Source organism: Castanea sativa, chromosome 4, assembly GCF_040712315.1.
Source record: "Castanea sativa cultivar Marrone di Chiusa Pesio chromosome 4, ASM4071231v1".
Taxonomy (NCBI): Eukaryota; Viridiplantae; Streptophyta; class Magnoliopsida; order Fagales; family Fagaceae; genus Castanea; species Castanea sativa.
Window position 1 is genome coordinate 39,270,505 of NC_134016.1, and position 72,089 is coordinate 39,342,593.

General features: G+C 37.1%; 3 protein-coding genes and 1 pseudogene across 4 annotated transcripts; 3 read left to right on the forward strand and 1 right to left on the reverse strand.

Annotated features, from left to right (window-relative positions):
• Positions 1-5,863: 5,863 nt before the first annotated feature.
• Positions 5,864-8,526, forward strand: LOC142630500 (phospholipase A1-IIgamma-like; annotated as a pseudogene).
• A 9,408-nt stretch (positions 8,527-17,934) lies between these two features.
• On the forward strand, positions 17,935-20,394 carry LOC142632881 (protein NRT1/ PTR FAMILY 2.8). The gene is made up of 3 exons (XM_075807202.1): positions 17,935-18,052; positions 18,168-18,385; positions 18,928-20,394. The coding sequence occupies exons 1-3, from the start codon at positions 17,935-17,937 to the stop codon at positions 20,392-20,394; spliced, it is 1,803 nt and encodes a 600-aa protein (XP_075663317.1).
• Positions 20,395-21,974: 1,580 nt separating this feature from the next.
• On the reverse strand, positions 21,975-22,697 carry LOC142632882 (uncharacterized). Its single transcript, XM_075807203.1, has one exon. It carries the CDS (start codon positions 22,695-22,697, stop codon positions 21,975-21,977), a length of 723 nt encoding a protein of 240 aa, XP_075663318.1.
• Positions 22,698-54,689: 31,992 nt separating this feature from the next.
• Positions 54,690-57,417, forward strand: LOC142631516 (protein NRT1/ PTR FAMILY 2.11-like). Of its 2 annotated transcripts, none has more exons than XM_075805679.1 (4): positions 54,690-54,860; positions 54,953-55,170; positions 55,556-56,115; positions 56,427-57,417. In XM_075805679.1, the coding sequence occupies exons 1-4, from the start codon at positions 54,779-54,781 to the stop codon at positions 57,322-57,324; spliced, it is 1,758 nt and encodes a 585-aa protein (XP_075661794.1). In that variant the 5' UTR covers positions 54,690-54,778; the 3' UTR covers positions 57,325-57,417. The 2 variants fall into 2 exon arrangements, with proteins under 2 accessions (XP_075661794.1, XP_075661795.1); XM_075805680.1 differs by having other exon boundaries at positions 54,703-54,860; positions 54,953-55,072; positions 55,584-56,115.
• Positions 57,418-72,089: the final 14,672 nt, after the last annotated feature.

A 72,089-nucleotide genomic window follows, 5' to 3' on the forward strand; every position in this document is an offset into this window, starting at 1 on the left:
CGCTAAAAGACCTAGGTGACGAAAAACTGGACATTTAGTGACGAAAATTTTCGTCACTAAAAATACATTTTGTTGTAGTGTTGGTATGTATAATATATATATATATATATATATAGACACACACACACATATCACAAGGGACATATCAGGATAGGGACTTTATTTTGTATGATGTTCTGCCTGTGGACATTATAGAGCTTATGAGCTCAGTCCGTAGATGTTTATACCATAACAGGCTTTGTCTTCTTGTTCCTCCTTAATTTCTTTGATGCATTTCCCTTTTACCAAAAAAGAAAGTACGTACACCACCCCAAATTTGTCATTAATGTTTGGTTTATCTTATCAACTTGGCGAAGCCTTCCCGCCCTTTCTGGCCTTTTGGTCTGTCTTATCAATAAGTTAGATGTCAATGTGTCATCCAAATTCCAATTGGTATTGTACAAATACATCACTTTTCTTATTTCTAAAGGCAAAATCATTATTTAATTTAACCCTATGCTCCCCTCTTCTTTGTAATTAAGAATCATCACAAACTCAATGGGATGGTGATTGTCTTGAAACATTTGCATGTGCATTGCATTTGGTGGGTTGTTTTTCACATTGTGAAAGAACAATAATAACGAGTTGGACTTCCAAAGGAAGATGAGATGCTTTTGTTGTGGAGTAATGTTACAGTTATAAACTATTTTACAAAATGTTGACATGGACAATCTCTTATTGGTTTTTATCTAAGCTCACTATTAGTATTATTTTTTCATTTACCAATAATCACTCATCATATCAGCAGTTTGTAAAATAGTTTGTATTTCTAGCATTATTTTTTGTTATGACCATTCTTGAAATTCAACATTTGCAACTTTTTAGCATGGCTATAAGTGCATTTTCTCCTTAGTTGTCTATGCAGTGAAGTGCTGGTCTTCTATATGAGAAAGTCTAGAAACACTCAAATATACACTCAAATCCACAACTGGTGCTCTTTGTTCTCGTTTTCTTTCCTCTTTTCTCTCCATTTTAGAGAAATTAATTTCTGGTGGGCTCGGGGAGGATACACCTGTGTCCCACCATCACTTTTCCCCCCTCCTCCCGACCAAACACCTTCCAAAAAGTTTTCATCCTCCACAACCGGTGCCTTTTTTTCTTTTTCTTTTTTTTTCACCCTCCCTAAATTCACTCTACCAAACACACCTTAAATGTTATGTTGTGAGAAGTGAACTCAAAAACTTTTTTTTTCCAGCAAGTTCTTCTGGTGATCTTATATGTAAGGGTAAGAATTTAATCACAAGTTGACACCAAAACATATTTATATATAATATTCCCACGGAATGTATCAATAACCACGAAGTGTTTAGAATAAGTATAGCAAGGATAAAGTCTAAGGCAATAAAAACATAAAGAGTGAAATAGTAAACTGTGTAATATTATAAATATTTTAATTTTTAAATTATCGATAAACCTTTGTGTATTCCAACGTTATTACAAACTATTTGATACTTTCATCTTCTATTACTTTGAGAAAACTTCCGGAGCGACTAAGAGCATCTTCAGCAGCTTATCTAAATTTTTGTACTGTTTGGACAATGAAAAGTGACATTTTGCTTTTACCAACTTACTTTTTCAAATATACTTTCCAACAGATTCTCTATCTTTTTCTCCATCTCATTTAAATATTATTTTTTCATTCATTCTTTATTTTTTGTTTTATCATCATTTATTCTTTCTATATTCATTCCTAACAATTATATTTTTTAATGAAAAGTATTATATCCGCAATATTTTTCGTAATACTTTCACAAGAATCACATCAAAATCTTATGTGAAAAGTTGTTACTAGTTCTAATTTAAACCCACCGCTGAAATTATTTTTTTGCTCACCAATATTAGCTAATAACAATCTATTACTTAAAATTTATTGTGAAAATATTGTGGTAGCATTTCTTAATTGTCATTTCTTATTTTTTATATTATTTTTCGTTTCTTAATTTCATCCATACGTTTTTTTTTTCTCTTGGTTTTTTCTCCACCACACACGTATCCCACTCCTATCTCTATCTACCCTTCTTTTTCTAGTTCATTTCAGATCACTTTCTCCGGCTATCTCTCTCTCTCTTTCTTTCTCTAGCTCTTTTTTTTTTTTACTTTTTCTATTTCTACTTGATTCTAGAACACTCTCTAGCATGATCTTTTGACTTCTATTTTCTTTCCTCTTTGGTACACTTCACGCACAAACAGCCGACCATGATCTTTTGACTTCTCCTCTATGTTTGCATTTTTTTTTTTCATTTTCTTTCTTCTTCATCTCACTTCACTCACACACACAGCTGGCAGAGAGAGTTGGCCTTCGTCTATATCTTTTTTTTTCTTCCTTCTTTTCTTGTTCTGATTCACTTTGTTGTTACAATGGAGCTTAGATAGGCTTTCATGTTCTTGATCTGTTGTTTTTGTTTTGATTTTAAATTTGTTGTTCTAATTAAATTTGTTTTTTTCCCTGTTCTTGATCTATTGGTTCTGTTCGGATTTTAGATTGTGTTTGTGTTTTGATTGTATTTCCGTTTAATACATTTGAGAGAGAGACATATGAACAAAGAAGAGAGGAGGAAAGAGAAAGAATATTTTTTTTATTCAGCCGGGTATTTTTTTAAGATAAAATAATGATTTGGAGTTGCTACAGTGTTCTCTAGATTAAGAGAACTACTGTAGCAACTTCAAAAAAATTTTGGAAAAGTTTTGGGCTTAAAGAATTTGTTGGAGCTGACTTTTTGGGTTTAATCTCCAAAAAATGGCTTTGGCTAATCTTTTGGAGATGCTTTAATCTCAACATCCTTCTCCTCCCTCTAAACAAGCTGTTGAAGATAAACTTGAGCCCATTTGCCCATTTCTGACGAGAGTATTCTCCAGCCATTAATTTCAAGTTTGTTTAGAACAACCAGAGAAAGGAAAATAAGATAGCGTTCAAATAATTCTCCACGTTAGAGCATTCACATCAAAGATGTGAATGCTCTAACGCTATTTTATAGTTTGAAACACTAAAAGATGCTCTACGGCAAAAATGCCAAATCTTAAAAAATTTAACAACTTGCTACAGTGAGGTGTTACAAGTTGCTATGCTTTTTTATATATTATTTTCTCTTTCTTTCTCACACACTCTCTCTCTAGGTCACTTTTTCTTTTATTTTCTCTCTGCCTCTCTGTCTCTCTCCGTCTCTCTCTTCCTCTCTGCTTTCCGTCTCCCTCTTACTCACTGAGGTTAGTGACGGTCTTCCTCTTTCACACATGAGAAATTGATCAGTACACCACACAAAACCCAAATATTGACTTTGCAAGTTGCAAGCTCACACATAGTAGTATTTATTTGTCTCTGCAGCTAGCATTTCATTTATATTCACACCAACCTGTTCGGTTCAGATCTCAAATTTACTTCAAACACTACACCATGAAACCTTACTACCTTCTTCTTCACCTTATGCTTTACTGCAATTCCAATTCCTTCACAACCCCATTTCTTAAATCTATTTCTTTTCTTCTTTTTTGCGTTGCATTTTGTTCTTCTTCTTCCTCTCAAGTCAGGCGATCCTCTTAGGCGAAACCGTGGCTCACAAGGCTTCACTGGATGACGGTGCTCGCTTAGGGCTTCAATCATGGAACGACTCACAAATTCAAGCTATTGCTTCGATTGCTTCTGCGCTCGCCTCCACTTCTCAATCTCTCTTTGGTGAAATCTCTCTCAGGTGGGTGTGGATTGATTAATTCGGTGGTTGGTTGTGGGTTTGTTGTGGGGGGGGGGGGGGGGAGGGGAGAGGGGGTGGCTTTGGGGGTAACATTGACTGGGTGGTGGCAGGGGCGGTGCTAGAAGTTCAATCTAAGAGGGGCGAAGTAAAAACAATTTATTTGCATAAAAATGTAAACTAACATTCATTTAGTAATTACAAAATGCCAACAACAAAAAGGACACAAAATAACTATTTTTAAATACTTTGCAACACAATTATTTAGTAAAAGAGAAGTCATTCTATTAAATGTCAAAAATCATTACAAAATGTAATAGCAATTTGTCTAAAAATCATCAATTTTATTATGAATCCTATTTTTAACTACCAAAAAAAAAATGCCAACAACAAAAAGGACACAAAATAACTATTTTTAAATACTTTGCAACACAATTATTTATTAAAAGAGAAGTTATTATTTTAAATGCCAAAAATCATTACAACATGTAATAGTAATTTGTCTAAAAATCATCTTCAATTTTATTATAAATCCTATTTTTAACTACAAAAGCTAATTATGGTTGCTAAATAAAAGAAAACAAGATAATAATTATAAAAAAATCAACACATAATCACAATGTCACAAACAAGATACTAAATAATGTCGTAGTACTGTTGTGGCTCCACCTTTGTAGCATGTTATTAACTAGTTATAACAAGTCAAATTTTTCTTGAGTTACTAATCTATTCAATTTAATGGTCCAACATTAACTAGTATAAGAGAGTCTAACTTTCTAAAGAGAGAATAATGAGATATGCTACGTGTTTTGCTGTTGTGGCTCCACCTTTATAGCCTGCCCTTAAAGATGTTAATTAGATGAGGGCATCTATCCCTACAACTCATTTATACTTCTAAGGAAAATTTCATGAGGTCAGGGGGGGCTAGAGCCCCCCTTGGTCAATACTTAGCTTCGTCCCTAGGTGGTGGCTGGCGGTGGCCATGAGGGGTGGGTTAGTTGTTTTTGCTTGGAGAAGAATAGAGAGAAAGAGATTAAAAAGGAATTCTAAATAATAAATAAATAATATTTTAAAGAAGTGGTAAGAAAAATAAAACATTTGATGATAAGTGTATTATAAAATGGAGTGTTAAAATTGATAAAATAGTGTTTTGAGATGCTAAATGTTATATTTTTTGACATGTTTGATGTAAATGCTCTTACGGTTTAAGCTTCCAAGATTGAAATCTACTTAATTTGAATCATTCTTTATCCACCATGAATCAAAGGCCTTCAAGTATGTAGAACTTTTTCCAACATACAATGTGTGTTTGGCAAAAATTAAAAAGTCAGTTTATTTTTGCTATTGTTCATAAGTCTCACGGCACTTTTTGGTACTATTCAAGGGTCTTATTATACTATTTCAGCTAACTTTTACTTTTATTTATAGTACTTTTAATAAAAAAAAATTTCAATTTTAGCAAAATAAGTAGATCTCAAACATACCTAAGCGAAAAAATTCCTGTACTCTTGTCCGCTCCAAGGGATGCTTCGCCAGGTAGAGTCCGTGACTCGGCGGACTACCCACCTCAAATTGGTCAAGTTGCGTTTGGCATTTCTATTAATATATATATATATATATATATATATATATATATATATATATATTTAATGGAAGTAACTAACCATGTAGTCTTTATTAAAATAGTTAACGGTATAGGACAAAATTTAACTTTAAACTAGTTAGAAATTATCTCATTTAACTTCATAGCTAACATAACGGTATGGCTACGCTAGCTAACATAACAATAAAAATCCAAAGGTTATTTAACTTTAATGGTATTGCAACGCTAGCTAACAAAACAATAATTATCCAATGAATTATCATTGTTTATTGGGATGGGAAAAAGAAAGTTCTAGCTATACTCTTTTAACTTTTCGAATGGCTTGAGTTATTAGGCCAAGTTATTGAACAATAGAGCGAATATGGCCAATATTTAAATGTCAGATGAAACATTCGCATATGAATATGTCAGAGTTATTAAAATTACTATTAAGGCAGCTAAACAGACATTTCATTCTCAAAACCTAGTATTTAGATTTTGGTTACGTAACTGAGAGAAATTTAAAATTTGACTCTATATAAATTTGAAAGGTTTCTATATGATTGCTCAAGTGGTACATAATATAAAGCATGCAATTGGACTCATTCTTAGAAGGTGGAAAGTCAAGAAGAAAAAGATGAATAGCATAGCCAAAAAGTGGAAGTTTCTTAGCGCAGAGAATAACTGGAAGCATTTGTTGGAGCCTCTAGACATTGATCTTCGAAGGTACATAATTCATTATGGAGAAATGGCTCAAGCTACATATGATGCATTTGATACAGAGAAGATGTCTAAGTTTGCGGGAAGTAGCCGATATGCAAAGAAGGATTTCTTCTCTAAGGTGAATTTAGAGAAAGGAAATCCTTTCAAATATCGTGTCACCAAGTTCTTGTATGCAACGTCGAACATCGATGTTCCTGATGCGTTTATCATAAAGTCATTATCAAGGGAGGCATGGAGCAAGGAATCAAATTGGATTGGGTATGTTGCGGTAGCCACAGACGATGGGAAGGCCGTGTTAGGAAGGAGGGATATTGTGATTGCCTGGAGAGGAACAGTACAAACACTGGCGTGGATTAATGATCTAGAATTTAATTTGGTTTCAGCTTCCAAATTACTTGGAGATAAGGATGATCCTAAGGTGCACCAAGGTTGGTATTCCATATACACTTCTGATGATATTTGTTCTACATTCAACAAGACTAGTGCCAGAAACCAGGTAAATTTTGATACTTTTTTTTTGCCTATAGCCATATAGGTTCATAGTTTAATTAAGAGAGTTACTAATATAATATAGAGGTGACAATATGTAAGAACATAGTGATTTAAATAAATTTACATCAAAATCAAGGTAAAAAATTGTAAAATTGAATTTATTAAACTATGTGTTAGTTTTATTCCGTGCCAAATTTGTTTGTAATTCAGCATTTGGAAATCTTGTATTTAGGTGGGAATAAGGTAAGGGTTGTGTGTGAGAGAGTGAAGATTTGATCAAGAGTGTGTAACAAAAAGTGACTCATGACTGGAACTCGTGACTGACTTACGAGTGGTGACTCACCAAAATGAAGCACATGTGTGAAGCATGCAGGAAGTTGAAGAGTCGGGACATTTGGATCACTATAAGACAAAAAACACAATCTAGTTAGTTTGGTAACTGGCGACTAGAACTCGCGACTCATCCCAGTTGCGAAGTGAGTCGCTAGTGCACCCTGTTTTGCTAAAAACTGACTTTTTGCATTCCATCTCATACTCTATTATAAATACTCTCGTACCCACGAAATGTAGAGAGCTTCTAGAGAGAATTTTGAGAGAGAAATAAGATTGATTCATCCACAATATTATACATTTGATTCTCCAAATTCCTTTACTCTCACTCTCTCCATTGTCATACCCATGGGAGTATTATAAACCAAATCCTTACCTCACAAAATTCAGAATAGTGAGAAGGTTCTTGGTGTTTAGGAAGCCGTTCAAGAGAGAACCAATTCATATTGGTTGATGCAATGAGCTAATTGCGGGAGTAAACTAGAGAAGACACGGTTCGGCGTAACCTTATTGGAGCAAGAAGCTTGGAGGACTTAGGTGCATCGAGTAGATTAGGCTTGGAGGGTCTATTGTTATTCATGTATTTCAACTGATTTTCTAGTGGATCATTTACCGCTTGGAGGGCAGCGGAGAGGTTTTTCACTGAGTTCTTTGGTTTCCTTTTCGATAACATGTGACAGTGTTGTCTTATGTTTGCATCTCTCTTTCCAGCTTTTAATTTTTGCTGGTTGTGATTAATTAATGGCTTAGAGTAGTTTGATAATTTGGGTATTGCTTATATTTCATATTCTGCACATATATTGTTTGAATATAAGCTTGCTTTGAAAAATTTGTTTTTAGGGGGTCTAAACATTCACAAGTGTTTTATACACTAAGTGAGTTTTCAAAAATGATAACCAAAGTATTTCTTTTGATAATTCAATAGTAGTAACTATGAGGGAGAATCAGAGGAAGGGGATTTAAACCCTGATTCTCCACATAAAAGAGAATATGCAATGTCATTGACTTAAAACGACTTAGCAATTACGTAAATATTGTTTGCTATTTTTGTCATTCAGGTTCTAGGTGAGATCAAGAGACTAGTTGAAGAATTCAAGAACGAGGAAATCAGTATAACTGTAACTGGTCACAGTTTGGGTGCAGCACTTACAACTCTAAATGCAGTTGACATAGTTGCCAATAGAATTAACGAGCAAAAAGACTAGCCAAACAAAGCCTGTCCAGTAATAGAAATAGTATTTGCTAGCCCTCGTGTGGGGGATTCTAACTTCAAGAAAGTTTTCTCAGAACATAAAGATCTTCGAGCCTTACGTATTCGTAATACTCCAGATCTTGTTCCTGACTATCCTTTCATAGGTTACTCCGATGTTGGACACGAGTTGGCAATAGATAATCACAAATCGCATTACTTGAAGAGTCTTGGAAATTTGTCAACTTGGCATAACTTGGAAGGTTACCTACATGGAGTTGCTAGAACGCATGGGACTTTAGAAGGGTTTAGGTTGGAGGTTCATCGGGATATTGTACTTGTAAACAAGACAATGGATGGTTTGAAGGAAGAGTATCTTGTTCCGGCATCATGGCGATGTGTGCAAAACAAAGGTATGGTTCAACAAGCTGATGGTTCATGGAAAATGATGGATCATGAAATGGATGAACCTAATAATTGAATGTTTTTATACATATGGGATTGGAGATACTTTTAGAAAACATTGGAATACTTTTTTTGAGTTGTATGCTGTGTCAATTTGGTTGTGCTTTTAGATCTAGAAGGAAATTAAATAAGAAAAGAATGTTTAATAATGTCATATTAGTGTTAATAAAGGGGAAGTTTGGGCATTGTTAATTTGTGTATCACTCAATATACCAAGATTGCATAAAGGATCTCTCTCTCTGAAAATTTCAGTCCAAAAAGAAAGTAGCAACACTTTTTCTTTTTTATAGATAAAGGAAAGTACCCATAATTTGCATATAGTTGATAGGTCAAAAGTCATGATAATAATGATGTACGATAAAATGAAAAAGGTATCCTTATTTCTTTCTAGAGGAATATATTATCATGATTATCAAGTGGTCTTATGTAATGGCATTCTGTTTCCTATAAAGGTTAGGGTGCGTTTGTATAAGTTGTTACAAAATTGCATTTTGAGTTTAAAATAAACGTTTGAAAAAATAAAAAAATAAAAAAACCATAAACAGTTGCTGTTGAAAATAGAGCTATGCGTTTTAAAAACGCTTTTTTAGGCTCCCAAAATGCCTAACTAAACAGACCCTTAGTTTCCAAAGATCTTCGTATTCTTCTTACTTGAAGTTAGTTGGATTTTTGTTTTTATTTATTTATGAGCTAATTACAACTTATTTACCTGTGGTTCGGCCAAAATTTAAGTTGCCTGCCCATGATTTAAAATTTGGCATTTTATGCACCTGAAGTTAACTCAGTTAGGATTTTGTTATCCATCTCTGTTCAAAATAAGGCTAAATATGTATTTCTGTTCTCTTTTATGTCTCTCCCCTCAAAACATAAAAAAACATAAAAGAATAAGAGAAAACAAAACAAAAAAGTAAGAGTTTTGTAAAAATTAAGAACAAACATTATTACCACCATAGAAGCTTCCCTTTGGGATCATAAAAAACTGGGTGTTTTTTGGGTTTGGCTTCACAAAAGTGCTAACCCAAATTTATCATATTGTAAGCAAGAAGGCCCTTGAGGTTGGGGATGACAAAGCAACCGTACCCAAAGGAGAAATAATCAATGTTGGAATCAAGGATGATGTATCAACTGTGAAGAAAGTTGGATGTTGCTCTACATTCTCTTTAAAATTCTATAGAAAGTTGGATGTTGCTCTACATTCTCTTTAAAATTCTATAGAATATTTACAGTGTGAACTTGTCTACCTTAGCTGAAAATTTAGGATCCAAAAGATATGTGCCTCTTCTTTTCTAGGATTGAATTTGTATTACTTTAGCTTTATATCAAGTTTGGCTATTTTGGGCTATGAAAGTTCAAAGACTGGTGGTTTAATGGAAAGTGAAAATAATCATTTTCCCCTATTTTATGTCTTTTTAGACGAGTATTTGTAAACGTTTGATTGCTGTTATTAGATTTTGACCCAGCTAATTTGTTTTGTAGAGACCAAAAAAGTAGTGCATTGACATATTTGGATGAGGTGTAGGGAAAATGTCTCAATATTGCGTATTTTTGTTATGGATTTTTAATTCATGATGATGGTGATGATGTTGTTACCTTTTTTTCGTGGACTATGTCGAAAATTATGTCTCTGGGAATAAGCCCAACCTTCTTCTCAAATTAGCTATGGAGTTGCAACAAATTTGAAGTCTGAATTTCTTTTATGGGTGTTTTTTGGGTTTGATTTAAGTTTTAGATGCTATGGTTTGGTTGGTTGCTTAGAAATAGATGAAGAAATTTGTTTTTTCCAGAGATGATTCTTGACAAAAGCTTCTATGGTGATGACAATGTTTGTTCATAAATTTTACAAAACTCTCACTTTTTGATCTTGTTTTTGCTTATTCTTTTATGGTTTTTATGTTTTGAGAGGAGAGAGACATAAAATAGAGTAAAAATATATATTTGGCCCATTTTTAATAGAGATGAGTAACGGAACCCTAACTGAGCTAACCTCAGGTAGGTAAAATGCCAAATTTTAAACCACGGACAGACAACTTAAATTTCGACCAAACCACAGGTAGATAAGTTGTAATTCAATAATTCAAATTTCAATGAACACTAATAATTTAAAAACAATCATTCAAACTTCAATGAATAAAAAACATCTAACAAAATACAAGTACAACCAAATACATGTTATATTATTTTTATTTATAAATTAAATTAAATGATGAATGGTAGTATATTTTAATCAGTTATGTTTATAAATTATAAAGTTATATGAGATATTGATTATTTTAATAACAAATAAATATATGATAATAAAAGAATGAAAAAAGAAAAGAAAAGAAAATAACAATACCTTTGTACCTGGGAAAGTGGGAATGCTTAAATATGCTTCACAATCAAAGGGCCTACACAGGTACAGCAAACACAATTATTATTATTTTTTTTTTTTGAGAATCAAAGTTGAGTATTATTATTACGTTGCTGGAAAATTAGAAATAACAACTTGACTAATGTCTGTTAGAACATGCTTCATCCAGACTAATAAAGGAAAAAAAACAACTGCTCTCTTGGCTAAAGCATGGGTTGCACAATTGCTCTGCCGCCTAGTATAAGAGAGAGAAAAAGTTCGAAGCAAACCTACAATAGACATTGTGTCTTTAATAACCTCCCCAATGGATGAATGAGCCCCATCCGCTATCCTCAAAGCCCTCCAAACCACCTCAGAATCACCTTCAAATTTAGAAACAATTAAGCCCAATTCCACTTCAAATCTTGTTGCTCTTCTTGCAGCTAGTGCTTCCAATACCTCCATAGAACCCTAGTAAGGAATTTTCTCAGCTAAGGCAGCAATCACAAGCTCTTTAACATCTCTAATTATAACCCCTATCCCTACTTCCTCCAACTCGGCAAAGACTGCGCCATCATAATTTGTTTTGTACATTTCATCCCTTGGAGGTCGCCATTTTATACTTCCTTTAGGTTGCTGAACTTTTGTCATCTGGAATTTTGATTGAAAGTCTAAGAGGTACATTCTAGCTGCTTCAAAAAAATTTTAACTCGGCAAGCCTCTCTCATTCAATCTCAACTTGTTTCTTTGGTTCCAAATGAACCAAACGACCACCCCAAACAGCTATAAACTCTTTGCCCTCTGTCCCACCAAGTTAATTAGTTCTTGCTTGTCCTGAAGGTAAGGTTACTCTGTTCAGACCTAGCTGAAATAGGGGGCCCAAATGTTGTTAAATGACTCGCAACTCCAAATGGCATGAAGCGTTGTTCTTGGTTCAAGAGGCAGGCAATGCAATTCGCATCATCAAGAATTTTTCTTTTCTTCAGGTTAACCTTTGTGGGTAGAGCATTGGAGCAAACTTTCCAGAGAAAGAATTTGATTTTAATTGGAACGTGGAGCTTCCAAATACGCTTCCAAAAAGCCGATTGGTGAGATGAGTCCAAGCTTGATGCAACGCTAGAGTTGGCTTCCGGACAAAACTTCTAGTACCCTACCTTCATCGTATACTCCCCATTACGACTATCTGGCCAAATGAAGCGGTCTCTTTGATCTGTCTAGTACAACGGTATTGCTTTGATTCGGTTTGCCTCAAAGCTCAAAAAATGCTGGTGTAACAGATTAATGCTCCAAGTGCAAGTGATTGGGTCTATGAGTGCAGCAACCTAAGCACCTTCTAATGCCTGTACATGTGGAGAAACAACCCTGGCAGACCCCTTCCCTGGCAGCCAATTGTCCCTATATATATATATCTATACTCTTTCCCTCTCCTATTCTCCACCTCATACCCATCGAAATCACCTTTCTCAACTTAAGAATACGCTACCAAGCATAAGAACCATTGGCAGCTAAGGCTTCAAAAATGGACCCCTTAGGAAAGTATTTCGCTTTAAAGACCCAATAAAAAAGAGGAGATTGGTCCTTTAATACTCCACACTTGTTTTGCCAACATTGCATCGTTGAATTTTTCCAAGTCCTTGAACCCTAGGCCACATTCTGATTTAGGCTGACATAGAACCTCCCATTTTTTCCAATGAATCTTTCGCTGCTCACCCTTTTGCCCCTAAAAGAATTTACGGATTAAAGCCTCAATTTCATGGCAAAGACCTACAGGTAATTTGAAGCAACTCATTGCAAATGTAGGAATCACTTTTGTACAGCAAACACAATTTCTTTTGTACAGCAAACACAATTGCTTTTGTAGAAAAAATCTTAACCATACACTTGGGTGGTTGTCTCTAGTTTGTTGCAATATTTATTCACCATTCATATAAAACAGAAGATTTGTTAGAGCACTCATAGTAAAGTTGCTAAAAATTATAGTTTTTAGCAACTCAAAAAAGCTATTTTATCTATTTTAACAACACACATTACAATACATCCAACATCAAAGCATTTAAAATTTTTAGCTTTTCATTTAAATATTCTTTTTTATTCTTTCTTTATGTTTTCTTTGTTCTTTGTTTCCAAAGGTATTTTCAATCAATCATTTGAACGTAGCGAGCACATTTTTTAAAACCCGACTTTTTTAATAAGAATTTTTTTTTTAATTGAACAATCATATTTTTTGATTTTTTTCCTCCAACTACCATGAAAATTATATATTAATTTTGTTTCTTCAACTACCATGCATGTGCTTTCAACAAACCATGCTATCACTTTACAATCCATGATACAAACCATGTATCATGTGTGCTCAACAAACCATGCATGTATCACTTTACAAATAACTCTCAGTTACAGTGGGCTACTATCTCTAACAGCTCATTGTAGAAATGAAGCAAAATATTATAACAATGAGTTAAAATAGCAATTTTGCTATAGAGTGTGTTTTAGTGTTTGTGTTGCTAAAATGACTAAATAGTCATTTTAGCAACCTCATTGTGAATACTCTGACATTTTACATTGTAAATGACAAAACATAGTGGAAAGAAATATAGAAAAAGAAAGAAAAAGAAGAAGGCAAAGTTGAGTTGTTGAGAGAATGAGAGCTGAGTCGCCATGCCAGAGATAGAAGTAGTCAGACAAGAAAGCAAGAGAGAGATAGGGGGAGTGAGAGAGGGAGAGAGTTACCTATGTACAAAAATGTCTGCAACTGTGTGGTGATGCGGCGCCTCCAACCTTCAATTTTACTGCTACTATAGGGCAAGTAAGCCCTAGAAGTGTTAGGATGAAATTTTTTTTTCCCTTTTACTTGTTAGATAATTGTTAAAATTGCTATGCATCTCAAAATTCTGAATGTCTAATTATCGTAATTTTTTTACATATATATTTATTTATCACTAATTAGATTAGAAAGTCAAAGGTTTGAAGTTTTGAAACTGTCTTTGGAAGAATGAGAGGTTGGTGTTAGCAAGCTAAAGGGCTGAAATTTTGAAACCATGAAATACAGGTAGAGGAAAAGGAGGGGAGACAGAAATGGTTGCCGTTAAAGAGTAAAGACTATTCAGATTGGGTTTGGGCTTTTTGGTGGACAACATTAACGTAAGTACTTTCTTTTTAGTAGTATTTTAAAATTTAGGAAAAGTATTTTAAAATTACTGGAAAAATTCAAGAAAAAAAAAATGGTAATGACATGGCTGTTGATGTGGATCAATGGGAGCTAAGAAACATTAAAAGCTACGCTTTAACTTTTAGATGTATATAAATTATTAATATATATTTTTTTTATTGTTGTTGTTATTGTTGTTGTTGTTGTTGTTGTTGTTTTTGTTGTTGTTGTTGTTATTTAAAATAAGTGAGAATGATGACACACAAGTTAAAAACCAAAAACACAATTTAATTATAAAATAAACTACCTTAAACAAGCTTTTTTTTTTTTTTTTTTTCCATTGTACTTTGTATAACGTGATGTTCAATGAATAAAGTCTACTGTCGTTTCCTCTCAAAAAAAAAAAAAAAAAAAGGGGATTATGCTTAAATATTAATATTGGTTTGTTAATATATAAAATATATATTGATATTGATTTATGAAATCTTCTGTTTTTATTTTATTATTGTTATTTTTTAGGAAGAACGAAATCTCTATATATTAAAAGAATAGAATTTTTCTTGTCCACTTTTCTTTATTCCAACATTTTCTTTACCATTTAGTTCTTCTTTGAATGTTGTATGTGATGATTCAAATATAATTTTTCCCTTTGTTCTCTTCAGGTTGATGAATACTCCCGGACATCAAATCCTTTCATTTGTATGGCTGGAGGATTTGTGATTTGCAGTGGTAGTGGCAAATGCATCAACAAGATCCTCATATCTCATGACAACTATGATAAATTTTTTGATAATTTTGTTTTGATGAACTATGTTTACAATTTGTTACTCAATTCTTTTAAGACTCTTTTACATGTATAATATTAATAATCATAATATATACAAATAGGGCTTACTTGGTTGTATTCTTGTCCGCTCCATGGGATGCTCCGTCAGGTAGGGTCGGCAAACTACCCACCCAAAATTGGTCAGGTTGTGTTTGGCATTTCTATTAATATATATGTTGGAAGTGACTAACCATGTAGTCTATATCAAAATAATTAACTCATCCAACTTATAACAAAATTTAGCTCTAAACTAGTTTGAAGTTATCTCACCAATTTACAACATAATGATTTATAAGACTATCCATATGTATTATTTAAACAAGTCACATAATTCATTAAAAAATTCATATAACTAAAACTACACATATATAAATGGTTTCTTTAATTAGAACATAATTGAATTTTTTTAGAAGAAACCACGTAGTGGAGTTGGAGCTAAACATTTTCCTATGTTTAAGCATTCTTAACTACACTTAATTGAACCTATTTGGCTAAGAAATACTTAATCATTCTTAACAATATACCTTTTTGAATAGTTACAATGAGGGAGAGGTTTTTGAACACCAATGTCTTCATTTGAAACGCCAGAAAGTAGTAGTTCTTGACAGCGATATAATTAACCACTATTAACAATATATTTTTAATGGACTATCCACCCATTATTTCTTTTTTAGCTAAGAAAAATCATTCTTAAGGATATACTTTATTGAACCCACGCCATTTGGTCATTTCCTTAGAGAAAATTCTCCAGCCATTTTTGTCGTGTTTGCTTATATATAAGTGGAAGACATTAACTAGGTAGCATCCAAATAAATTTCTATGTCATTTTTTTTTTTTTTTTTTTTTTCAGATTCTATGTTATGGTTTTGGGCTTAAACTATTGGAGCCTACTGCAGCCCAATATTGTCAATTCCATTATAGCGTTTGTTCTGATTTGTCCATTCTAACAAAATGTTTCGATATAAGGTATTATTCCATACGACATATCGTTTTAAGATTTCCACTAATTTAATATAATATTAAAAAAAATAAATAGACCTAATTCTTTATCTATCATATCAATTATCAATTCAAAATTAAATAAGTACATTCATAATATCATCATTATGTAACATGTCAAATATGATAAAGTAAATTAAAAAACACATTCTTAATGAAGAAAAAAAAAAGCATATCATATGTGAGAAGAGTTAATGAAAAAAAAAATTAAAAATTAAAAGAGACATTGCAATTAAAAAATGAAAATGAAAATGTATTTAGGAAAAAAAGAAAAAAAATTGTTCACATTCCAATCATATTGGCAGGAATTTAGTAGAAGAGACTGAAATGGATGAAATGGACAAGAATAGATCAACATTTAGGCCTAGTGGAATAGGGGATGATTTGGCCCAATTAACTAAGTGAAATGGAATTTTCTTACAGTTATGGTTAGACTGAAACATAATTGACAAACCAAACCCCATTGTCATTGAAGCCCATGGGAGGTCAGGAAGGATCACGTTAGTAGTCCTTTTGATGGACCTAATAATTTTTTGAAATTGAGAGAGAGAGATTCAACCTATGGATTAATTGGAAGTTGAATGGCTTAATCGGCATTGTAAAACCTTGGATCTGAAGTCTATGCATAAAACAAGGTTTTACTTAAAACAATTAAGGACCTCGTCTCTCAATTAGATGAGTGTGACTTAAAACATGAGACTCACCTCTTGAAAAGATGAGTTCCAAGAGAAGCTATTTTCCTGAATAAGTTTCAAATGATGCTGTTTTGCCAAATATCTTAAAATATATATATTAAGAAAAAATAGCTCAAATGTGATGCTTGAGAACTTGAATGTCAAAAATGTAAATGTAGATTTCTCCGAATGTGAAATTCACATGTTTGGTTTATTTTTTAGAAAATCTATAGGTACTCACCCTTTAAAAAAAATCAATTATTACAATAAAATTTTGGATGGTTTTATAAGAGCATTGGGGGTGTAAAACCTCCCAGTTGCTAAAATACCCACTGACCATCTAAAAAAGAGTTTCATCCCGGGTTGTACAATTAAAATTTTTTACAATCTATGAATAGTAAGTCTTTATATTTAGAACTTACTGTCCATGAGTTTGTAAATTAAAATACTATATTTAATTTAATTTAATTTAATTTAATTTATATATATATATATATCTATATATTATTATTTGATATGATAGTTTATATTATTTTAATAAGTTATATGTAAAAATTAAAATTAAAATGTTAAGTAATTTATAAAAATAAAATGATAATATATATAAAGTAGTGTTTGAAGACGTGAATTTCTTTTTTTCTTTTTTGTATCTCGAATATTAATGGTCTAATAGGAGTATGTCTTTTTTATTTATAAAGTGGATAGAGACTTTTTGTAACAGGAGCCTTAGGCCTAAGCTTAGAGCCTACCCTAGCTAGTTGGTCCAACTAATATTGATCAACTGGATAAGCTTTCCTCAACCACCAGCCCCCAAAAAAAAAAAAAAAACTTGATAAGCTTTCGCTGCCAATGGCCTTAATTTAGGTGGATTTCCTAATGTTATTTTTTTTTAAAGCTTTTTTTTCTTTTTGTGTGTGTATATATAATGTTTAAAGTTCGCTCTTCACTTGCACTGGAAAAGTAAAGATGGAAGTCTTGCCCAATGCTAGAAAGAGAGAGATGCTACGTCATGTTAGGATCTAATTTGTAACAAATGGCTCCATGGTTAACAACAAATTCTACATACTAAATCAGCAAATCTCACGAGATCCTAACCGATACCTCTAAAACTTGGGTTAAGACTTAAGACTAGACTAAACAAACTCCGCTCATCCACGCTCAATTCTTTCTTTGCCACGTTGCATGCATGTTGACCATTGAAATCACACACATGCAACCAAGCCCACTCCGAAATCTCCATCAAACAAAACACAGCAATTTGATGAATCTCTGTGATTAAGATCTTGTAATTTATTACTCAGTTACTAGTTACTTCAATGCATGCAATTATATACTTCTGAGCGATTTTGGCTAGTAGTCCGGGCAATCAGCCAAAGACCGTTACCAAAAAATGAAAACTTAAGAATAGAAGAAGAGAAAATATATACTCAGAGAGAGAGAGAGAGAGAGATTGGAATGGAAATTATGATCCATTCTGCTTCATTACAGCAAGACCCTCCAACTCATCCTGCTCCTCCTCCTAATGCTTCTACTAGAAAAGCAGGAGGATGGAAAGCTATCAAATACATCATTGGTAACGTACCAAACCTGGCATTCACATGTATTTACTACTATCATTTCTGTATGTTCTTAAAGAGATTTAAAATGGATTTTTTTGTGTGTTTTGATTGTGTTTTAATGTTTTTTAGGGAATGAGTCGTTTGAGAAGTTGGCATCGATGAGCTTGATATCCAATATAACAGTGTACTTGACAACAAAATACAACTTGAGTGGTATATTTGTGGTTAATGTGGTTAACATATGGAATGGTTCCTCCAACATTGCATCACTAGCAGGTGCTTCTGTTGCTGATGCTTATCTAGGCAGGTTCCGTACCCTCCTCTTTGGCTCCATAGCGTCTCTTCTGGTAAAGTGACCTCGTCTTTTCTAATAGGAACGGGTATAAAATCACACAGTTTCATTTACTAGGATGATGAAGGGTGTAAAATGCAATGGGGACACTAAAATCTTAGTCTATATTTATGTATCAGTGCCAAACAGAATTTGCAAATACAATATTCATTTTGTTTTCCTGTATATACTTTCTCAAATACCATACATCATATAAGTTTCAATTAGTTTAATTAGTGAATTATTTTGTAGTGAAATTATCTCTGTCAAAACCAATATTTAATGTTTTACCCTAATGATAAAGAGCAATTCAGTACACAATGTTTTCTCTTTCTTATCTCTTTTGTAACCTAATATGAATTTGATCTTTGATGCCAGCCAAAAAAATCTTTATCCTAGTGAACTTGGATAGGTGGTGAAATCATCTCTTAACAATTAGAAACTTAATATTAATTGTGAAATGCATGCATTTTATAAGGTTCGAAGACACCTACTTATAATCATGGAAATCCAACAATTAACGCCAAGATTTGGACTATATATGATTGCATTTTATAGGGTATGGGGACTATGACCCTGACTGCAGCTACACATCAGTTAAGACCCCCAACCTGCCATGGTCGACTTCAATCCCACTGCCCACATCCTAAAAGCTGGCAGCTAGCCTTTCTCTTCATAGCTCTTGCGTTTCTTTCGTTAGGTGCAGGCGGCATTAGGCCTTGCAACATAGCCTTTGGAGCTGATCAATTTGACATCAACACAAAGAAGGGAAGATCACAATTAGAAAGCTTCTTCAATTGGTGGTATTTCTCCTTCACCATTGCTCTAGTTGTGGCACTCACTGCTGTTGTCTACATTCAGACTAATTTCAATTGGGTTTTAGGCTTTGCTATTCCTACTGCCTGCCTTGCTGTTTCCATCACTATTTTCTTGCTTGGCTGCCACACTTATTTTTACAAGAAACCTCGAGGTAGCATCTTCACAGACATAGCCAAGGTGATCACAGCTGCCTGTAGGAAACATCATTTAACTGTTGGACCAGCCTCCGAGCACTCCTTTTATGATCCATCTATAACAGGTTCAGAGTCACCAACATTAACAATGCTTACTCATACTGATAGGTTCATGTTCCTTGACAAGGCTGCTATGGTTGCTGACCCAAGTGAACTTGACAATCAAGGCATTGCCAAGAATGGTTGGAGACTTTGTAGCTTGCAACAAGTGGAACAATTGAAATGTTTAGTAGCAGTACTGCCAGTATGGGTATCAGGAATAGGTTGTTTTATAGCCATGGACCAACAGAGCACATTTGGGATACTTCAAGCAATGCAAATGGACAGAACCATTGGATCCCACTTCAAAATTCCACCAGGCTGGATGAACCTCACATCCATGATTGCACTTTCTATATGGATTTTCATTTATGAACAAGTTTACATCCCTCAAGCAAGGAAAATAACAAGAAAGGATACAAGATTGACCATGCAACAAAGAATAAGCACCGGCATTTTGATGTCGATTCTGTGCATGTTGGTAGCTGGGATTGTTGAAAAGAAGCGCCGTGATTCAGCTTTGAAACATGGTTCATTCACTTCACCCACAAGTTTTGCATTGCTATTGCCACAGTATGTTTTATCAGGTATGACAGAAGCTTTCGCTGCAGTTGCTATAATGGAGTTCCTTACCAAGCAAATGCCAGAGAGCATGAGAACTACTGCTGGAGCTGTCTTCTTTGTTAGCTTATCCATTGCGAGCTATATAGGCGCTCTTATTGTCAATATCATCCATAAAGCAACCACAAAAACAGACCAATTTTCATGGTTGGGTGGTCATGACCTCAACAAGAATAGGCTTGATTACTACTATTACATCGTTGCTGCCCTGGAAGTTCTGAATTTTGTTTACTTCAATTTCTTTGCTAGCCATTTTGTCTTAAGCAGCAGTGCTGATTATGTGACGAGACAATTAGAAAACTCGATAGCCTGCCACCCAAGAACTCTGTCTGAATGTGTAACAAATGAATAAGAAAAGGGCTTAGAGATGCATAACAATCAATAACCCGAAACATAACTCCGCAATTCCCCTGTAGACTTTTATTCACTAGGTGAACAACATTAATGTATAAAGCAGTTGTGTTTTTTAGTTGGATTTAAACATTTTCTTTGTTCTCTTCTCAAATTCTGTGTTCTACATATTATACTCCTTGCCTATTATATAAAGCAGTTTAGAAAATGTCTAATGTCATATATTGAGCTTCTACTACTTTTTTATATTTTAATTGGGTTTGGGTTTTCTAGATCAGGGAAGAAAGTATATTACCTATTAAAAAGAGTCAACTGGTATTTTTTTTTTTTTTGTCCACTAAAAAATGTATTCTTGAGAGAGAGAGAGAGAGAGAGAGAGAGAGAGAGAGAGAGAGAGAGAGAGAGAGAGAGAGAGAGAGAGAGAGAGAGACTCTGTCAACCACATCGTCACGGCCATCATCGGCCACCCATACGAGACTCACCTCTCCACCAGCTGATCAACCCATTGCGGCAGTGACTAACCCATCCCGCATCTCATCTGCTTCAAGCAATTGTAAAAATGGCCGCAGAGGTACTGATTAAGGGTAAACGGAACATCCTCATCCCCAGCGCCTTGCCTTAACAAGTTCACATGGCTTAAGCATATTAAATAATCTTACAAGTCTACCATGTCAATTCATATGCTAACACAACTTTTCTCTCTGTAATATGCCAAACTACTTTCTCTAAAAAGTAGAAATGAGGAAAGTTGAACGAATCAAATACACAAATATAGAGAAGACGAAAAGTAATAAAGTAGTCTAGATATTTACATCAACACATATATAAGTCAACTTTACAATACAAAGGTACGTAAACTAAAAGCTGGCTATATATATATATATATATATATATATATATATATATATAATATAATATAATATAATATAAGTCATCTCTATATCACACAACTACAATATCACACTTAAATTGTTACAAACCAAATCCACACTTGCAATAATTCAGATTTACTCTATATTAATTTTGAAAAGCCCATTGCTCATATAACTCTTTTCCACGTACATGCCATTCTTTGTGAGTGCAAACTTGTCAGATTCGATCAATGGCCAATTTGAAACCATTATTACTCAAAAGTAAGCAAGAAACAAGATTCTTACAAATATTTGGCACATGCAGCACATCATTCAAAGTAAGTTTCTTGTCTGAAGTCATCTTCAATATTACCTTTCCTTTTCCTACAACCTTAGAAGTTAAGGAATTTTCCATGAATATTTCTTCTCCATTGTCCACAAGATGGTATGAAGAAAACAAATTTTGATCTAAACATACATGGCAAGTAGAACCAATGTCCATCTACCATTCCTTGGTATCTCCTCCTACCAAGTTCACTTCAAAAATCATTGCAAAAAGGTCTATATCATCCACATCTTTAGAAATATTTTCCACTTCAGTAACATTGGCTTGAAAGCCTTTCTTGGTCCCTTGATCTTTACGTTTATGGCAGTCCTTAGCACGATACCTCATCTTGCCATACACATAGCATTTTCCGTTGAACTTTGTAAAGTTACCCCCACTAGTTTCTTAACTCGAACTTTCACCAGAGTACTTTCTCTTATTCTTATTATGCTCCACAATGTTTGCTTTAGATTCCATGTAGTGATTCCCTACAGCTTTTTCTAAAGAGTGATTGTCTTCCTCAATTCTCAATCTTACGATCAAGTCTTCTAGCCGCATCTCCTTACACTTATGCTTCAGGTAATTTTTGAAATCTTTCCTAGATGGAGGAAATTTCTCAATGATAGTAGCCACCTGAAATGATTCACTTACAGACATACCCTCAGCATGTATTTCATGTAAGATTACCTGAAGCTCTTGCACTTGACTAAGCACAATTTTGGAATCCACCATTTTGTAATCCAGATCTTTGCCCACAATGAACTTTTTAGTTCCAGCATCTTCTATCTTGTATTTCTTGTCTAAGGAATCCCACAATTCTTTTGCTGTCTTGATTGAACTATACACACTATACAATATGTTGTCTAATCCATTCAGAATATAGTATTTGCACAGGAAGTTAACATGTTTCCATGCTTCTACAATAGCAACCACTTGCCTATCTGTCTCATTTTCCTTGAGTTTTGGAGCATTCTCATACAAGAATTTTGACAAATTTTGGGTTGTGAGATAGAACAACATTTTTTGTTGCCATCTCTTAAACTCAGTACCATTGAATTTCTCTAGCTTTTCTCCATGATTAACAAGAACAGTAATAGGGGTAGCAACAAGCATAATTTCATTTGACATTTCTTGTTAAAATAAAAACTCCATCATATTGAATTCTCAAAATCCAATTGAAGCATTGTTTTATGTTACACAACAACCAAAATATATAGACATGGCACTGCATTCAAGTATTACTTTAAAGTAAAAATCATATAGAATATAAAAAGCCATTTAGTCTCTATGCAATGTCATAATATACAAAGAATTTTGATAGTAAAAGTATTCTACACAGGTACCAAAGCAATACAATCAAAATTCAAGAGAACATGAATTTGTACAAAAGACAAATCAACAATTGACAAACACTTAGAAGACTAGACAATACATAGCCAACAAAGTAACAGAGGTTCAGAGCCATGTGAATAAGAAAAGTCATAAGCAAATATAATATATAATATTGTATCCAACAAATATTTAAAATACCGGATTGCAAACACGTACAGTGATTGAACAACTGAAACCAATCCCCAGCAAACAATAATTCAAGTTTCACAAATATCCTAATATAATATATTATAAGCCAGCTATTCTTCAAAATCAAACAATGCAGACACAATCCCAGCAAAGATATAAATCAAAGCCAGTCAACCAAAGATTCAAGAGGCAAATATCCTAATATAATAATATAATAAGGAAGAAAGAAAGATCAAGTAAAACAAAGTTTAATAAATGCCAATCCTCAAAATTGAATAGATACCTTTTTAGTTTTTACACAGCGTTGAAAGATTATCAATATCTCTAAGTTTAGTCGGTGATTGAATTGCAAAGATTTCATATGCACAAGTACACAAAACTATTCGCAAAGTTACCTAACCATCTGTAACTATAAAAATTTAAACGGATAATTATTAAACACAATCACCGTAACAAATCCTTTTACATAATTCACAAAAAGTAAATTACGAAATCAAGAAATTCTGCTTTAAGACTCTTGGGTTTATTTCAACAATTTACTTTTGTGATAAAGCAAAAGGAACAATACACAGATCTAAGAATAAGCAAGAACACAAATAGATGTGAAAAGCAAAAGCAATAAACAAATACTGAATATATATATATATATATATATATATATATATATATAAAGAAAAATCTGTGAATAGTTAAAAACTCATAAACCAAATGTGTGAAGGATGAAGAATTCAGCTCAAGTCTTGTGTATGACACAATCTTCTTAAAGCAGATTTCGCTCTTTACACAATCACTGTTGTACTTTGAGACTCATGGACGTTTGCCTTTTAGGATAAAATGATTTACAGCACGAAAACGAAGCACACAAGGTCATACTCTGCGAACTACTCAATTTCTCTCTCTCTCTCTCTTTGACACAACATGAAATGCACAAAATATTCTCACTAGGATAGTTTTTTGAAAAAATAGTTTTTATGAATGAGGGACTATGTAAAAATTATATGTTATTGAACAGACACTCTGTTTCAGTAATAACTGCTATGCATAGACTAACTGACTCAAAAAATTAAAATAATAAAATATAATTATTTGGTCAAGTAGGCCCAGTCCACATATGCCAAAAGCCCAACCCAATGTCCAACTCATGAGCATATAAACTCATATATTATCTCTATTGCTAATGATTTGATAGTTTTACCACTTATAATAACATCTTCAAGTGAAAATGAGAAAAATTTTACTCAATGTTTGTTAGGAGAGAATCCACATTATATTTGGTATCTAGATTATTGGGAATGTAATGTCTTGCAATCTAGACACTTAGGATTGTAACTATTCTTATGTTTGGTTTAACTGAGAATTTAATCAGATTCCTAAGAATGTAAGATTATAATGTTTGGTTTATTCCTAAAAATCTTAAATAAATTATTTATTTTTCCCATATTATCTTTAGATTTGTAATTCCAATATCGAGTCTTTTTTTTTTTTTTTTTAAATCTTCCTCCAAATAAATATTGACAAAAAAATGTAAATTATAGATTATGATAAATTTATTAAAATTATAGTCGAACATTTCAAAATGACAAGTACAACACATAAATAATTATTTAAATTCTTATTCTTTATAAAAAATATTGTAATAACAATAAATAATTTATTTTACTTTAGCATCTAACCAATCCCAAATATGAGATATAAAAGGGGAAAAAAATTAATTCTTAAGAATAATTTTAAAAAGAGCTTAATCCATAACAAAAAAATTTGCCAACATTTAGGTCTATAAGATAGTGATGATTTATTTTATATTTTATTTCCATTGCTTAAATGATAAGAAAAAAAAGGGTTAAAATTGTCAATTTTAAATAAAAAAAAAAAGAATTTCCTCTAAGTTTGGGAATTTGAATATTCATCTGTTTTAAAGGAAATTCATATTCCTACAAAAAGGGGGTTAAGGGGGAATTCAGATACCCCTGACATCTGAATTCTAAGTGTAATTTGCAACTAAATATGAGAATCTTTAAACATTTTTGGAGATTGTAAAATATTATCTTGTATCCCGTACCAAAAGCCACATTAGAAGAATATTTAATAATATTTTTTTTTCCAAAAAGTGGTTTGAATTGAGAGTTTATCTATTATTTAAGTGAAAGAGTGTCATATGGTGTAGTAGGATTTTGGTATTAATTCAGTCTCGATCGAGATTTTGTTTTGACTCTGAAGGGATTTAGGCTAATTCTTTACTGTTATATGTTTTTAATTTGTTTGTGGTTGTCAGTGCAAGAAAGATTTTTGGTTGAGTGTGGTTGGAATCTATATTGTTGATGATTGTGTTGGCATTATCCATGTAAGTAAACACGAAGTTAGCCAAATCGTATTGAACATGGTATCTTATATAAATATTTTAATATCTTATTGGTGTGGAGTGTGGACTATTAAGCATTGTATCTTGTATAGATATTTTAATACCTTGTAGGTGTGGAGTGTGGACGGCTTTCACTAATCCTAATGGCCTGTTTGGAAGTTTAGAGAGGGAGGAGAGTAAAGGGGAGTAAAGGAGAGGAGAGTAGTGGGGAGGAGAGTAGAGGGGAATGGTTATTCTCTACCTTGTTTGGATGTTTTTAAAATTAGTAAGGGAAAATAGAGTAATTAGTCATTTCTCATGTTTGGATGTTTTAAAAATTAGGATGGAAAGAAGAGGAAATGATTTAAATAGACAAATTTACCCCTATTTGAAAATGAACTTGCAACATTGGTCAATGATTAATTTATTAGATTAAATTATTATTTAATCAACATTCTCATTCCATCAAATACCACTAATAAAAATATAAAACTACTATTAACTATTATAAAATAATTTTTATTATCTCAAAAAAATTATAATAAAAAAAATTATTCATAAATTTCTATAGTTTCCTCGCATTTCTCACCAACCAAACAAAAAGCTAGCTCTATCTCAGTCTATCATATGACATCCAAAAAGTAAAATTTCAAATCCGAGAAAGTGGAAAAAGAAAAGGGAAAGTTAAAATGAAAGAACAAAGAAAAGTAGAGAAGATAAGCACAACCTGAAGTGTAGATCAATGTCGATCTCAAGCACAACCATGTCAGCTCGGTCTCATCTGTATAAGCTTCGTCTTAAGCACATCAAATCTACCACTACCATTAAAAATTTATTGTTTCTTTTCAAAATCCTTTTCTCTGGGATTCTATTTACTTGTGTAAATTAGATTTTACCTTTTTGTGTTTTGAGTTTGGGAGATTCAAAAAAATTGTAGATCTGAGAAAAATAGGTTTGGTTCAACAATGATGGCTAGGGTACTAGGTATAGATTTTGTAGTTTTCTTTGCAAAATTTTGCAGATCTATGTTTATTGTTATGCTTGGTTTCCTAGAAAAGAAAGAAAAGAATATGACATCTTGGTCTTGGTTACTTTGTGTTGTTAATTGTGTTGATTTAAGTTGTTGATAATGGTTTATATCCAGATATGCTCCTTCGTCCTCTACCTTATAGGTTCTTCTTGTGAATTCTATTTAATTTACCAATACCATTCACTTAACGATTGGGTTTCTAAGATTAGGTGGTGGTGCTGGATCGTTAGTGTAAGAAGAGAACAATGTGTTTGGCAGCCAAGAAAACTGAAAGAAAAAAATATTGCAAGTTGATTTTTTTTCTTTAAAATTAGAAATAAGATCTTTTTAAAAATACTTCTTATGTGGAATTGTTATTAAGCTGATGTTATGAAATAGTGAGATTCATTTTTTTTTCATTCACCGTAAATTTTCTCAAGAAAAAAACAAAGATTAATTATATGATCGGTTTGTAATTTTGTTAATTTAGAAAGGGTAAATTGGGAAATTCATTTAGTCAATAATTTATCTACTCTACTCTCCCTTCAAATCTCTCCAATTTGGGAGAATTAAAAATGAGGGGTTAAAAGTAATTGAAACCCCTCCAAACCCCTCCAAATCTCTCCCCCTCCTTTCTTAAAAAACTTCTAAACAAAGTAATTGAATTACTCTCATTCCCTTTACTCTACTCTCCCTCCTTTTTTAAACTTCCAAACAGGCCATAAATTCCAACAATTTCAACTTTGTTAATATTATGTCTAGCATATAGCTTTTGTGGATACTAAATACATATCTTTCCTATTTTTCTACTTAAAAGTCTAAAGATAAAACAACAACAACAATAACAACATTTGCCTAGTGGTACACTTGCCCCGCAGCTACCGTCAAAAGACACATCAAAATGAATTGTGAAAAAGGGATCAGTGGTACAACTCTACTCTGATCTATAGTTTGACAAGTCATGATCATGACGAAGAGAAAGAAATAGAAGAGTGCTACAACAACCCTTGATGAAAACCAACAAGTTTCATTATAATATTCGAAGGGATAATATAAACAATCTACTCTTCCCATTGTCCCCCCTTACACTCGTTTATACGAAAGCCCACCTACTGTAGACTTGGAGAACAAGCCTAATGATAATGATAAAGATAAACATGGAAATGAAATCAGTCTAAATATCCTAATTCAAACTCAAAATAACCAACTTCTGTGTTCTGACTTCTTCTAAAGATAGACACCATTCTTGCAATTACTGCTGATCTGGGGCCACCATAGACTTCTATGAGAATTACGACGTACTGAAATATCAACATTGGACTAATGCTCTTCTATTGAACAAGTGCTTGATTGGTAAATCATCTTTAATCAAGGAACGTAAACTTTTGGATATTCTAGATTCCAAATACTTCTCTCTAATTATTGATGCTTGATTCTTGCTGGTTTCCAAACCTTAAGGATCACTGCCGTAGAACTCGCCTTTTCATCAGATGTCCCTACATAATACCATCATGTGGCCAACTAGTAAAATCGCATTCCTTTCGATTTCTATAATTAATGCACACTTGCTACTGCACATTTGGTATACATTTCATTTTAAGTAGTGTTTTGAAAATATGATTTTAATTAAAATTATGAAATTATATTTTAAAAATATAATTTTATAATTTTAACTGGAAAAAAAAAAAAAAGATTTCAAAGGATTTGTGTACTAAGGGTCCGTTTGGATAGAACTTATTGCTGAAAACTGAAAACACTGTTGCAAAATAATTTTTAAATGTGTGAATAGTGCCGTGAGACCCATTTTTAATGAAAAAGTTGCTGAAAAAGTGAAGTTTGTGAGTCCTGTGAACAGTGCACAGGACCTACTGATGCGCTGAAAACTAAAAAGTTGATGCAGGAACAAAAAAAAAGCTGAAACGTGAACGTGGGAAACATAAATGCAATAATTTGTATCCAAACGGATACTAAGTGTGCGATACTTGTAACAAGATTTTCTTCTTCATCAACCTATAAAAATGTATAGCCAACAATGGAACTGAAATATAAATAATAAAGACAAGAAAATTTTTGAAAATCTCTCAAGATTTTAAAACTATTTTCCCTTAACTTCAAGTAAGAAATCTCCTTTATTAAGAAAAAGAAAGTAATTGAATAAGAATGTGACTATGAGACCATTAAATGGATGGAAGTCAATGAAGTGTGAGACTAGAAAAATTACACCAAATTGAGAGTCTTTTAGAATTGAGTGGTTCATGGCTGAAGTAAAGTACTGGGAAAGGGAAATTACTAGAAAATGAAAAAGAAGCTAGTATAAAATATATACAAAAACAAAAAGGAAGAAGTTAATTTGCTAGTGTGAATAGTGCTTATTGTTGAAAACTTAAAAGTAAAGCTGAAAACACTGTAGCAAAATAATTTTTAAATATGTGAATAGTGTCATAAGACCCAATTTTAAAATTGTTTGTTTTAAAAAGTAGTTTATAGGTTTCGTAAACAGTGCACAAGATCCACTAATTTTTACGCAAACTCTATCCAAACGATTTTTGGGAAAGCAATTTGAGGTTTGAAAGGGACATGGACAGGTGGCACTATGTCTTGGGGGGGGGGGGGGCAATCAATTTCCTTGAGGGGTCCAGCTCATAAAATTAAAAAAAAAAAAAAAAAAAAAGACTTGACTCACATTTTTACCAAGATTTTACCTATAATAAATTGTTTTGTAAAATTTCCCTACTTCTTAATCGACCTTTAAAATTGTATAGTCAACCATGGAAGCATGCAGCTCTGTTTCTAATTATAATTATGCCTGCATTCATGGAATTAGTGTTATCCAGACTAAACTTCAAGCTTCGTCCAAGCTGGACCACGAACGCACGCTATTTATGGCATTATTATCACTTTTTTTTTTTTTTTTTTGGAGCGGAAACGATAGTAAATTTTATTAATGAAGAAAGCATGATATACAATGGGGAAGAAAAAGAAGGACAAATGACCCCCTTTTTCTCTTTTACCTCACTAGCATACGCTAGCGTGGCACGATTACATCGTAAATAAAGAAAGAACAGAAGAAAAAAAAATTCTAAATTCTAAAACTAGTGTAAGAAAAGTAAATCTTCTTTTGACAGCCTGGAACACCTGAAAATCTGCCAAACGACACCTTCTTGATATACCTGGACATCAAAAGAAGATGATTTTTTTTTCTTTCTTTTCTTTTGTTTTTGTGTGTGTGTGTGTGTGTGTGTGTAGGAAGGTACTCATACTTGGCCTGGCTGCCTAGCAACCTCCCTAGATCCCGAATTAGACATAACACCTTGCTCATTCTCTACACTTCTATGTTTCTTTTCTCTCTTAACACCTAGTGCATCCGTATTACAATTTTCTACTTGCTTCCTTTTATGCCCTAAGTCCACGTCAGTCGTTGAAGAGTTAGAAATAAAGTGAGCTCTGGCAAGCCTCTTCCAATTCTTCTTAGTTGTCGGGTTCCTAGTTGTAATGTAGACTCCTCCTCAGCCTCAACCTTTTTTGGGCCATACATAGATTGTCTCTCACCTTTCTCATGATTCCCACTTCTTTTGTGCTGGCCCTTACTCTTGTTCTTGTTTCCTTGTACGTTACCATAACCAACTTTAAAAACTATATCTGATCCCTCAAAAACAGGGGGAGATATTTGCTCACTTTGTTTCCCCCTTAAATCACGATTGAGATTGACAGTATCCTCATCCATGACTGCCACCTCAATCAAATCAGAGGAAATCTTGCAATTATCTGTCACGCAGTCAGTTTGAGTCATTTTTGTACCTGAAAATTTTGAGTTGGTTTGGATGACATGATCAGGCTCCGTGATTAACTCCTTAAAAATGGGAACGTGATTCTTCACCGTCAAGTTTGTATCCTTCTCTACTGTAACACCCTCACTTACTGGAGCACCATCGAAGCTACCACCTTCAGGTAGACTGCCCGACGGCGTTAAGATCATCCGTTCACTTCCACTGCCAATTGTTGGATCGCCCTGCTCATTAACCTTCCAGTTTAAAGAAACCCGATCCTCTACCTTTGTTTTCCATCCCTTGAAACAGAGCAGTCCCGCATTTCATGACCAATTCGATCACATTGATAACAAAGCCCAACTAAGCGTTCATACTTGAAACCAATACAAATCTTATCTCCTTCAGGACCAGCAACCACTCCTCCTCGACGTAATGGTTTGTCCAATGGCAACTCCACCCTTACTCGGATAAAGCGAGCTTGGTCAGATGAAAAAACCTTCGAATCAACATCCAATACTTTTCCCAAGCCATTGCCAATATCTCTGCCGACCTCTTCCAATGATAGATCGAAAGGTAAACCCCACACCTGAACCCACATCGGCATTAGGGAGAATCTAACTGAAGTGGCTGTCATACCTCTCTCCCATCATCGTAGCACCAGAGGGTGATCCTCAAAACTCCAAGGACCATTGGCTAGCACCCACTTCAATTGACTCTCCATTGTAAATTTAAATTGAAAAAGATTATTCCCCACTTCAACTATGCGTAAATCCGAGCCCATCCTCCACACAGAACTTATCAAAGCCTTGGCTGCACGCTGATTAAAAGTTCATGTTGTGTGAAACTTTCCCAACAAACTGAGGGAACATTCTTCTAGCATCCTTTCCCTCTGTAAAACCCCAACCTTAATTACTTCTCCCTCATCCTCTATCAAAGTTATATTTTGCAACTTGTCTATAAAATCCGAATCCATCATATGATATTCCCTACCGAACTCAAACAAGAATGGCAGACAAACACTGAGAGTTAAAAAACTAGTCCTCACCGAGAATGTGAGAAGAAAAGTCTCTTCCTAGAGAGAAAAATACTCACCTGGCATGATAAGAATCAGTTCATTATATGCATCCTTGCATTATTATCACTTAACTATTGCATGATGGGGAGATTTTTTTTAAGGAGTTAGAATTTTAAAAATCATGTGGACATTTGAAATATGTGTACATAAAGATGACAAATGTTGAAATATATCTAGAAAAAGTGATGCAGCATTATAACATATTAAAATTTAATTGATCGTATCTAGACTGCCAAATGAGTGAGAAAATTACATTGTACATAGTTATAGAGGTTAGAACACCCCTAGTTTTAACTTCTTGGAAAATGTTAAATACTATACATAAAAAGGAAAAGTACATAGGATTCCTCTATCTAGCAAAAATAATCAAATAAAGGTCAAATTACACCTTATGATATGTTTTCTATATTCCTAACATTGTGTACCTAATTTTTGTCAATTGGACGTTATAACCAATTGATTTATAAACTCATGTTTTTCTAAAATTTGGAAATTCACAAATACTATAGATTTTTACATTTAATTGATGAGATCTATTTGTTTGTTTAGACCCCTTAAAAACAAATTATTTAACTTAATGAATTGGCCAATTAGTTATTTAGGTTAATTATGAGATCTAGGTTAAACAATAATAAATTATATCATGCACAACGGAAAAGTAGATAACACAACAATATAATTACCCAAGAAAATCAATGAAACCAACCGTTTCAAGATAAAAACTTAAGGAGGATTTAACCTAACTATCCTCAAGATAAACAAAACCAATATGATAGAATGGAAGTTTACAATAGATTTAAACCCTAAATTTAAAGCTACCTCAAGTAAAACTTATTAACACGACCACGTGCAACTCCGACTCCACGGACTTTTCTATCTTGGATTTGCTGAACACAAACTCCCTTGCTTATGACTTTGAGATTCCGCTCAAAGGTTTAGTAACACAAACTCTCTAGTTTGTGACTCCAAGACCACCCTTGAAGGTTTAAATCGTCAGCTATGTATGATCTTGTTGCAGCAACTTCAAAAGGTTGCACAACCTTTTAGGTCTCATAAGAGCACCTCCAAAGCCTTCACGAAACGTGCCTTAGGGTTTCCTTTAAATATTATGTGAAATAAATCTGAAACTCTAATCCCTTAATGGGCTTATGGACTATTGGGCCAAAATTTAAATCTGCAGAATTCACATCTCGATCGGTCGAACCATAGTCTTGATTGGTCAAACATGACATGTTTCGAATTCTTCTTTCCGCAAGTTCCTTTTTCTTGTATTCTGACTTGCAGCACCCTAAGCATTATCTAATAAATCTTATAGACTCTAAGATCTATATCTAGACAAGTTTCTGCTCACGGTTTGCCAATTGTCTTAAACTTTTAGAACTTAACAAGATTGTTATTGATTTTTAATCTTTTATTATTTTGCAAACACGGAGAATATAGATGAGATTTTTTTTTTTGATAATTAATTTAGATAAGATAGTTATTCATCTTGATCTTTCATCCTCATGATATTTTATGAGTTGAGCATTGGGTTCCACTCATCTCAGTCTATCTGGACCAGAAAGCCTAAAGAAGTTGCACTATAATTGGTAGTTGACCTTAGTTGAGGACTTCGTTAATTCAATGACAAAATTACAGTCCAAAAAATTATGAGGTCCTATTCGATCCGTTGGATTCATGCTAAAAAGTAGTAGTAAAACTTTTTTTCCCAAATTACTTCATCAGATAAAACCAAAACATGCAAATCAAGTTCAATTTATAGTGCTTTTTTTTTTTTCTTTTTTGATAATTTGACTTTTTTTATAATGTGTCTTTTTCATATGCAATGCACATAGACCAAAGCTAACCACACTTAATCCCAGCAACCCCAATTAATTACACCCTTATTTTATAGATTACAAAAAAGAGGCTGAAACCTATTTCTATTTCATACTATACTTAAAAAGTAAGCATTAAAACTTCTGCTATCTCAACGAGGTGTTTAAAAGGACTAGAATTTGAATTTGAACTTAAATGACTTCAATAGAGAATGAGAGGGCAATTTTTATTTTGTTTTCTTCTATTGATAAAATTTATAATTACTGATTGAACTTAACAACAACATATGAAATGGATTTCAATTAGAGTGGCCAACATTAAAAGGTGAAATTCTCCATCAAACAGCTTAAATTTCTGTTGTTTGACACATGAACTCACGGTATGATTTGCCATGTCATTGTGGTTGTTGAGTGATTAGAGCGGCCTTAATTTTACTTACTTATTTCTTTTTTCCTACACTCATCTATATATATATATATATATATAAAAGTTGAGAGCGTAATATTTATTATTACTACGCTCCAGTTGAGTCACATCATCGAACATGTCACCTTTTTTTTCCTTCATTTTTTAAACAATATTATTATATAAATAAATAATGCAACTTTACACATTCTATAGCTCATTAAATCCAACTCACTATGAACAACCTTACACATTCTTTAACTCATTAAATCCAACTCACCATTAATTTTGCCTTCTTCCAATTCTCAACTCTTCATTTACCTATTCAAAACCGTTTCAGTCTTTTAAAGTTCAAACCCTTCAATTGCCACTCCTATGATTAAGGGTCTGTTTGTTTAGTCGTTTACATTGCACAGAATGGCAGTTTCGCGAATCGCGATTTCGAAATTGCGTTTGGCTAGGCAATATCTGCGGGATTGCGTTTTCAATTTCGCAAATTTTCGCGATTCCAAAAATGAAAATTTCTACTGCTTTTTCAACATCGCGCGATTGGGACAACTGGGAAACCGCTAATTGTTTCGCTTGGTTTAGGAAATTTTTACCGAAATCCCAGCCTATCCTTTCTCCATATATATATATATATATATATATATATATATATATCATCAGTCTTGGTTCTCTCCTCATCAAATTCTCCCCATTCACTTCTTTCTTCTCTGTTATTGCTCAGTTGCTCTCTTCGATTGCCGTCGTTGTTCTGCATCACGATTTCCAGGTAAACATTCTTATAGCTCATCAGTCTTGGTTCTCTCATCATCAATTTCACGATATTCACTAATTTCTTCTTTGTTATTGCTCATTTACTCTCTCCGATTGCCGTCTTTGTTCTGCATCACGATTTCCAGGTAAACATTCTCCATTACCCATCTCTGAAATAATTATATTGATTTGGGCTTTTGCATGTTAGTTTAGATGACTGAATAAACTCAAAATATTAGAACTTGCATGACTAAGTGATTTGTTGTTGCTATTGTTATTTCTTTACTGGTTGTGAAGTTTTTAAAGCAACTTTGAACAGATGAGGTTGATCAAAACCATTTGGATTGGATGGGATTCGTTTTTTCTTGTTGAAAAGTATATGGGTTTGAAGAATATTTCAGGTTGTTGTTGTTGCTACTATTTATTTACTGGTTGTGAAGTTTAAAAAAATAATTCAGATAGATGGGGTTGATGGAAAATTTCAGGTTGTTGTTCTTATATGCTTTTGCAGTTTAAGAGTGATTTGCAATGCTTTTACTTTTGCAGTTAAGAGTGTATTACTCAAAACATTTGAAGATGCTTGATGTTGTTTGCTTTTCTAACAAAAGATTCAAATTGAGCTAGTTTTCTTACTCGTGTTTTCTCCCTATTAGTTTGCCTCATTGGCATTGGCTTTGAATTGAATAATATAATAATAATACATGAATTGCCCAGTATACTCCAATTCAGATATTTTATTATATATGTATATTGACATGTTTTATTGCTTTCTCTCTCTTTCTTTAAAAGACAAGGAAAAAGCAAATTCTTGGTCTGACTAGCTCAATAATATCCATTACATAGAGTATTGGATTTCATTTCTGACTTTAACCAAGCTCTGCCATAATAAGTGCTGTCTATTATAATATGTCCTTTTTACATGTTTTTTATTATTTATTATTATCATCAACTAAATTTATGATTCATTAAAAAATTTAGGCATTTGTTTCATCCAATGTGTTCTTGCTGCCTTTTAAATTGAACCTACACTTAAGCTGAACTTAGAATGCGGCGATATCAGAATTTAGCTTTCTATGATGAATAGGTAGGGGAATGTGGCTGCTCACACGCTTGCTAAGTGGGGTAAATTCTTAGTTTTTTTTTTTTTTTTTTTTTTAATTTGTCTATGGAATCCTTCTCATTGGGTTTCTAGCTTAGTGCGCTCAAAGAGGCCTTAAGTAATTTTGTTTGTTCTTACGTCTTTTGTTTTTGCCTTTTGCTTTGGGTAGCTAGTTTATTGTGTTGTTGTTTCTTTTCAATTTTACGATTCAGCCAAAAAAAGAATAAAATACAAAGATTGATTCACGCATGCCCATCTACAAAAACAATGAGAAACAACAAGATGGTTCTTAAACACATGCAGCACTGGTCAGTCATGAGTCATGATGCTTCAGATCATCTTATTTCTGACCCAAAAAATTATTTATATATTCTTACTTAATAGAAGGCTCCAACCACCGACTTATTCTATTGCTAGTTTTGCCGTTTACTAATTTTTAACTAAAATGTATTGCTAGTTTATTACGTGTGAAATTGTTTTACCTATAACAGAGTATTGTTTGTAAGAACATTGGAATTTTTACGTATCTGGTTGAACATTGTTATTAATAAACCTATATTTTGTTTAGATGGTTAATAACAAGGAGACTTCAAATCCCAACACCAAACAATCCCAAAATAGCTCAAATGTTAGAGTTTGATAGGCCAAAAATGTATTGACCCATTGTGATGAATTAAGTTGATTAATTAGCCAAGTTATTAATTAATCAAATTAACATGCAAAGCGTGGTAGCACAAACAAATCACCAATTAAACTAAGTATGCAGTGGAAATTAAATGACAAGGTGATTTGTTTACGAATGGGGAAAACCTACACAGCAAAAACCCCACCAGGCGATTTTAAGGTCACCATTCCTGAAATTCCACTATTATCACCACAAGCGGTTATAAGTAAAGGAATCCCAAATACCTTACCAGCCTACGGTTGAACCCTTACCCCAATACCCAATTGGACTTGTTCTGTAGTGACAATTTCTCCTTTCAATGCACGACTCTCAAGTACGTGACTAACCAATTGTGCGGATCCCAGTAGGCGACTTCAATCACCAACTAGAGAAGATTGTTGGCTGCAAAGTTCTTCAATTCATCCACACGATGAAGATCAAGAAGATGCTTGGTTACAAAACCCTACGGTGCAAAGACACAGTAACTTATTCACAAGAGAGATGAACTAGGGCAAGAACTTCGTCTCAAGTCACAATTTGCATGAACAAGGATTTCTCAATGCTTGTGAAACTTTTTTTTTTCACCTTGACGGCCCTTAAAATAATCCTTTTATATGTCTAGGGTTAGGAGAAATGAAGGCCCAAAGACACATCCACGGATTGAAATCAAAACAGAACTCAGAATCTGTTTTTCTTAAATCTCGATAGATAGAGGTATCGAGATGCTGTCGAGCAATTGTCGAGCCACGGGCTAGAACAGCTCTTTAAACCTCGACACATGCTAGCTGTCGAGCTAGCTGTCGAGCTTTAATGAACTTGCACTTTTCAGCTTGTTTCTTGGACAGACTTGATGACTTCAACACTTGATCTTGAAACACAGTTTCTTAAAGTATAAAACTCATCCTAATTCTACCCAATTACAAGTAAAGTGCGTTTTATCAATGGATTAGCCAATTATAAATGAATAACATATGTTCTAAACAAGTGAAACACATATGTCCTAACAATCTCCCCCTTTGGCAATCCGTGACAAAAACCACAACAAACAAATGAACATATGAGAGAAGTCATAAAACACTCAACTCATGCTCACTTGTTGAATACAATAAAATCTATCCTAACATAAACTCTTGAAAAACTTTGCAAGAAGAGAGTTCATGACAAGTAGACTTTGACAACCTGTATTTCTGTAACACTTTAAACAAAACTCATCAAGGCATCTTAGTGTGAAACAGAAATAATAGATTGCATACAAATAAAGAATCATGTGTATAAAGAGAGAAAAGAAACAACACATGTAGAGATAGGTGAAAGAAACATACATCATTACATATATAACAAATATAAGCACAATGTATGTAAAAATGGTCACAAGACCTAGGTACAAGAAGAAAATGTATCTAAAGTGGAGAAAAGAAAAAGATACAAGTAATCCTCACTACATCCCTCAACATTCAACATTCTCCCCTATCAAAAATGTCCCTATACAAGCTCTCCCCCTAAGTATGACTACTCTCATAACCCAAAACTAGTCCCCGTTTTTGTCACGAGTGACAAAGGGTAGAGTGTCAAGTAGACATCTCATCGGTAGAGCTAGCATCTCCATCAGCATCATCCAAAGCATCATCGTCATCACCATCATCATCCTCAGACATAGAAGCCATAGGAGGTGGTGGAGGAGAAACCTTAGGAGCAAAACCACCCATGGTCACCTATCGCCGAGCAATGCGACCAACACAAACATTCACCTAATACAACTCTATAGAGAGCGTATCTAGGCGAGCATCCATGCACTGAAGCTGCGCCATGATGTCTCCTAATGACACATCACTTGTAGAAGAGGAGGGAGCGGATGAGACACGAGCAGATCGAGATGGAACGGAACGTGAGGAAGGAGCTGCTGAGCCTGTCTGTCACGACCTAAACTGCGCCTCACTACGTTTTATGGTAGCGGGCGTCTATGGCAACCATGACATGAATAGGGTCGGAGACAGGAAAAGGGATGGAAAAGTGGAGTAAAATCCTCATGATAGCGGAAGGAAAGATGGGCTTATCACGAGTAGCCGTATCCTTATACACATCTATGATAGAAAAGATGAAATGTGAAGGAAAGTCAATGGTGAGATCCTCAAGAAGAGACAACAGAAAATGAGCACGAGGCTCTGTGATAGAGTTGTAGTGAGAGAGAGGATACAAAACAAAAGTCATCACCATGTTTAAGAAACGAGGACCTTTGGCAAAAGGTCGACATGACGTAAACTAGTGCTCACCCCAATCAGAAGGGCGCTCACAAAAAGCAGAAATCATCTCGTCTTTGGACACAATCTGTAGATGCTCACAACTGGGGTAGTTAGGATGCGTAACCCTCGCTACCTGGAGCACATCGGATACCAACTCCGGTGTGACAACAATGCGCGTACCTCGAACGCGAGTGTGAAAGAGAGGTACTGAAGAATCAAATCCATGCATATTGGAGTAAAACTCCTGGATCAGCACGGAAGAACAAGTGACCCGGACGTCACACAGTGACTCCCATTTCCATTTGTGAAAGACATCGGGAAGGTCAGTGTTGGCAAAGTCCGCCAGAACAACTTGGCGTTTCGAATGAACACCTTGTTTAGAGAAGTTCTCCGAGAAGTCCTGATGGGCTTTCTCATCACAGAACCAAACAGAAAGAGGAGTAGGATCGAAAGATGAAGAGGCCCTAGAACGAAGAGGATTCTAGGTTGGAATAGACTTACATTTTGGTGCCATAGACACTACTAACGCAAACGGAAAGAGAAGGGGGAGAAAGAAACACTCAGAAAAATCCCAGAACAATTTAAATATAACAAGTATATTGAAAAGAGAGAACTAATGCATGGGGAATGCATGAGCATGTGACATGCAAAATAAAACATCATGAGCCCAGCCCAATCCAATCCTACCAGCACATAAACAGTTTGCACACATCTAAATGCATGAGAATACAATTAGGATGCTAATGTGATGCAATGCATGGAGTTTTTAAGATTAAATCTACAAAACTCATCCCAAAAATTGCAATAATAACTCATCAATTTTGAAAAACCCCAAAATTTTTCCAAAACCCCAAAACCTAGATTTCAAAACATGAAATGCATGTAAATGAAAAAGATTAGATGCTTACCAAGTGAAGAAAAACTTGAATAAGCATGAGGAAACCTTGGGTAGAGGTTTGGAGTGAGAGAAAGAGGTTTGGAAGGTGAAGAGACAGAGCTATCGAGAGAGAGATCGAGAGAATTGAAGAACCGGATCGCACAGAATCTATATATAGATCCTCAGTAAATCTTGATAGATACAGGTGTCGAGACATCTGTCGAGGAAGGTGTCGAGGAACACAACGTTGATAGATAGAGCTATCGAGGAGGTGTCGAGGAACAAGGCAAAGACATGAGAACAGAAGCTCGATCAATCCATCAGGTGTCGAGAAGCTATCGAGAGGACATAAGGTTTCTCGATCGATCTAGAAGGTGTCAAGAAGCTGTCGAGATTGCGATAAACAAAAGCTGAGAAGCTCAATAGACAGCCAGGTGTTGAGGAGGTATCGAGGAGGTGTCAAGCCAGCTTTTTAAAACAGTTTTTCGAGAAGGGAAAAACACAAACATGAATGCAATCATGCATGCAACTCAACCAAAGATCCAAACACCTATAAGACTCTCAAAAATATTTCTCAACAACAATGAGTTAAGCATTTAGCTCCCAAAAAGAAAACACACTCACACACTAAACAAGTCAAGACAGTTTAGTGAGTATACATCAACACATGTAAACCTTGTGATGGCCAAATCACATTGTACCTGCACATGTATCAAGAGTAGCAAAGAATATTGCGTGTTGTGTGTGTAAAACATCACAAGATTGCATAAGTGTTTCTATGTTATGACGATTTGAGATATGAGAAAATCACTTTAACTCACACACAATCATAACTGTTTGATGGGGACCATTACCTTCGAGGTACATCCTATAAATCTCACATCTCCTAAAAAACACGCTTGCAATCATATTTAAAGCATTTTTGTTCTTTTTGCTTTTATTTCTTTGCATATTTTCTTTTTATTGAGCAAACCATTCATGGGTATACAAAGGAGAGAAAAGAAATACTCAATTATGTTAAGTTTTTGACATTGCACTTTTGCTATGCCGAAGCATACAGATGTCATTGACATTGCACTTTTGCCATGCCGAAGCATACAAATGTCATATCATGATTGGCAGGCAACAGTGGTGAGATGGTTATTTATGCCTTTCTCTTAGGATTTTCTAGTCCTACCCTTCAAAAAGAGTGATACAAGTGTTAAGTACAAGAGATCACTTAACCTTGCTCATCACAAACAAAGAACCACAAAGCTCACTTGCTTAGTTGTGCATAGGAATGCTCATCTAAGCTACAAGAGATACAAAATTTAGAAAACTCTGTTTCAAAGGCCATTTTAAGGTTCACAAGAACCGATGTACACAAACACACACTGTTTTTGTATTTTTCAATTTTTTTTTAATCTAAAAAACAAAATAAAACAAAAACATGTTAATCAAAACAAAACAATGCATAAAACTAGACTGACTCAAAACAGTAAAGCAACACACACAAGTAATACAAAAACAAAAACAAGAAGGGGAGAGAAAGAAGAAGTGAATAAATCACTTGGAACCCTTTTCCTTCCACACCTTGGAAGAACATTTCCTTTTAGCAAACCCTTGAACTGGTGATGAGGGGGAAGGATTGAAACCGTTCAAGTTCGAAAGGAACGTGAGGGCTTTGAGAAGATCTCCAAGAGGAGCAAGAGAGGTTTGAAGTTGATTCTGGTTCCCAGATGCTATCATGACATTGCTCTATTGAGTGGCTAACCACTTATAGCAATTTGGAGATGAAATTTGTTCATGACAAAATAGCTTGATCCATTTGTGGGTTGTAAACAATATTTTTATTATTTATGTTTTGGTGTTTTGGTTTTACTTTTTTGGATAAGAACTTTTTTATTATTATAATGGATTGTCTAGTAGTGATATTGTTGGCAATTAACATTTGAATATAATTATTTTTCTAATCATTTTAATATCTTTTTCTTGATGAGTTATTTTTAATATTTTAAATTTGATAAACTTCTCTCCATGAATTTCAACAACAAAAACATCATTATTGTTGTTGTTATTGATGTAATTGTTAAGCTTAATTACATATTTTCAATAATAAAAAAACACTGATCATAGGAAAAATGACAATATAACATTCAAAAAATAGTTAAGTCCTTTTTTGGAATTTACACTTAAAACAACTATTTTTAAAACAGCTTATCCAAACGCTTAATACGGCTTTCAAAATAGAAAACGCATATTTTCACATTTTTACTAACACTTATCTATGGTTTTAAAAATGCTAGTTTTTAAAATGCACCTTTTGAAACAGCTTATCCAAACAAACCCTAAGTATGTTATTTTTAACACTATAAATTTCCAATTGCTCTCTACCTCCACCTCCGCAAAAGTTGCCAAAGTGGCATAAGATTTGGAAAGTCCCTTTAAGGCGTGTTCTTTCCCTTCTTGTTTTTCCCCAACTTCAGTTTTTCCACTGGATTTCTAGAGTTTGTGGATGATATGTTTTTTGTGGGTTGTCGATAATGTGATCATTTTGGCGCTATGAGTGGCTAGGATTGGTTTGTCGGTTATTAAAAGGGTTTTCAAGAATTAGAAATGTCTACAACAACTTCTTACTTTATATTCATGTTGTACAATTTTTATTTTTTTTTATTTTTTTTTGCCCGTTCAATATGTTTATCTTTGACATTTTAGTTTTCTTACATTTGAAATTTTTTTTTAACATTATAAATTTCCAGTTGCTCTCTCTACCTCCACCTCTGCAAAAGTTGCCAAAGTGGCATCAGATTTGGAAAGTCCCTTTGAGGTGTGTTCTTTCCCTTTTTATTTTTTATTTTCCCCCAACTTCATTTTTTCCCTTGGATTTCTAAAGTTTGTGGGTGATATGTTTTTTTGTGGGTTGATGATAATGTGATCACTTTGGGGCTATGAGTGGCTAGAATTGGTTTGTCAGTTATTAGAAGGGTTTTCAAGAATTAGAAGTTTCTACAACAACTTCTTACTTTGTATTTGTAAGCGCACAGTTGCACCTAGACCCAAAGATAGACGTGGGCTCAGGCCCAATGAGCCTTAAACAATAAGATTTGTAGAGTGTGGATTTGAAATCTAGTTTAGGAGTGTTGGAAACTTGACAAACAAGCTAGAATGCCACAATCTTTGCAAATAATAAACAAATATGACAAGGGAACCTCCTTGGACATAAGCCGAGGACGATTTATGTATTATTTCTCTTTTATGCCAGAATTACAGTTCTTAGTACTTTTTCTGCTAACTCCCCCCTCCCCTCTCTACCACCTTCTTCAAGTCCTTATATAATAGCTAGAAAGTTTTTATTCTACTGTCCAGGGGTCATTTCCCTATTAATGCGGCTAGGAAGGTAGGTGTAGGGTCTTTAATGTGGAGATAGCGGCCTTTTCATAAGATATTTCCCTCACACCGTTGCGTTTGGAGGGCGCTTAAGTCCCCCTTTTAACCAACGGTTTTTACGTAACCCTGCCTTGATCTTTTTAACGAATCCTAGGGTCATCGTGGGTCTATCCGAGGAGATATTCGTCCTCGGACGAATCCTCAGGCTCTCATCTCGTGGGCCGAGCTACAGTTCTAAGAGGCTTTTAGCCTAAAACAAACTAGAGCCCATCAACTAAGCCCGAGGCCCAAATACTTGCTTAGGTCCTCTTAGTCCCCACAATAGCCCCTCAAAACTTTATTTTTCCTCATCCGAGGAGAAAAATAGGGTTGATCCGACCAGAGCTCCCTCCACACGTTTCGTACATCACCATGCGTGTGGGGGTCGTTTCATTCCTAAAAAATGCCGTTTGGCGCTTCGACTTCCAGAACGCGTGCATTTATGACTGCAAGTTACACTTTGTTCCCCACGTTCAACGGTGAGATGAACATCCAACGGTCCTCATCACCCCCTGAAAATTTAGGTGGGAAAAATCCAACTTCGAGGCCGCCTCCCGCACGTCATGACATTTGGAAATCCGCGCCCTCATTGATTTCTTCAGAATTCAATCACATCAAAGCATTAATCATCATCTTTTCTCTTCAGAAACCCGTGGAAACTCGCATAACTGCAAACTCGTAAGTCCTTGCTTCCTCTACCTTTTTCTTCTCGGATTCTGTCCTCGGCTTCCTTCTTAACCCTATTCTTTCTTGAAGCCTGCCTTTTACTTTCTTTTAGATGGGTAGATTTAAGTGTTTAGTTGATACCGCCGCTGGGATGGAAGGCTTTAGGGCCAAATACCACATTCCCAGCGACGTAGGTTTGAAATATTGTCCGACAGAAGCCATAGGTGATTCTAGGAAAACGGGAGAGGTCATTATCCCCATGATTGCCTTCATAGAAGGTGGGATGACCCTCCCCATGAGAAGCGTAACTAGGGAATACCTTTGCAACCATAGGTTGTGCCCAGACCAGTGCGCACCCAATGTATTTAGGGTCTTAGGAAGTGTCGACGCTCTAAATGAGCAGATGGGCTTAAACCTCACTTGGCACGACATCGTGTTCATGTATGAGTGCCACAAACTTACAAATGTAGGTTACGACATCAAATCATGGTCCAGTGTAGTTAGGCCGATTTCCTGTCTGCCCAAGTCCAATAAAGGCATGAAGGACGACTACCTCATCGCCTCAGGCAACTGGCATGATGGCCCTCACTACCCGGTTGTATGGGGAGACCCAAGTGTGACTTTTTAGGAGTTCATTTCTCTACCCCGTACTTCAATCTCAAAAATTTCTATTTGTTCATTTCCTTTTACACATCATCCAGTTTGATTTCTCATATGCATTGCAGATCTAACCGTGCTTGGTTTTGTTGGTATTCTTTCTTACAGATAAACAACTCGTGCACCCTCGTTTGAGCCACTGCAACGTTGCTGATCTAAATCGCGTCCTGCGCTCAGAAGTATTTGTGAGTGAAGACTTGCAACTTAAAGTGGCCCATTTCATACTAGGCTGCGGCCCAATATCCTCGGACTTCCAGGAGATAGAGAACACCACTATTGTGGGGGATAGAAGGCGTAAGAGGATTCACGTAGCAAGACCGCACTTTCTCGCCGACCAAGACATTCCCGACGACCCCAACACCATCCTCTACATGCAACCTATCGCGGCGATCCCTCTCTCGACGCACTCTCAAGCAACTGCTGTTCCGGAGGAGCAAGTATCCTCTTCGCACACGTTGGACGACGAGATAGACCGGTTTCAACTCGAGGACGCTGAAAGACCCCGAGGGAACCAGTTTGTCGTACTATCTGACGAGGAAGAAGAGCCTGCCGAGGCCTCCGGAGTTGCAGGCCTAATAGTTGCCCATCCCGAAGACGATTTAGAGGAGGAAGAGATGGACGTGCTCAGCGGCCTTCTAACCAAAAGGGGCGAGAGAGTCGCCCAAAAGAGAGCGGGTAGGTCCCAAGTTCCCCCGGCTTTGCCACCTCCCCCTCCTCTAACCGATCCTAAACCTTCAGTTGAGGAGCCAAAGATGAAAAGGAAGGGGGAGGCCGAGGAGGCCGGTGGCGAAAAACCAAAGAAGCCCAGGTAGCAGCCATAACAAGCCCGCAGCAGAAACTGGACAAGGGCAAGGGACGTGCCCGTTCAGTTGAGAGTTGGGAGATTAGGGACATGGCCGAGGTACGCCGAGCACCGGCTACCTGGTCTCCTGACTTGAGATTGGACGGAGCACCAATCTATTACCAGTCCAGCATCAGGGCACTCCAGCAAGGCCACACCCACCATCTGGTCGAGGCGTTGAAGCGTTCTCTTTTGTTGCCCAAGGATATGGATGCCTTGGAGAAGATGAGCCAGCCCCAGCTGTTCTTTTCTTTGAAAAGGGACTTAGCCCTGGTATGTTTCTCTCCGTGCGCATACTTTATTCTTTATAATATCTGGCTATTTGTAAATATTTTACTGCTCCTAACCCTCTGATACTTTGTCACAGGCCGTTCAAGAGGTCTTTGCTGCTGAGAAGTTCATGGAGGATTCTCAGAAGAGGGCCAGAATGGAGCAGGAAATTCGTCTGGAGACTGAGAAGTCTTTAGGCCAGGCCCTAGCTGAAAACGAGAGACTCTCCTCTCAGTTGGCCAACTTAAAAAGAGAAAGAGACGGCGCCGAGGCCAATCTGAGAACGATGATGACTCAAGTAGAAGGGCAACGCAAGCTTCTTCATCAAAAGGATGATGAGCTCTCCCAAGCCGAGAAGGAACGCTCGGACTTGGAGAAGGAGCTTGCGCGATTAAAGAAGGAAGCTAGCACCTTCAAGCATTCTCTGGAGGCTGCAAAGCAGGCTAGTTACAAGGAAGGGGTAGCTGCAACAGAGGAACAACTGACAGAGGCTTTCGCGGATGTGTGCCGAGAATACTGTCAGCAAGTCTGGGGGGAAGCCCTAAACGTAGTAGGAGTTCCTTCAGCCTCCGAGCTGAGGAAGTCCGAAAACATTTAGCTTCCCCTAGACATACAGGAGATAGAAGAGACTCCTGATGCTGCTCCTGCTCCTGAGACAATTCAACCTGCTCTTCCTCCTATGATTCCAGAGCTCATTCCGGATCCTACAGAACCTTCAGGTTCCAACAAAGAGAAGGAAGGGAGTGGCGGTGCCGAGAAGGGCTTGAGCCAGAGTGTAGAACCTGTGATCCCTCCAACCACTACAACAAACAAAGGAAAGCAAGTTCTGTCTTCCTTTGAGCTGGAATTAAAAGACACTGAGGCTACCAACACTTCTCAGCAAAACCCTCCTCCGAAAGCTTAGGGTCATACATAGGTTTTTTTTTTTTTTTTTTTTTTGCTTAGAACTTTCCATGTAGTGAGACATGTATCAACACAATTAATAAAAGACAATTGTATTTGATTTTGATCTGTATTGTGTTCATTTCATCCTTTGCTTTTTATGCTTACCCCAAAAGTTCTCATTAGCACAAAGTAAAAGAAAGAATGAGATAAATAACTCCACTTTCAGCAGTTGACCAATTAAAACTTTAAACAGCAATAAACATATTTGCCTTATGAGGTAAAGCGTGAAAGAACCTAACAAAGACTGACCTGGTTTGGCTGGTAAGTAGTACCTTCTTTTGCAAACCCATGTAATATTTAAGACTTATAATCTGAAATGTTAAGTCTAGTAAAGTGTGGGGTCCGAGAATCCTTCCTTACCAAATTTCTGCCTGACACTTAAAGATATATAACATAAGACCCAATTCTAACCATGATTTTATTCAACAAACAATCAGATATAAATTTCCATTAGGTATGTAGTCCGAGGATCATACATGAGCAAGTTTCTGTTTGATATTTAATAATAGTAACTTAAGATGTTAATTTTTCTAAAGTAGAAGGCCCGAGGACCCGGCATAACTAAGGTTCTTATTTAACAAATAATAAGATATCAATTTCCACTAGGTATGTAGTCCGAGGACCGTACATAACCAAGTTTCTGTTTGATACTTAGTAAAAATAACTTAAGATGTTAATTTCTCCAAAGTAGAAGGCCCGAGGACCCGGCATAACTAAGGATCTGTTTAACAAATAATAAGATATCAATTTCCACAAAGCATGTAGTCCGAAGACTATACATAACCAAGTTTCTGTTTGATACTTAGTAACAGTAACTTAAGATGTTAATTTTCCCAAAGTAGAAGGCCCGAGGACCCGGCATATCTAAGCATCTGTTTAACAAATAATAAGATATCAATTTCCACAAGGCATGTAGTCCAAGGACTATACATAACCAAGTTTCTGTTTGATACTTAGTAACAGTAACTTAAGATGTTAATTTCCCCAAAGTAGAAGGCCCGAGGACCCGGCATAACTAATGATCTGTTTAACAAATAATAAGATATCAATTTCCACAAGGCATGTAGTCCGAAGACTATACATAACCAAGTTTCTGTTTGATACTTAGTAACAGTAACTTAAGATGTTAATTTCCCCAAAGTAGAAGGCCCGAAGACCCGGCATAACTAAGGATCTGTTTAACAAATAATAAGATATCAATTTCCACAAGGCATGTAGTCCGAGGACTATACATAACCAAGTTTCTGTTTGATACTTAGTAACAGTAACTTAAGATGTTAATTTCCCCAAAGTAGAAGGCCCGAGGACCCGGCATAACTAAGGATCTGTTTAACAAATAATAAGATATCAATTTTCACAAGGCATGTAGTCCGAGGACTATACATAATCAAGTTTCTGTTTGATACTTAGTAACAGTAACTTAAGATGTTAATTTTCCCAAAGTAGAAGGCCCGAGGACCCGGCATAACTAAGGATCTGTTTAACAAATAATAAGATATCAATTTCCACAAGGCATGTAGTCCGAGGACTATACATAACCAAGTTTCTGTTTGATACTTTAAGAGTTGTAATTGATAGGTCCACATACATTTATAACTTAAATCACAAACGACAAAAGCGCCATTTATTAATAATAATACCTTCGAAGGTTGTTTACATTCCACGGACGTTGTACAACTCTTTCATCTAAATCAGCTAGTCGATATGAACCTATACCTGCTACAGATATAATCCGATATGGTCCTTCCCAGTTCGGTCCTAATTTACCCCAGGCTGGGTTTCTAGCAGCACCCACAACCTTTCTCAGAACCAAATCCCCCAACGCGAGTGGTCTAAGCTTCACATGGGCATCATACCCTCGTTTAAGCTTTTGCTGATAATAAGCCATTTGGACCATAGCTGCCTCTCGCCGTTCCTCAACTAAATCTAGGCTCTTTTCCAAGAGGCCGTTATTATTTTCTGGGCTAAAAGTACTCGTCCTCAACGTGGGAAAACCAAATTCTAAGGGTATGACTACCTCGGCCCCATAAGTCATAGAGAATGGCGTTTCTCCTGTGGATCTACGCGGCGTAGTTCGATATGTCCATAGAACGTGTGGTAGTTCTTCTACCCATTTGCCCTTCGCATCATCCAGCCTTTTCTTGAGTCCACTAACTATCACCTTGTTAACTGTCTCGGCCTGCCCGTTTCCCTGAGGATAAGCTGGAGTGGAGTATCTATTTATGATGCCCATGTTACCACAGTATTTTCTAAAAGCTCTACTATCAAATTGAACGCCATTGTCCGAAATGAGTGTATGTGGTACTCCAAATCTAGTGATGATGTTTTTCCAAACGAACTTCTTGGAATCGACATCCCTAATATTTGCCAAGGGCTCAGCCTCTACTCATTTGGTGAAGTAGTCGGTCCCCACAAGCAACCACCTTTTGTTTCCCACAACTCTCGGGAATGGTCCTACTATGTCTAATCCCCATTGAGCGAAAGACCAAGGACTGAAGAGAGGGTTAAGGACTCCTCCAGGTTGATGGATGTTAGGAGCGAATCTCTGGCATTGGTCACACTTTCTCACATAGTCTTGAGCTTCCCTTTGCATATTGGGCCACCAATATCCTTGTGTCAGTGCCCTATGAGCTAGGGACCTTCCCCCAGTATGGCTCCCACAAATTCCCTCATGCAATTCTTCCAAAAGCGCCTCCGTTGATTCAGGGTGCACACATAACAAATATGATCCGGAGAAGGACCGTTTATACAATTTCTGATCCTCGGACAACCAAAAACGCGATGCCTTTCGATATATCTTGTCTGCTTCAGACTTGTCATCGAGAAGAGTGTCGTTTTTCAGAAAAGATATCATAGAATCGATCCAATTAAGTCCAAGCCTTATCAAATGGATTCGGGCTGCCCCCACGGTGGTAAGAGCTGGCGTTAGCAAATCTTCGACAAGGATAATCCTAGGCAAACCCTGAGCCGAGGACGTCGCTAAGGTAGCCAAAGAATCTGCATGTGTATTCCCACTTCTGGAAACGTGAGACAAAATAAAGGAATTAAATTTGGATTGTAAACGTTTAACCTCGGTCAAGTATTCTTTCATCTTGCGGTCCCTAGCCTCCATGGTTCCCGTCACCTGACCGACCACTAATTGAGAATCCGAGAGCATGTGAACTTCCTTTCCGCCCATCTTATGTACCATGTTCATGCCGACCAAGACTGCTTCGTATTCGGCCTCATTATTAGTAGCCGAGAACGCCAACCTTAAGGATTTTTCGAAGATAATCCTTTCGGGGGATACCAGGACGAGTCCGATGCCAAACACTCTCTGGTTAGCCGCCCCATCAACGGATACGTTCCAAGCCAAAGGTCTTTCGTTAGTAATCATGCCAACTTATTTCTCATCCACGTGTGATTCCTTCAAAGTTTTTTCCAACAGTGGTTCAGCAAACTCTGCCACCAAATCTGCAAGAACCTGACCCTTCACCGAGGTACGTGGCCTGTATTTGATGTCAAAGGCTCCCAAAATAGTTCCCCATTTAGCCACCCTTCCAGAATAGTCAGCACTATGCAACACTGACTTGAGAGGCAGTTGGGTTAAAACTACAACGGTGTGGGACTGGAAATAATGAGGAAGCCTCCGCGTGGCATGAACTACGGCTAGAAGCACTTTCTCCAAAAGTAGATAACGTACCTCGGCATCATTCAGCGTCTTGCTGACGTAATAGACCGGCCTTTGCACCCCACCGTCGTTCCTTATGAGGACCAAGCTGACCGCATGGACGGCCACTGCCAGATATGCAAATAAGACCTCATCTACCTCAGGCCGAGACATAATGGGTGGCCGGGAGAGATATTCCTTAAGTTGTTGGAAGGCTACAACGCACTCATCGGACCACTGGAACCCCTTCCACTTATTCAACAGTTGGAAGAAAGGCCTGCATCAATCAGCTGATTGGGAGATGAATTGGTTAATAGCGACAATCATTCCGGTTAACTTCTAAACTTTCTTTGGATTTCGAGGTGGCTGCAAGGTTTGAATAGCTCTGACCTGTGTAGGATTCATCTCTATTCCTCTATGAGTGACCATATAACCTAAGAACTTCCCAGAACTCACACCAAAAGAACACTTCGAGGCATTAAGACGCAACATGTACTTTCTAAGTACTTGGAAAGTGTCGTCCAAATCTTTCAGGTGCGCAGATATCATCTTGCTCTTCACTACCATGTCATTCACATATATTTCAATGGTCTTTCCAAGCTGGAATTCAAACATCCTGGTCATCATCCTTTGGTAAGTAGACCCAGCGTTCTTCAACCCAAACGGCATCACCTTATAATGATAATTACCTGTTGGAGTAATAAAGGCAGTTTTCTCCTAATCCTTTACCACTAGCGGGATTTGGTGGTACCCCTAGAAGGCGTCCAAAAAACTCATCCGAGGATGGCCGACCGTGGCGTCCACTAGTTGGTCGATGCGGGGCATCGGGAAAGAGTCCTTTGGGCAGGCTTTATTTAAGTCTGTAAAGTCTACACACACTCTCCATTTTCCACTCTTCTTTTTAACCACGACCGTATGCGCCAACCACTCTAGATAAAAAACCTCCTTGATAGCCCCAACCTTCTTGAGCTTGAGCACCTCCTCTCTAACGGCTTTGGAATGCTCCTTCGAGGAACGCTGTGGGGGCTGTCTTCGAGGAGGAATAGCAGGATTGACATTCAAATGATGACAAATGAAGTTTGGGTCAACACCCGGGGCCTCATAGGGGTCCCAGGCAAAAACATCAATGTTGTTCTTCAGAAACTCCACTAATTCCATCTTCTCCTGGTGAGGTAAACATATCCCAACCTGAAAGAATCTTTCGGGATCATCTGATATCAAGAACTTCTCAAGGTCTTCGCACATGGCATCCTCTACTGTCACCGCGTCGGGCGCATCCAGAGTCGTTAATTGCTACAAGTCTTTCACAGCCGAGGTCGAGGACTGCGGTTCGGTCTGATGTAGTATTACGGCCGATATGCATTGCCTGGCCATCAATTGGCTGCCGAGAATCTCTTCAATACATTCTCCCGAAGGGAACTTCACCTTAACATGCAAGGTGGAGGAAACAGCTCCCAGGGCGTGCAGCCAGGGCCGAGCAAGGATGGCTGTGTATGGGGAATATGCATCGACCACGATAAAATCCACCTCGACCGTCTCGGAGCCAGACTGCACAGGTAGGCGAATTTGTCCCTTAGGTATAACGGTCTTCCCTTCAAAACTTATCAACAGCGAGTCGTAAGGGGTGAGGTCCTCTAATTTCAACTTTAGCCCCTTAAATAAGTCAGGATACATGATATCTGCGCCGCTGCCTTGATCAATCATTACTCTTCTCACATCGTAATTCCCTATCCTCAGCGTAACCACTAGGGCATCGTCATGAGGTTGGATGGTCCCAACCTTATCTTCCTCTGAAAATCCCAAGACGAGCACGTTTAGCCTCAATCTCTTTGGCCTGGAGCCCCCCTCCTCGGCTTGGGAGTCCGAGATGGCCAGCACCCTAATAGGACATGAGCCAGTCCTGCCCGGCACCGCAAAGATGACGTTGATCATTCCTAAAGAAGGCTGAGATGAGTTATTCCTCTGATTATTCAAGCCAGACTAACTGCCCTGCCTGCTAGGTTGGTACAGGTGCTACTTCAACTTCCCTTCGCTAACAAGCTGCTCCAAGTGATTCCAGAGGGTCCGGCAGTTCTCTATAGTATGACCCACGTCTTGATGGTACTGACAAAAGAGATTCTGATTCCTCTTGGCAGGATCCCCTGCCATCTTACCGGGCCATCTGAAGTAGGGTTCCTTACGGACCTTCTCCAGTAGCTGGTGTACCGGCTCTCGGAACACAGTATTAACTGCCTGAGGTGCCGCCGAGCCAGACTACACGGAGTAATCTCTTCTCGGCTTGCTGTTGTGATACCTGTCCAACCTGAAATCCCTTCTCTCCTGCGGGATAACCTTTGCCTTACCCTTCCCTTGCTGTTGGTCTTCCTCAACCCTTTTATATTCATCAATACGGTCCATGAGGCGACGTACGCTCCGTATGGGTTTTTTAGTCAAGGACTTTCTCAAGTCATGGTCAGTTGGAAGGCCCACCTTGAAAGTATTGATCGCCACCTCATCAAAATCACCATCTATCTCATTAAACATCTCCCAATACCTGTCGGAGTATGCTTTCAACGTCTCGCCCTCCTTCATAGCCATAGACAACAGTGAGTCCAACGGTCGAGGAACTCTACTGCATGTAATAAATCGTGACGCAAATGCTCTAGTCAGCTCCCCAAACGAACTTATAGACCCCGATTTAAGACCGTTGAACCACCTCATAGCAACAGGTCCCAGGCTAGAAGGGAAGACTTTGCACATCAAAGTCTCACTGTGAGAATGCACAGCCATTCTCTGGTTGAAGTGGCTCAAATGTTCCACCGGGTCAGTCCGGCCGTTATAAATGGTGAAGGTGGGCTAGGTGAACCTCCTGGGGAGCCTCCCATTCTCAATCCTGCGCGAGAATGGCGATTTGGAGAGCTGGTGCAACGCCCGGCTCATGGCATCGTTCCCTAAGTCCCTGGAGGGGAGCTTCCTGGTCCTACGACCCGATAGGCCATCCTCTTCACCAGAGGACGCTCTGCTGGGGGGTGACCATGACCTAGAGCTGTAACTACTTCCCCGGGATCTCCCGGAAGATATACTGGATGAGGGTGAAGCATGCCCGGGCCTGACGCGGCGCAGCTTCTTCTTAAGGTGATCAATCTCCTTCTGCATGGCTTTAGCACCATCTTCATGGGCGGTACTGGCACCTCCAGTGTGAGTACGACTCGTCCTAGGATACTCAGTGTGAACGCTACCCTCTCGATCCCTCCGGCGTTCAAGGCGTTCGAACAGATCCTCCGGTTGCGATCCCTGAGATTCTGCATGGTGTGAGCCTAAGCCTGCCATAGTGTTCAAGTTCCTTTTCAGCACTAGATTCCCACAGACGGCGCCAATTGTAAGCGCACAGTTGCACCTGGACCCAAAGATAGACGTGGGCTCAGGCCCAATGAGCCTTAAACAATAAGATTTGTAGAGTGTGGATTTGAAATCTAGTTTAGGGGTGTTGGAAACTTGACAAACAGGCTAGAATGCCACAATCTTTGCAAATAATAAACAAATATGACAAGGGAACCTCCTCGGACGTAAGCCGATGACGATTTATGTATTGTTTCTCTTATATGCCAGAATTACAGTTCTTAGTTCTTTTTCTGCTAACTCCCCCCTCCCCTCTCTACCACCTTCTTCAAGTCCTTATATAATAGCTAGAAAGTTTTTATTCTACTGTCCAGGGGTCATTTCCCCATTAATGCGGCCAGGAATGTAGGTGTAGGGTCTTTAATGTGGAGGTAGCAGCCTTTTCATAAGATATTTCCCTCACACTGTTGCGTCTGGAGGGCGCTTAAGTCCCCCTTTTAACCAACGATTTTTACGTAACCCTACCTTGATCTTTTTAGCGAATCCCAGGGTCATCGTGGGTCTGTCCGAGGAGATATTCGTCCTCGGACGAATCCTCGGGCTCTCATCTCGTGGGCCGAGCTACAGTTCTAAGAGGTTTTTAGCCTAAAACAAACTAGAGCCCATCAACTAAGCCCGAGGCCCAAATACTTGCTTAGGTCCTCTTAGTCCCCACTGTATTCATGTTGTACAATTTTTATTTTATATTTTTGTTTTTTACCTATTCAATTTGTTTATTTTTGACATTTTAGTTTTCTTACATTTGAAATTTATTTACCGCTATGTAAAAAAATTAAAAAAATTAAAAAACCAAAGTTTAATGTATTTACCTCTGTTAGTTTTGAAAAAATAATAGAGTATACACTGTAATTACACTCCAATTACTGCTTTCATATTTTTTTAACTCAATGGTTCTTTTTTGCTGTCAAACCTTTCGCAATTTATGTTTGGTTTCAACAAATATTATGTTTAGCACACTTTTTCTTATTATGTGCAACACATATTAATTTGATCTTGCAATCCCATAGACAATAGAAAATCTCAAAACATAATTGAGGGATTAATCTTTATTTGATTTTTTTAATGCTAAATATGAAATTTGGTTCTTGCAGGGTTTAGGATCATTGACCTAGATACATGAGAGTTTGACAATGAAAGTTTCTTAAGTGGTTAAACACATTTCTAAGGAACTTTAAGGGAAGAAAGAAATTTTTTTTTTTTTTTTTCAATACTTCCATTATTATATATAGGGTCCGTTTGGGTACTGCTTATTTTGCTGAAAACTGGAAACTGAAAACACTGTAGCAAAATAATTTTTAAATGTGTGAATAGTACTATGAGACCCATGTTTAATATTTTTTTTTTCCTGAATAAAGTGGTAGTGGGTCCCGTGAACAGTGCGTGATGTCTCCTAAACAAAGTAATTCGCGTGCATCAAAAAAAAACAAAAGAAGGAAACGCCAGACGCAGACGCCGGCTTAGTGAGTGTACTGTAGCGTGGGTCCCTTGCATTTGTAAACACAAATGCAGAAAACGTTAAATCCAAATGCTCACATGGTATAGATAAGTATAGATGTTGTTTTTAGTTTTTTATTCTTCATTGATTTCATGATTTAAGGAGAACAAATTATTGCATTGCACTGCACTGATAAATCCAAAACTCTCATTTTCGGACAAGTATTTCTGAAGGTGAAAGAAATGACTCCACTGAGGGAGGAACTTAAACAAGTGAATAGCATAGTGAAACTTCAATGTCTTTCCTCTCAGTTCTATATATATATAGTAAGCATTTTCTATGCAACAAACAAACATATAGCAAAACCAGCAAAGGGGAAGCGCAGGGAGATATGGAGAAGAACAACAAGGCCGTTACAACAGATGAGCCTCAGATAAACTACAGAGGAATTAAAGCCATGCCATTTGTTATAGGTAAGAAAAGAAAAGGGAAAGAGAGGAAGAGCATAATTCTAAAACATTAATTTTTTTCTTCTTCTTCTTATATTTGATGACCAATGATGCAGGCAATGAGACTTTTGAGAAGCTAGGGACCCTTGGCACATCAACAAACCTCTTGGTCTATTTCACTACTGTGTTTAACATGAAGAGCATCACTGCCACACTTCTTATCAACATCTTCAATGGTACCACCCACTTTGCTACCTTACTTGGAGCTTTCCTCTGTGATACTTACTTTGGCCGTTACAACACGTTGGGTTTTGCCTCAGTCGCCTCTTTTTTGGTACTGCTATCGCACTACTATATATTCACAATCTTTCTGTGAAGTTTAAACATAGTTTTAGATAAGCATGTGTGCATGTTCCCGTAAGAAATTGTAAACAACAATAACAAAACTGATGCCAAACTAAGTTTAGCATCAGAGTACTGAATTCGATTTTCCCATTTGATAAACCATTCAATACATAGTGTACCTCCAACTGGATCCAAGTCATAATAGCTTCACTTCACTAAACTATGTTTCCAGGATTTAATAATGTACAAACTTACACGTTATTTAAAAGGAACCATTCCAAATGAAGAATATCCATTTCCGTACACTTTTCATCTGTGACCGTTTGATACCTTGCATCTCTAATCTTTTTTCTTTTCTATTTTTTGCTTAAAAGGGGATGCTTGTACTGTGTCTAACTGCAGCAATTGCAAAACTGCATCCTCCCCACTGTGAAACAAAAGAGATAGGAAATTGCCCTGGACCAACACCATGGCAAATGGCTTTTCTATTAAGCAGCCTGGGACTACTTGTTGTAGGGGCTGGTGGCATTAGACCGTGTAACTTGGCCTTTGGTGCTGACCAATTCAATCCCAACACTGAATCTGGAAAGAGGGGAATCAGCAGCTTCTTCAATTGGTACTACTTCACCTTCACTTTTGCCATGATGGTATCTTTAACATTCATTGTATACGTGCAATCCAGTGTGAGCTGGGCCTGGGGGTTGGCGATTCCTACTTTCCTGATGCTCTTATCATGTGTACTCTTCTTTCTTGGAACACGAATTTATGTGATTCTAAAACCCGAGGGTAGTCCTTTGGCAAACATAGTGCAGGTTATAGTGGCCGCAGTCAAGAAGAGGCAATTGAAACTACCAGAGCAACCATGGCTCTCCCTTTTTAATTATATTTCCACAAGTACCATCAACTCCAAGCTTCCTTACACGGACCAGTTCAGGTAACAGAAACTGCTCATCTACTAAAGTAAATTTTATTCCTTAAAACTCTATGCCTCTTGCCATTTTTATTAGTCTCGTACCTTAAAATTTGGTTGTGAGACCATTTATCGATCATACATGAGTATAAAGTGAAACAATGTACATAAGATTTCTATTCATCACACATCTATACATTTTCCAAGTTTTGTGTATTAAGACTATTCTACCTTTAGGACACACTCAACAAAGTCCAGTTACACATTGACCCTTTTTTCTTTAGCTGATATGGCCCGAAATCTGCAATAACCAACCAAGGCAATGATTTCCTCAGGTTTCTAGATAAAGCTGCAATCAGAACCCCTGAAGACCAACTAAAATCTGATGGATCAGCAGCCAATCCATGGAGACTTTGCAGTATGCAGCAAGTGGAACAGGTAAAATGCGTGATGAGAGTGATTCCCATATGGGTCTCAGCCAGTGTATACTGTATTGTCCTGGTCCAACAACAAACATACGCAGTATTCCAAGCCCTCCAATTTGATAGACGCCTTGGCAATACCAATTTCGACATCCCTGCTGCCTCCTACGCTGTTTTCAACATGCTTGCCCTCACTATCTCGATACCAATCTATGACCGTATCATAGTCCCAATACTAAGAAGGTTCACAGGCAAAGAAGGTGGCATCACAGTCCTGCAAAAGATGGGTGTTGGCATGGTTCTTGCTATAATCACCATGCTTGTGTCAGCAGTTGTTGAAGAAAGGAGAAGAACATTGGCTCTCATTAAACCAGTAGGTATAGACCCAAGAAGAGGTGCAATTTCTTCTCTTTCTGGTATGTGGTTGGTACCACAGCTATCACTGGTAGGACTTTCTGAAGCATTTACTGTCATTGCTGGAGTTGAATTCTATTACAAGCAATTCCCAGAAAACATGAGAAGCATTGGTGGGTCTTGCTTATTTGTTGGTTTTGCTATGTCCAATTACTTGAGTAGTTTCTTGGTGTCAGTAGTTCACAGGACTACTGCTGCAAATGGGCAATGGTTACCTCAAGATCTTAACAAGGGAAGATTGGATTACTTTTATTACTTGATTGCTGCAATAGAGGTAGTAAACTTTGGTTACTTCATAATGTGTGCAAAGTGGTACAAGTACAAAGGAAGTGGCACCAGTGTTCATGAAGTTGACAAGGGGAAAATGCAGTCCGAAAAAGAAAAACCTCTTGTTTGAAACATTATTTAGTTAGAGATTCTAGTATCGTTGTTTAAGTGTTGTAAAAATACGTGTGGGTTAAAAAGTATTGTAGAAATACGTGTTTCAATATGTAAACACTATAAACTGTTGTTTAAATAACTGTACCAAACACCTGCCTATATATGAGGAAATAAAGAATGCCTAGAATTTCATCAACAATGGAAAAAAAAGTTAAACACCTAGAATAAAAAATATATATTATGTTTTCTTAGAGTTCTTCTGTATACTCCATCAATTACAATAAGTCATTTGTTAAGTTGTGGTTCGTGGTTGGTGAAACATAAAATAGAATACTCACTATAGTACAAGGGATTTTCACTTTATAGACGTTAAAAATATTTTTGCTAATGTGCTCTTTGTTTGTTCACATGATGATCAAATCATTGTTTTAAAAACTGGACTGGACTAGTCGATTCAACTGAGAACCGGGTCCAGTCCAATAAAACCGGCCAAAACCAATAAAAAATCGGAACTGAAGGCAAAACCAGTTTTGGCCCGATCCAATTTCTAAAACCATGAATCAACATAACTTGATATGGCCATTAACTCCTAAAAGATTAACTTAAGTGGGGCAAAGTGGGCGCCTAATACTTTCATATCTTATAACCCAAGCTCCAATATTAGAGCAACAGTTCTAAATTAGTGAATTATCCAATGTAATTTTACATTTTCAAATGTAACTAAGAACAAAATCCATTTAACTTTTCTTACATTTTAAATAAATACTAATTTCTTGTAATTTCCGTTTTTCATTCTATACAATGTAATTTGAAATCTCTTAATGAAAATAAGTATGTATTTCATTTACATTTCTAGATTTCTTGTTTTTAACCTTAAATAAATAATTGACGACTCCAAAATGTAAAAACCTCGATCTAGGTGTAAGATATTATCGATAGGGTCATCACCTAGAGACTTGTCTTAATCCCCTGCCTAAGTTGTGATTTCTCATTCTCACAACTATATGTGCATGAACCAACCCACTTAACTAAGGCCCAAGATCAGTTTAAGTAACCAAAGCCAGCCCATTAGATGGAAGTGGACCTCAAACCCAGTTGGGGTGAGCCAAACCCGACAACACGTGTAATGGGACATAGAAATTAATTTTTGGGGGAATCCCATAGTGCTCGGCCTACTACCATTGATGAGGTAGTGGGAAATTGATGAAGAAATGCTTAAACTAAAGTCGGTTGCCAAGAGTTGTTAGTGCCTTTGGGGAACTCACTACCAAACGCTATTTGGCGTCTGGAACATGTTTCAAAAGAATCCTCAAAAGGCATGATGGTTTCTTGGGATTCTAGCGAAAGTGGAGATGCATGAGAATTGGTGAAACAATAATGATTAGTACCCCACTAAAGAGAGACTATATAAGGAGAGGGAAGGTAGACAAGGGGGTTGGTTGGAAAAAAAAATTGGAAAAATTGTGAAAATTTGGGAAAAGAGTTGAAACAGAGAGAGGGGATGACAGTAAAAAGGAAGAAGAAGAACTACCAGAGGACCAGGCGTGTAGGTCCAAAAGTTCACAGAAAATATACAAATTGGAGTATCTAATTGGTGTTTGGAGCCATACCCGTAGGATTCTTAGGAAACCCACTAATAAATAAATTAAGGGCCGAAATCCTTAGCCTAAGACAACAGCTCTCATAGGTTTGAAGACCACAATTGGCACTGTTTGTAGGGATCCTACTCAACCAGAGGCTTCGAGCTAGCTTGATATTGTCCAACTATGGAGGGTCCGCATGCTGATGAAGGCTTTGTTGGAGGAAATCATTTGAGGGCTTCCTCAAGGGGTTGTAGGAGGTTGGAAAGGGAGTGTAGAAGGGAAAAGAAATGCATGCAAGAAGGGTATCAACTAGGCATGATTCAGACAAAGGGTCTTTGCAAAGGGAACGAACCGTATCTTATATCCCCGAGCGATCTTATTACAGCAATTGGGAATGAGTGCTGGAGAATTTACGAAAGCAAGTTGAGGACCTAGAGATTGAGTTGAGAGGCTGATGTTGTAGGAGGGACCCAAAAGACTTGTCTGATAACCCTGATAACACAGGGGTAGAGTCACCTTGTGGTGGCAGTTCACGTTGGTCGAGGGACAAATCTCACGAAACCATGGGGCGTCCTTATGAATCCCCCCATCGTAATAGGCACAAGCATCATAATGCCACGTTGGACGCCATGAGTTGGGTGTTGAGGAGAGCTACCTGTTCACCCTTTTTAGATGAAATTGAGCGTATGGAAATGCCAAGGCATTTCACCCGCTTTCCATTTACCATTTATGATGATAAAACCGATCTGGTGGAGCATGTAAGTCACTATATTCAGAAGATATCGCTTTATTCCCAGAACGATGGTTTGATGTGCAAGGTGTTCCTGTCCAGCCTCGGATCAACAACAATGAGGTGGTTTAATGGTTTAAGAAAAGGCTCTATTCGCAATTTCAAGGAGTTGATGCAGGCATTAGGGGCGTGATTTATAACGTGCAGCGAGGTTCCTCAACCAATTAACGCATTGTTGTCCATAAGCATAAGGAGTGGGAAGACCCTCTGATCTTATGCAAATAGGTACTGAGAGTTATATAATGAGATAGGAGGGGGGAATAAGCAAGTAGCCACTGGTACCTTCCGGCTTGGGCTCCCTTAAGAGTCAGAACTGAGGGACTCTCTAACCATGCGTCCCCCCAAGAACATGTATCAGCTTATGAGAAGAATTGAGGAGTATAAGAGATTGGAAGACGACTACCTACAGGGCAAAGGCAAAGCCCCAGCCTCTTCACAATACAATAAAGATTATCGTCCCAAGAGGTTTCAACAGAGAACTAGAAGGGAGCCAAGGGTCTTGAGTATGGACTTGACGTAAGATCCTCGAGCGAATCAAGAATGAACCTTACTTTCAATGGCCAAGGAAGATGGGTGGGGACCCGGCTAAAAGGATTCTGAGTTTGTATTGCACTTACCATAGAGAGAAAGGTCATACTACTGAGTAGTGCTGTGTGTTGAAGGATCAATTGGAGAAACTCATAAAGGCAGGGCATTTGAAGGAATTTGTGGTCAGCCAAAAAGGGGTAAGTGCAGGCTAGAGATCAGGGTTATTCATGCAACTTCCATGGGAGTAAGTGTGAGCCATCGGAAGGGCATATTAAGTGTAGTGACCCCACCTGAAGCAGATACCACAGACCAACCTAAGAAGAGGCTCAGTAGGACTTCAGTCCGAATCATTTTTGGTGAAGCAGATTTAGAAGGAACATCCTAACCACATGATGATGCCTTGGTGGTGACTTCACGGATTGGTGGATTCTCAGTGAAAAGAGTCATGGTAGATCAAGGGAGTGGGGCTAAGATCATGTACCCCAATCCATATAAAGGGACTAGAGTTGAAGCCAGAGGATATAAGTAAGTATGACACACCACTAGTAGGATTTGATGGGAAAGTAGTAATACCTGAGGGGTAGATAAAACTCTCAATAGTATTCGAGGGAAAGGAAGTCAAGGTAAATTTCATAATGGTTAATGCTTTTTCACCATACATTGCAATTTTGGGACGGCCTTGGATTCGTGCTATGGGTGCAGTACCTTCTACATTACACCAAAAGATCAAATTCCCAACTGAAGATGGGGTTGTTATGGTGTGAGCCGACCAAAAAGTAGTAAGACAGTGCTTAGTGGCTACGATAAACCATGAGATTAAACAAAAGGACCTAGTTAAAACGAAGCAATTATATCAATTACAGAGCACGGAAAGCCTATCAGCACGGAGGAATTAGTTCAGGTGCGAATATTGCCTTATACTAATAGGTACTTTCAAATTCGGAAAAGTTTGCAAGTAGAAAATCGAGTAGAAGTTCTTCTATCATTAATACATAATTTGGATGTGTTTGCATGGAATCCGTATGAAGTTCCTGGGGTGGACCCGATTTTTATTACACATCAGTTGAATGTAGATCCTTTGGTCACGCTGAAAAAGCAAAAGTCGACGAGATCGACAAAACCACATGTGGAAGCAGGGAAGAAGGAAGTGAAGAAATTGAAGCAGGTTAGGGCCATCAAGGAGGTGTTTTTCCCCGAGTAGTTATCTAATACGGTAGTGGTGAAGAAGAAAATGGGAAATAGAGAGTTTGTGTTGATTTTACAGATCTCAACCAAACAAGCCTGAAGGACTCATTCCTTATACCAAAGATAGATCAATTGGTAGATGCTACAGTCGAACACCAAATAATGAGCTTTTTAGATGCCTTTCAAGGTTATCATCAGATCGCTTTAGTACTTGAGGATCAGGAGAAAACCTCTTTCATTACACCTGAAGGTAATTACCATTACACAATGATGTCTTTTAGGTTAAAGAATGCAAGGGCTACATGCCAACAAATGGTTACTTGGATGTTCAAGAAGCAAATCAGTGAAACGGTAGAATTCTATTTTGACGACAAGGTGGTGAAGAGTAGAAGAAATGAAGAGCACGTTCCTAATCTAGTAGAAGTTTTTGAAATATTGAGGCGACATAAGTTATGCCTTAATGCAGACAAATGTGCCTTCGGCACGAGGTTGGGTAAGTTTTTGGGTTACATGATAACTACGCAAGGAATAGGGGCCAACCCCAATAAAATTTCAAAAATTCAAGAGCTCAAACTGCCCACTAACCATAAAGAAGTGAAAAAACTCACTAAGATGATTACCGCCCTGAATAGGTTCGTTTCAAGGTCAACGGATAGGTGTAGACCATTCTTACTATTGTTGAAGAAGTGGAAGGGTTTTCAGTGGACGGGGAATGCGATGCGGCATTCAAAGACCTGAAGTCTTATTTGGCTAGCCCGCCTGTTTTATCTCGACCCGAGCCCGAAGAAGATTTGTATATGTACTTGGCAGTTTCCGGCCATACGGTGAGCTCAGTATTGCTAAGACATCAGGAAGGGATCCAAAGCCAATGTATTATCTCAACAAAACATTGGTGGATGCAGAATTTGGTATTTTTCGTTAGAAAAAATGGCATTAGCATTAGTGCATACTACGAGAAAGTTGCCACATTATTTTCAAGCCATATAGTATGGGTGCTGACCGAGTACCCCCTACAGTCACTTTTGAGAAGGTCAGATTTCACTAGAAGGATAGCTAAATAGGTAACCAACCTTGGGATGTTTGACATATGGTACAAGCCAAAGAATTCTATTAAGGGTCAGGTGTTAGTAGACTTTGTAGCTGAATTCACCCGTGAACCAAGAGTTCCCATTGGGATATGCCAAGTTATGGTTAAGAAATGGTGCGTGTATGTGGACAGTGCGTCTAATACAAGAGGATCGGGGTTGTAATGATATCTCCCAAGGGATTACGATTGGAAAAATCACTAAGATTAGGTTTTTGTGCTTCAAACAACGAAGCCAAGTACGAAGCTCTCATTTCTGGTCTTAAGGCGGTCCAGAAGCTTGGTGCCAAGGAAGTTGAGGTATTATTGGACTAGAAATTAGTGGTAAGTCAAATTTATGGGAGCTTTGAGGCAAAGGATGCTCATATGCAGCAGTACATGAAGTTGTTTGGGGCCTTACAAGCAGCTTTTCAAAAAGTAGGCATGGTCAAGATACCAAAAAGTCAAAATAATCTTGCTGATTCATTGGCCACTTTGGCTTCATCGTCGAATGAATGTATTCCCCAAATGATCTCTGTAGAGTTATTGGAGCATCCGAGTATAGAGCATCATGCAATTGTATCATAAACTACGATGCCTAAACCAAGTTGGATGGATCCTTATATTTCGCTCTTGTCTGATGGATCTTTGTCAACTGATTCGAAAGAGTTAGAGAAAGTACGGAGAACGTCGGCTCGTTTCTAGCTTTCCAAGGACAAAAATTTATATCAGCATTCATTTGGGGGTCATTATTTGTTACATCTCCATCCAAATAGAGTCACCAAACTTCTAGCCAAGCTAAATGAAAGGATATGTGGTGGACATTTGAGAGGAAGGTCTTTGTCTCACCGATCTATGAGCAAAGGATTTTGGTGGCCGAGTATGCAACAGGATGCGGTCAACTATGTTAAAAAGTGTGACCAACACCAAAGACATGCCTCAATCATTCATCAACCGGGCGGAAAATTGAACCTGGTCACTAGCCCTTGACTCTTCGCACAATGGGGTTTGGATATAATTGAATTGTTCCCTCGAGCTATGGGAAACAGGAGATTTATGTTGGTTGCTACCAATTATTTCACAAAATGGGTGTAAGCCAAAGCCTTGGCGAACATAAGGGATGTGGATGTGAAGAAGTTTGTGTGGAAAAACATCTTCACAAGGTTTGGGGTACCTCAAGTGCTAATTTCAGATAATGGACTGCAGTTTGATAGTAAGGCCCTTCAGGATTACTGTAGTAATCTGGGAATAATTAATAGGTACTCGACACTTGCATATCCCCAGAGCAATGGATAGGTGAAGCAACCAATAAGACAATAATTAATGGTTTGAAGAAAAGTTTGGAAGGGGCGAAAGGAAACTGGGCCAAGGAATTGCTGAATGTTTTGTGGGCCTACTGAACCACACCAAGAAGGTCAATAGGTGAGATTCCCTTCTCTATGACGTACGAAGCGAAGGAGGTAATACCAATTGAGATAAGCATAAGAGTTACAGACTTCTTACGAAGCAATAATGATGCTCAAATGGTCCAGAACTTAGACTCCTTGAAGGAAAGACGAGACATGGTATCCTTCCGTCTTGCTGATTATCAACAGAATTTAGCCCGGGGGTATAACAAGAATGTAAAGCGGTGGGGAATATGAAAGATCAAAGTGCGGGGAAGCTCGCCCTGAATTGGGTAGGACCCTATCGAGTGATGGTCGTAACTAGGACAGGGGCTTATTACTTGGAGGATATGAAAGAAAGACATTTACCCTGACCATGGAGCATTTGTAATATGAAAAAAGTATTACTAGTAAATGTGGAACAGAAATTGTAATATGTGTTTCAGGTTGTAAATGAGCTTGAATAGAGAATGTGCAATGAAGTCAATTGTTACATTATGTGTTGTTAAATAGTTTAACGAATTTTTCTAAGGACAGAAATTTGGTTTCGGCCTGACTCCGGTCACCGACTAGATAGAAATCTTAATGAATTTTTCTAAGGACAAAAATCTAGCATCGACTTGACTTTGGTCATTGACCAAGTGGAAACCTTAATGAATTTTTATAGGATATAAATTTGGCCTCAGTCTAACTCCGGTCACAAACCAAGTGGAAACCTTAATATATTTTTCTAAGGATAGAAACCTGACCTCGGCTTGACTTCGGTCACCGACCAAGTGGAAACCTTAATGAATTTTTCTAAGGGAAAAAACTCAACCTCGGCCAGACTTTGGTCATCGACTAGGGGGAAACCTTAATGAAAATTTTCCTAGGGATTGAAACCTGGCCTCGGTCTAACTCCGATCACCGATCAAGTGGAGGCCTTAAAAAAATATTCTGAGGATAAGAACCTTGTCTTGAACTAAACCTATTCACTAACTAGTAAAAGAAATTAACAAACTCTTCCTAGAAACAAAGACTGTCTTAATAAGGAGGGCCTCGGTTGAAATGTGTAGACCCCGGTTGATAGAATTAACAAGTTTTATACCTAAGTTGTTAATTAGATTTATTATGAATAAAACTTGTTAAAACAAACAAACATCAATATCACGTTAAAATTATATGCAGCGAAAAAGTAAATAAGACAAGATATAATAACCTAGGAAAACCAATGAAACAAACTAGTTTCATAGTAAAAAACCTAGGGGAAACCTTCCCGAAAAGCAATCCACTATAGTAAAGAAAAGTTTCAAATCTAGTACGAAGCCTTTGTCCCTAGACTCTACAATCCCCGTAGATGAACTTACAATAGAAACCTTCTACCACTTCAGAACCTCTGAACTCTTCAATATATGAACGCCACCCTTTGATACACGGATCCCAGTATGTGACTAACTCCTTTGCACAAATCCCAGTACGTAACTCACTCACCAACTTGAGGAAGAAGAATGTTGGCTGCAAAATTCTTTCACTTCATCAACAATGAAGATCAAGAAGCACTTGGATACAAAACTCTAAAGCACAAAGACGCAGTAGCTTCTTTCAGAGAGAATAAGCACTCAGTCACTTTTTGCATGTGTTCTCCTTGTATTCTCATATGTGACGGCCTCTAAAATAAGCTTTATATATGTCTAGGGTTGTGAGAAAAGAAACCCTACATATACATGTCAGCATGGGCCGAAAATCAGATCTGAAAATCTGAATTTCATAAAACTCGATAAATACAGCTGTCGAGACCTCGATAGATAGCTATCTGTAGAGCAGCTGTCGAGCTTTAATGAATCAACACTTCTTCACTTGTTTCTTGGACAGATTTGCATGGCTTCAATACTAGACTTGAACACTTGTTCTTTGAAGTATCAAACACATCCTAGATCTACCTAATTACAAGTATTGTGCGTTTTGTCAAAGGATTAGCCAATTACATAAAATGTTGACATATGTTCCTAACATTCAATTACATATGTCCTAACAAAATGGCTCATTGTTTGAATCTGTAGTCCAAGGGACTGTAATTAATAAACCCATCGGGCATGGAATGGATAAATGTTGCATGTGTGTTACCGATCATTAACACTTGGGATTTCTTGAAGTATGATGGCATGATTCCACTCAAAAATAATAAATCATATGTATGAAAGGGGTTCAGTCATGAAATCACACTCTAATTGGAGCATACAACAGTGTGAAGAACAAATTAAATGTACAAGGAAATAAAGTGGAGCAATAAGCAAACAATTTAACTAAAGAAGTTCAAACATTCAGTATTAAGTAAACTAAATAAAGTTCAATACATGAATAAAATATCACTTGGCTAGATACAAAAAAGTTTGACTAGCCCTACAAGAAATAAGAAATAAAAAGTAGAAAATGGTTCAAGAAGTCAGGTGGTTGGTTCTCAAGGCAAGGCACGGCAAAGGTGGTTGTGGGAGCTTCAGGAGCAACTAAAGGGACTAAACTAGGGGTTAATTGGGGGGCACCTTGCGTCTCCGTGGCAATGGCTGTAGTTGGACTCTCCTCATCAATCACCACCACTTGAGAATCAATTTGTTAGGACAACTCCCTCATGCTACGGTTGTCCCCCCTCTTCTTCATCAGCGTCCTCAGATTGATCATCAGCTTGAACTTCTATGGGATGGTTATTGAGCAAAGGAATTTGATTGGCATCTCTAAAAAGGGAGGTGTCAAGGAGACTGATCCCATTCATCGCCACCATCCAACCTTCTGTAAATACGAATTTTCGAGCTTGAAAGATGACTGCCCCTGCCGAGTTTTCGGCATCCTTGAATCCCATATTATAAAAGACTTGCTCACAGTTCTTCATTGTCTCTTTTAAGTGAGCAAGTTCTTTGTCACGGGCAGAGATAATGCTCAAAACCTTAACAAGCTTGACTTCGGCCTCACCGAGCATCCCCTACAAGTCCTCAGCCTTCTACTCAACCAGTTCCCAAGCTTTTTCCGCGGTGGTTACTTGACGTTCTGCCACGTTCAGCTTTAGGGTCTTCTCGTTCAAGCTGGCCTCTGTAACTTCTTTTAAAGCCTTCTCCTTGTCGGCTTCCTCCATCATGCCATTTAACCGACCCTTCACCACATGGGTCAGTTGAGGCAGCCTGGGACACTAACAGAGATGATAGGGAAAAATCAATGTGATCCGAGTATTAACACCTATAAAATTGGAAAAGGTAAAGATATAATAATAATGAGATGATAACAAATGGGGAATAGTTATACTCACAACTATAGTGAGCCACTTCCACTTCAGGACAATGTCTTTGTCCTGGCAGTCCATGTAATGGTTCAAATTAGTAGGCAATAGTAGAGCCTTGCTAAGGCTATCGGAGACTTGTCCCCTAAGGTCATTCCTCCAAGTCCGAACATAAGAGTTAGTGAGCAGAACTTTGTCTCCTAGTTAAAAGTTGCACTCCCATCTAGAAATGGAGGCCACGTGGGATTCGATCATAGCTGGTTAACCAGCAGGCCAAACCCCGTGGAGGGTTTCCTCGAGCTATGGAGTCAGTGCAGTACCCATAGCAGTAGTGGGAGGCTGGTCAGTAGGAGGGGTACTAGACCCAATAGTAAGGTCATCGGCTACCCTCTTCCTCTTCTTGCGTTGACATGGCGTAGGGGGGATTGGCTTGTTGAGAAATCGGTTGAGGGACAACTTGTCCCCCGACCAGATGTGCTACCAGGAACCGATGTTCGAGAGCCATATTGTGCCATTGAACCATCCCAACGGTCGAATTAGTGAGGTCTAGAGTGTTTACATGAAGGCTTCAACCAGAATATGCACTGGCCAACCATGAACAACCATGTCACCCGAATTGTCCCGAATCGGTTCAAGTGAGTTTTCCTGGACTATTCTAGGCCTTTGATGTCTAGCTTCCCCACTAGTAAGCTCGTGCGGCAGGAATCCAGGCAACTGAACGTCAAGATAGGACAAGAGGGGGCTTCCAACTATTAAAGCTCCCGGAAAGTCTTGATAGCTAGTAAACAAAGGCATGCAACCAAGAATTAAGTGAGAGGATTTCAGTTGCCTTTCGTAGTGCACAAATATTTATGAGCGCAAGACAAAGTTCAGCTCCCAAGCTCGTACAACGCACAGGTCAAGTTGGAAGCTTTTGGAGTCTGCAATAAGGAACAACGAACAAAGTTAATAAAAATATGCATGGCAATAGTAAAAGACCGAATGTACAAAAAAAAACAAAAAAAAAACAACAACAAAGAGAGAGAGAGAGAGAGAAAAAAGAAAACTTAAAGTGAAAATGCATGCTTCGGGGTCATTCTAAAGAATCAAAAAAGAGGGCATCGACCTATCTGGCAAGGAGAGGTCGGACAGGTGAGTTCTCCATTGAGCCAGTTCCCACTCACTCTCACTAGCTCCCTTGCGGAGTTCCTATTGGAGTCGGGGAGACAAGATATCAACTTTACCATGGTATTTTGGGTTTGAAGGTAATACATGTTCCTTAGGCTTCCCCGAATAGAATAAAGGAAGTTAATGCCATGGTGTGTAAGGTTTAGGTCGTACAGTTGGTTAAGACGCCCCACACAGTTTACTACCTTATAAAAGTTGGGCAGACATTGGTCGAGGCTAAGCCCATAAAAACTAAGAGTTCTAAGTAAACTGGGATCTATTAGAAGTCTAACTCCACCCTCTAGTATTGACATTAAAGGAAAAAAGACCACATGAGGCAATCTTTGGTCTTCTATATCTCCCTCATGATAGTATGATATATTCACGTCATGAGTGCCTTTGGGGATATTAAACCTAGTCTTGAAGGACTCTATGTTTGCATTTGTGTTTAAAAGGTACGAAAAACTCATATTTTCCTATTAAGATAACTATGGAAGAATGAGAATAAAAGAAACAGGAGAAAGAAGACTTACTAAGTAACTTCTTAATAAAAGGGGTGGTCTCAAGAGAAATTTAAGAGCTCGGGAAGAAAGAGTAAGAAGGATTCTGAATTTGATAGGAACTAAAGAAAGTTATAAATGAGAAGGATGACAGTATTTATAGGGAAAAAGGTCATTTAATGTAATTTCAAAACAACTAATCAATACTTATCGTTGTTTCTACTCATGCGTGCCTCAGTAATCAAAGCGTCAAATTATCAAGACTGTTTGATGTGTCAGATGCTTCCACGTATTCACAAAGAGCAAGATGTCATGTCTGCTGTATTATGGAGTGACATTTTGTCTTCTCAAGGTATAACAATCATTTTTTAAAAGCTTAGCTAAGCGTCAAGGCAAGAATCCCGGATCCTATCCCCACTTTATGAAAATAGGGTCGTGAGTAGCCAAAGCCAGCCCATAAGATGGAAGTAGACCCAAAACCCGGTTGGAGTGAGCCTAGCCCTACAAAACGTGTATTAGGACATAGAAATTATCGTTCGGGGGAATCCCATAGTGCTCAGCCTACTAATAATTGATGAGGTGGTGGGAAATCGATGAAGAAATGATTAAACTAAAGTCGTCTGCCTAGAGTTGTTAGTGCCTTTGGAGAACTCCTTGTCGAATGCTATTTGGCATCTGGAACAAGTTTCAAGAGAAATCTCAGAAGGCATGATGATTTCTTGGGATTCTGGCGAAAGTGGAGATGCATGAGAATTGGTGAAACAATAATGATTAGTACCCCACTAAAGAGAGACTATATAAGGAGAGGGAAGGCAGATAAGGGGGGTTGGTTGGAAAAAAACTGGAAAATTTTGGGAAAAGAGTGGAAATAGAGAGAGGGAGTGTGAGTAAAGAAGGAAGAAGAAGAACTACCAGAGGGTGAGGCGTGTAGGTCCAAAAGTTTGCAAAAGATACAAATTGGACTATCTAGTTGGTGTTTGGAGCCATACCCGTAGGATTGTTAGGAAACCCACAAATAAATAAATTGAGGGCCCAAATCCTTTGCCCAAGACAATAGCTCTCATAGGTTTGGAGACCACAATATATAGTTAGTTAGTTAGTTAGTTAGTTAGTTAGTAATATACGGTATGCGTATAATACTTTAAGTATACGGGCTTGTATAGATTGGTATCTTTTTAAAAAGTACATTTCAAAAATTCGACAAAAAAGATAAGGAAAAGGAAAATACACAGTACAAGTATAATACGTTTATATTTTAAAATATCGCAATAAAAATACAAAAAAATTAAGCATATAATTTTTTAAAGATAAATGAAATAATTCAATATATAGAAAATTCTCAACAATTTAATTGAAATAATCTACTTAATAAAAGAGTTAGAGAGGGGGGGGGGGGATGTAAAAGAATTAAGATATATTAAAAAGAGAAACGCTATGTCTAAAATATTTTCATAACAAATCCAAAGTGGCAAATTGTTGTTTTTGTTATGAATGGACAAAAAAGTCATTTAAGTTGTGGATTTAAATTAGAATCAATAAAAATTTATCACCTATAATTTGTTATGAAGGAAAATTCTTAAGTACTCCCAAAGTATGGTTAAATGGTGTTTCCTCTTCTCACATTGATAGTGAACTCCACTATGAATTAAATGAGTGAACCCCATCATAAATGTGAGAAGAGAGAGTATCATTCACCATATTTTGTAAGTATCTAAGAATTATTTTGCTGTGAAAATATTGTGAACGTAACCAATTTTTTATAGAAAGTAAAAGAGATTTAATGGTTGGCAATTTTTTTTTTTTAAGCAGCTTCTTTGATTTTGATTTTGATAAATGGCAGCTTTTGACTACTCCAACACTCCTAGCTTTCTAAACTTTTTGAACGTTGTGAATTTGTGAGTCTTTGACGTCCAGCCAATAATTGCTTTATCCTTCAAACGAGTATTTAACAGAGTAACATACACATATTTCACTACGAAAATAATGTTAGCCTTATTGCTGGCAAAGAAATTCTCATCAAGGCTGTGGCACAATCCATACCTACATATACAATGAGTGTATTTCAACTCCCTTAGAAATCATGTGATGAACTAGATGCATTGTGTGCTAAATTTTGGCGGGGTCAAATGGGTAATGAACAAAAAATTCATTGCAAGAGTTGGGATAAATTGACAGCTTCAAAAATAAAGGAGGAATGGGGTTTCGAGATTTAAGAGCCTTTAATCTAGCTATGTTGACCAAGCAAGGGTGGAGAATGGTTCAATACAAGGATTCTTTGCTTTATCAATGTTTCAAAGCAAGGTATTTTCCGCGTTCATTGTTCCTTGATGCTAAAGAATCACCAAACTGCTCATATGTATGGAGAAGCTTGATGGCTGCACAACCCATCCTCATATCTAGACATTGTTAGAGGGTGGGGAATGGTCTTTCAATTAATGTTCCAAAAGATAGATGGATTCCCAACTACCCAACAAACAAAATTTTACATCCGGTGCATGGAGATGTGAATGAAATGCTGGTTGCGGATCTGATCAACCCGAATTTACATATTTGGAGGAATGAGGAAGTCATGGCTACTTTTCACAGGGAGGAAGCAGAAGCTATTTGTAAATTCCATTGAGCTGTAGAGATGTTAATGATGCTATTATTTGGCTGCATAATTCAAAGGGATTGGTCACAGTTAAGTCGGCTTATCATGTGGCTAGGAAACTTCAAATTAATGGCAATCAGGTAGGAACTTCAGGGGGCTGTGCTGAAAGGAAGATTTGGGCTGCAATATGGAAGCTTAAGCTTCCAAAAAAAAATATATATATATATATATATATTTGGATGGCGAGCCTGTCATGATATATTACTGACTATAGGAAATCTGACTGGGAGGAAAGTCCTTCAGGAAAACAAATGTCTGTTATGTACGAGAGAATTGGAATCAATGGTCCATGCCTTGTGGGATTGTGCAGCGGTTCAGAATATTTGGGCTGGCAGCATCCGAAAGTTGTAGAAAAGTATGCACGGGCAGCCAGACATGAAGCAGTTGATGGAGGATTTGTTGGAGCGCCTAACGTTGGATGAAATGGATTTGTTCTGGGCTCAAGCATGGTTCATATGGAATTAGATGAACTGTGTGGTGCATGGAGGCAAATTGAAGGACCCAAGCAGCTTAAATAAAAGAGCAAAGGAGTTTGTTGATGTATTTTAACATGCCTAAAATCACTTGTCTATTCAGACTAGGCAACAACTCAGTGGGGACGTTTGGCAACCTCCACCACAATCGGAATACAAATTAAATTTTGATGCAACAATTTTTTTGGGCTTGGACAGATCAGGCTATGGTGCTATAATTCGAAATGACAAGGG

Coding starts and splice junctions, on each gene's coding strand:
- LOC142632882 (XM_075807203.1), bottom strand. CDS start 22,697: ATGTCAAATGAAATTATGCTTGTTGCTACCCCTATTACTGTTCTTGTT.
- LOC142631516 (XM_075805679.1), top strand. CDS start 54,779: ATGGAGAAGAACAACAAGGCCGTTACAACAGATGAGCCTCAGATAAAC. Junction 54,861..54,952: donor AGCCATGCCATTTGTTATAG/GTAAGAAAAGAA, acceptor CCAATGATGCAG/GCAATGAGACTTTTGAGAAG. Junction 56,116..56,426: donor CCTTACACGGACCAGTTCAG/GTAACAGAAACT, acceptor TGATTTCCTCAG/GTTTCTAGATAAAGCTGCAA.
- LOC142632881 (XM_075807202.1), top strand. CDS start 17,935: ATGGAAATTATGATCCATTCTGCTTCATTACAGCAAGACCCTCCAACT. Junction 18,053..18,167: donor AGCTATCAAATACATCATTG/GTAACGTACCAA, acceptor AATGTTTTTTAG/GGAATGAGTCGTTTGAGAAG. Junction 18,386..18,927: donor GCTCCATAGCGTCTCTTCTG/GTAAAGTGACCT, acceptor TGCATTTTATAG/GGTATGGGGACTATGACCCT.